At 47.8% G+C, this 72,089-nt stretch overlaps 1 protein-coding gene and 1 long non-coding RNA gene across 2 annotated transcripts; both read left to right on the forward strand.

Annotated features, from left to right (window-relative positions):
* Positions 1-22,160: 22,160 nt before the first annotated feature.
* Positions 22,161-50,840, forward strand: LOC144129757 (uncharacterized). The gene is made up of 3 exons (XM_077663836.1): positions 22,161-22,207; positions 30,868-31,006; positions 50,640-50,840. The coding sequence occupies exons 1-3, from the start codon at positions 22,161-22,163 to the stop codon at positions 50,838-50,840; spliced, it is 387 nt and encodes a 128-aa protein (XP_077519962.1).
* A 2,046-nt stretch (positions 50,841-52,886) lies between these two features.
* Positions 52,887-54,387, forward strand: LOC144130306 (uncharacterized). The gene is made up of 4 exons (XR_013314060.1): positions 52,887-53,121; positions 53,670-53,850; positions 53,950-54,088; positions 54,187-54,387. It is a non-coding gene; the product is annotated as an uncharacterized LOC144130306 (long non-coding RNA).
* The last annotated feature ends 17,702 nt before the right edge of the window (positions 54,388-72,089 follow it).

Genomic DNA, 72,089 nt, shown 5'->3' on the forward strand with positions numbered 1-72,089 from the left:
CATGCTTCGGACAGGACGCATATTCTGCAATAATTATAAGGCATCTATTACGCCCACATGATCAAAGCTGGCACAAAATAAAAATCTCGAAGCTTTCTTTGCTGGACAAGATTAGAGGTGGATGGGCCAGGCTAGACCCGGCTGGTCCATTCTCATCGTTTAAAGTGCACATAGAAACTGCGCACCGGTTATTTGAAGGCAAGGATCTACTGAAATAATGAAAGCATAATCGCAATACGTATTAAAACAGTTCTATAAATAGGTGAAGGTACGTACAGTGTAGTCACACTCGCTTTTAAGATATGATGATCGCAAAAAAGAGTACTACGAACAGCTGTTCTCAGATATACTAAATGAACCGAAAGTGATGTGGGATGCTGTGAATAAAATAACAAGTAGAAAGTCAAATATCAGGTCACAAACACCGTATCTGACCAAAAGCCAAATAACAAGCATGAATGAAAGTTTCCTGCAAGCTGGATCATGTGCTCCAAGAGCAGGCAATGAAAGTGTGGCTCATGCAGTCGATGTCACACCAGTGACTAGCACTATTTTCATGCAGCGCACAGATACCGCAGGGATACGAAATTTAATAGACGAACTAAAAAGTACTGCCTCACCCGGAACGACGGAATTCTTCCAGGGCCGATTAAGCGCGTCTCAAGCGAAATAAGTGATGTTTTAGCTTGCATTGTTAAATATCAACATATTCAGGAATTTTTCCGGAGGCCTTAAAAACTTCGCTAGTGACATCGAATCATAAAGCCGGAGCGAAGGATCTACTCTCAAATTACCGACCAATATACGTCCTAAATATATTCTTGAAGCTTTTTGAAAGTGTGATATTGGACAGGCTGTGGTCTCTTTTCATTAGACACGATGTGATCTCAAGTACCAATATGAATTTCAAAAAAATAAGTAAAAATGAAAATAAAAATAAGAACAAGCCGTTCTTATTAAGAAACAATATAATTGAAAACACTGAAAAACAAAACTCTACACTTGGACATTTTTAGATTTAAGGGCTTTCGACTCAGTTGATCATAAAATGCTTTTTCCAAAGTTAGAAATCTACGGCATACGTGGCATTTCTGGTGACTTAATAAGAAGTTATTTAACGAATCTAAGCCAATTTGTATAGGTAAACTCTTTTTACCTTGATGTTTTGCCAACAAAGGCTGTATATCAGGGCTCAAAACTGCGCCTACTATTGTTCCTAATATATGTAAATGACGTACCAATACCTGACTCACCAGACTTGGCAATGTATGCTGATTTTTATATCCAAATGTATTTTTATATCCAAGGACAGTTCCGAACTTGCTTTCAGCGCGAATACTTAACTAAATCATCTGTGTGAATGGCTGAGCAAAAACAACATACATCTTATTCAGGCCTCGTAACAAAACACACAGACATTAACTTACATTTCAATGACACGGAAATTACCCGCGGTAAGGAACAAAAAGTCTTGGATGTATGGTTTGGTGAACATTTATTTTGGAGTTCACATATCAGGCATGTTTTGCAATGAAGTTTGTAAACCCATACGCATTAATTAAAGAATAGCTCACCTGATTCTTCTTTGGCTGAAACAACAGTTACACAATGCCATTTTTTATGAAGAACTCTGCTATGGGATGCTGGATTGGGAACAACAACAACAAACTACAACAAACTAATTCTTTTACAAAAAGGCATTGTTCGCATGTACAGAAACTACCTTGGCCATTACGCAGACTAATGTTGGCGCCAATGCGCCATTAGTAGTTTTTTCCTGAGCGCTCCAGCACTGCTTTGTTGCGACAAGTAGGCAGCTCGCCAAAAAGCACGGCAATTTCCGGCAGATGAAGCTAACGCACCGCGTTTATTCTAAAGTGTGAGGTGTAGAACTAGCGTACATTAAACATGCGTGAAACTAGCATCGTCGCCTCAGTCAGTCAACATTCTATACGATTTCTATGTTGGAGTGCTCAGCGAGGAAAGTATAGCTATAAAATTGAGAAATTATCAAAAGGTGCTGTAACTGTGACTTTAAATTATTGAGGACTACACCGTGTTTATAACCCGCAGTGCCGCGTCATAAGCGAGGTAAAATAGTTCGTTCTCTCATTCGGAGGCTTTTGAGTCATATCACTACATTCGCTTACCTGAGGAATTGTCAGTTGCCCTTTTTTGCTACTCTAACTCATCCTTCTGACAGGTGCTGATGGTCCTTCAAGGGCCTTGCTCAAAAACGGAAAGTGATTGCTCATAGCATTGCATCTAGGGTTACGTGGGCAGGGAAGCCAAAAGTTACATTTAAGTGTAACAGCTTGTTCTTAACGCGAAGGCATTAGTTGGCAACTTAGCAGAAACTGGTGAAGTGGCATTTCCATTCCCTCATTTGAGCTATGGCTTTTTGACGTAAAGTTACACTTCCTATGTTGAACCATTCACCGTAGACAGCGAGATTGAAGCACACAAGCAGGTTCCCCCTGGAAGGACTTCTTTAAACAAGACGCATGAGACGGGACAAAAGACAGAAGAAAGGAATGTTCATGGTTACGGCGTTGCTCTCTTCCGTTTGTTGTACCGCCTCGTGGGGCTTTTTTTTAAGAACACAAGATCCATCTTGCCACCAGTCTCTTCACATACAAGGAATCTTTTATGTTCCCGTTTTTCTTCAATGCAGCTAAGGGCTTCTTACTAATTCTCACACCCTGAGAAAATAGCGGCAAACTGCCGACTTGAGCCACCTGCTGCCGCAACTCCTATTATGTTTCGGTATTCAAGGGTGCATAATAGTCAGAATATATTTTAGGAATGAAATCGTTAATCCTCTGTTTTGAGTAAACTCTTTGAAACATATAACGATACTATTGTGTTTGTGTGCTACATAGGCTAAGATACTATTGATGCTATGATATTTCATGATACAATTATCAACTTAGACTAGGGTGCGTCGACCTCCTAATCTTTTCTTCATGGCTTCATATTAGGCGCAGTTAACCTCTTCATGATGTTAAATAAACGGATTAAAGAGAATTGAAAGTTTGCGGCGAAGTTGACGCCGGAGTCAGCACTGTAACTAACTTCCATCTACGCCGACTCTTTGTCGGAATGGCATAGCGCACTAAACTTAAAATCGCAGTCCATTTCTTCGTCATAAATAGCTGCAAGCATGAGCTGCATTGCTGCAAGGGGGTGCAGCAATCCCAGACGGCTGGTAGGCGAAGTCGTTCTGCCCATCTGGGCTACGTCTCTCGTCGGCTTAACGGGCTGCCGCCTTCATTTAATTTTGGTTTTCGAAGTTGGGCTGCGTGGTTTGCTCTCGATCATGCGCATGCGTGGCACAAACAAAGTGCTTTGTCTTCGAGGCACGCAATGTGGCTCAGAAGCCGCCACCATGAGCCGCTTCTCTTCCCGCTGACAGCGCACTTGGCGTCGCTGATCGTTTTTCAAGGCTAGACTGCCACTGAGTTAAACCGCATCCCTTTCTCGTGATTCGCACGGAGCATAACATCTCTCGGTGCTCGCACTCTCCTCTTCGTATTTAGCCACACCTTCGGCTGCCATCACAGCCTGTTCATCAAGGAAGCGAAAGCGACAGTGCAAAGGTTTCCTATCTGACGCATCCTGGTCAATCCAGGGGCCCGGCTGCAGCATTACTGCTTACAGGCATAAGGAAGCGCATTACGAAATTATCAAAGACGATTTTAACAACAAAGACGAATAGCTTCCACATTATTCCTTGTGCTGCGCCACTTTCCACATACTACTTTTGGTTTAACGCAGAAATTACAAATGGATGGGATGGAAAGCAGGAGCGTTCCCTTTGAAACGGGGTGATGGCAGTTGCCACCATTCTCAGCATTTTATTCCTTTATTTTGGTTTAACTGTGCTGTAAGTTATTAAAATTCGCCATTTTTCTGCAATTTTAATCTTATGTCACCACTGTGCTTTAGAGCCACCAGTCTTCCAATCACTTTTTGCTAATTTCCACCGCAGATTTATTTACACGACTGTAGTTATCTCTAAACCCTAGGGCCTCAGGAAGAGTGACTGTGCCTACGTCGACATCAGGATGGATACCATCACATTTTAGCATAAGGTGTTCTATTGTTTCTTCAGATTTACCACACACAACGCATGTGTCATCTTTGTTAAATTTGTTTTGTAGCTGCGCATTCGAAGACATCCTGACCTAGCTTCAAAGATTAGGGCACTGCCTCTTGAGTTATCATAAAACGCTTCCTTCCTGATCTGCCTTTTCCAGTATCGGTGCAGTTCCACACTATGCTTCTTTTCCAACGAACAAATCCCAATTTTTGCCTTCTACGTTTTAACCTGTCTTTTAATGCTCTTCCTTTCTCCGTCCTCGTGTCTGGCAATGTGAGTAAACGCTCGTTCTATACAGGTATTTAAATACCTTAACTACCCGCCTATTTTCGTCGAATTTCCTGAGGCGTTCTTCGCGTAGTATTTTATTCGGAGCTTCCCGTGCTTCGAACGATGCCCAGCCCATACCCCTTGTATTGCCTCGTTCGTGGTTTTCCGTGGGCACCTAGTGCTGACCTTCCAACAGCTCTCTGCTCTACTTGTAATATCGACTGAACTTTTGCCCTTAAGCACAGAACCGCATTCCCGAAAGTAAGCCCCGGCAGCGTTATTCCTTTCCAAATACCTCTCAGTACTTCATACCTGTTTTACCCCCATAAAGCCCCATGTTTCATTATCCCGGCATCTCTTCGTCCTTGTGCTATGAGAGACTGTTCGTGCTTTTCCGTGTACATCTGCCCTTCGTTTCCTGACTGAAAGCAGCGCCATCTGTTACGTGCACGCCTATTTAGTAGCTAGCAAATCGCGTATTAATACTAATCACGACGCATGGCTCGCGGCTTTCCACTGACGAACGAGAGGTCTGAAGCGTCGGGAAACGGAGCTGCTAGCTGTCTGTGGCAATCCCGCTGCGGGCATTGTGGTGCAGTTTTCATTTTTGCTTGGTTTTATTTGTACGGAGCAATTGGAAGAATGTTTGATATATTTGTTTTGCTGGCTGGGCCTAGGTTTTTGGATGACGCTCCCTTAATGGTACATTCTGCTATTGGATACGAGCATCAAAATATTGGCTTATTATGATAATCTAGCCTCATGAAGGCAATCAGTAGGGCAGTACTTACGGTTTATTGTTTTGTTTGGTTTGTGTGGGTTTGACATCCCAAAGCGACTCAGGCTATGAGAGACGCCGCAGTCAAGGGCTGTGGAAATTTTGACAACCAGTGGTTCTTTAACGTGCACTGCCATCCCACAGTACACGGACCTCTTGAATTTCGCCTCCATCGAAATTGGACCACCGCGGCCGGGATCGAACCCGCGTCTTTCGAGTCAGCAGCCGAGCGCCATAACTAAGAGCCACCGCGGGTGCTTCGCGGTTTATGGAAGAATTTATATTTCAAATAAGCAAATAAAGTGGCGTCTCGGCGGATGTAGTGTGCACGGTGCTCCGTCGTAGCGAGTAACATGGTTTGCACCTGGGATGAATACACTGCAGTCTATGACCATTCCAAAAGAGGTTATATTTCTTAAGGTTATATTAACATGTTATATTATATTAACTGGTTATATCAAGCATAATATAGCGACTTTTATTGCTTACTTTGCTTAATATTTCTGAAATATTTTGTTCAAAGAAATAGAACAGGCGACAGAGCAGCTATGTTTCTATCGGCGCTACTTGAGTGTGGCCTGTCTAACAATTCTGCATTTGGCCTCAGCAGCACTTATAAGAATGTTTACTAGTTACCCCTGAACACTTGCTATTATGCGGCTATTGTTTTTATATTTGCTATCTCACCGTCGCTTCAAATGATTTCAGAGAGGCTGTCTTCTTCTGGCTCTCCCATCGACAGAGCTGTTGCCGGCAAAAGCGGTGGCTGGCATCACTGATATTGCCAGCAATATTTGATTAACGGTATTCTTAACCAACTTAGAGCGCTGAACTGTAGCGTCAATAACACAATGTTTCCCCGGTAGTGTCATGGTCAATATTACCATTCTACGCATCTTACTATATTTCATGGCCTCGATGTCAAGGCTCGCCGACGCAGACTGCCATGAGCAATCGAGACTGCCGTTTTGTTAAGGATAGGTTTTAAATTATTGTCTTCTATTTCTCAGCGCCAGAGCTCGGTATTCCTTTTTTTTACAAAGAGATTTTCATTTCACTAAAAACATTCAGTAGATAAAAGTGAACAGACTTTACCTTTCAGATTCCTTTACATGTCATACCAGAACGCCATCGCAGCTGCCACTCGCCCCGGATCTCATCACTGCTATATCGCAATTGCTAGCGACAAAATTGGCATTCGTGTCAGAGGTGGCATCAATAAGAGCACGCTAATTAGATGAGTGTGCTAATTGGATGAGTGAAGAGGTAGAAAGTGACTTCTAGACACGCTACAAGTCCCGACAATTCGTCATAACAAATAGTTTTTGTTTTCTAACTAGTTACCGTCTTGTTGCATGTGCTGAAGTCGATTTCAACTGGCATAAATACAATCAAAACTTTCGATGCGAAGTACTCGTTGCCTTTATGACTGAGTGAACGGTACGCAAACGGGTTTCACCGTGGTAGAATAAATGCGCTATCATTCCGCCAATGCCAGAAAAGGGCCTCGCAGTATCGCCAAGGGCAGTGTTACAAACCTGCACAATGATGTCAGAAAAGGGCTGAACGCATACCTGAAGTCATAGCAAGAGGACAGAACGCAGCTACGTCACATAGCTAGTGACCGTGAGGTTAGTGACCAAAGCAAAAACAGAAACCATAAGAGAATAGCCTGAATGCGGCGGTACATATAAAATAATAGCGTTCAAAAACACCCAGCGCTGGCGCGATCAGAAGATAGAAGTGGCTGACTGCACTAGCTCCACAAGGCGCAAAACCAGGAGCGAAGACTAACCACAATGCGCATACCTAGTGGGTGAAGGCTGTGGTACGGCTCATGGCCATAAAGCCTAGCCGGGACCCGTTGAAACTACTTGCCTAACCACGTTTGTGAGCCGTGCCCGAGTATTCTATGCCAGCCTTGTAGTGCATGTTATGCTTACACCTGCTGTGGAAGGCGAAGCAGACTGAAATTTTCTTCCCGTAGCCCTGCCTTTATGCGTATTGCTTTTATTCTAGCTTCAAATTCGAAAAACACCCACCTTTATGTTCCAGATTTATTGGCGACTGCAGTATGGCTGCTTGATTTTAGGTGGACCTATGGCGCTAGAGATTATGCATAGGCAAGGTAAGCCGGATTGCATTCTTTGATGTTATGTACTGTAACCACAAATCTCAGTCGCAATGTCCCACGTAAACTGCTGATTCCACTTCAAACTGAGATTTGTACACATGCATGGACTATTATCCGGCCTGAAATCGGGCCGAAAAAAGGAGTAGTTAGCATAGGACAAAAACTAAATTAAAAAAAATGCTTAAATCACCTCGCTCTTTTCAATGTTTGGTACTTATTTGTATGAGGCAATAGAATGTATGAGGCACTACAATTAATGCGGCCACAAACTGAAAGAAAGTAGCCGCGAAGCATAAGGGCAAGCCTATTCACGAGGGGGGCGCGCAAACAGAAGGACCTCTTCTTATCGAGGCGCTGAGGGAGAGAGGGGCTTCTCAGCGAAAACACGAGATTTTAGCCAGTGTTTAAAAATTTCCTTACACTGTTCTCAGCGTTCGGCAGCGGCTCTGGAAAAGAAAGGTTACACGAGAATGCTATGCAACCCCGTTAAATAAAGGGAATAAAAATTATCAGAAATATACTATCAGTGTATTAGGGTAGAATCATTTTACAGGAAAAGCTAGGCTTTCAACAGGCAAGAAACGAAATCACTTGCAGATAGGAGAACGAAAAGGAGAGCACATGGCTAATAAACATTAATAAAAGCGTTGGGAGAGGAGCACTTTACTTCCAGAAGGTGTGTATTGTTTTGAGAATGCTTATTGGGGGGTTCATTTTTGCTGCCTTTATTTCCCAACAGAAAGTAAGTCGTAAGAATATGGCTTTGGGAGGGACGTCGGTTGTTTATTTATGAACTGATCACGCGCACAACCTGTAGACATTTATTATTGTGTAAATAGCTTTTGTCTATATTACCTCGCCCCCTTATCCTCTCATCCGGTCCGCTCACCTCCTTCATTTCTCCATGCTGCCTGGTATCCTTTATTTCCGCTGCCCCAGCTCAGGTGCTTCAGTAAATATGGCAGATGCCGGGACAAGCAAAAATATTTTCCTTCCTTTTTATTATTATTTCAATAAACCATTATTAGAGGAAAGTTTCTGAAAAAGAGAGACCACAGATAAATTTGTATTCAAGGTACACCAGAAGCCACTCCTATGGACCTCACACGTTCTAATCCATGCAGCCTCTATTATCTATTCTGGACACCGTGCCGAATTCATTTCCGTTTACTTAATGGCTGCAAGTACATTTGAGCGGATATGTCTTCTAATTCACCCTTGCCACAGAACGCATGCGTTTTCAGTGTGGGGCCACACTGAAACATTTCAAATGGATCCTAAAGCGATTTTAAGCTACATAGTTGGCAGCACGGATTAATTAAAAGCCTCATTAAAACAGGTTGCCACATTTTGCCGTTTTGAATGAGAATCTTTACGGTACAAACGCCCCCGCATTTCTTTTAAGAAGGTTAAGGCGGTATTTTCTGCTCTAGGGAAAAGACTTCTGATATCCCGCTTTGGTTTATACAGCTACAGTTTTAGTATATTCTTTATGAAATACCTCTCTTGGTTTTTTTTTTACAAAAACTGAACATTTTACGCCAAACCAAACTGCGTCATCTATACTGACGGCGGCTGTATTACTAACATTGCTCTAAAGGAGTAACAATCATGTTCCTCTAAAGAAGGAGCATTGAGGATTCTTTAGATGCCCCCGAAAGAAGTTATGGCGACAGTTTTATGGTGCTAATCTTCTTTGGAGTGTCAACATTACAGGCCTAGGCCACCAGAAATTGCATGTCTTCTTTTGTCAGCAAATTCATCGGAGTGTACGTATGTTGGTCGCGTCTCTTGTTCGGGGCGGTATTCAGTCACATGATGCTTCACGGAGAGGAGAGAAAAGCGTCCAATGTGCTGATGAAGACTTGCCCAAAAAGTTTTCTGAAACGTACGGAAAAGCTTTGTTACTCAGAAATTAGTCCGGATATTTGTCTGACACAACTGTGCAAGCTTCGAATATGGTTATGCAGAAGTGCTCAACAGTTGTTCTGAAACGTGCGAGAAACGTTTTGTTACTCAGAAATTAGTACAGATATTTGTGAGACAAAACTGTGCAACAACATTGAGTAATCACTGAAGAAAACACAATCAAACAACTTTCTAGATGCAGCACTGTTTTATCATCAGTAGACCTGAAGGAGACAGATATGCGTAACTGCCTGTGGCAGAGCAGATACCGGAGCCACATCCCCATTTGATTTTTCTACATAACTAGCTGATTCCAAGCGGAATTCAAATTGTTCTACTGCGGGCCTCAAAACCGCTGCGGTCAGCCGCTTGAAACGTGGGACCGCATTTTGAACCATCACTGGCGTGTGTTGAGCTGATGACATTCTCCACCTAGCTTCTCTAAGCATATCCCAGATAGCTGATAGCTTAGGAAGAGCGCGGAAGCTCGAACATATAAACGCAAACGGGTGGTGTAGCAAATCACTAAGGTTTCTCTAAAACTGCTTGCTCCTCTCGCTAAACTGTGTGTTATAGCACTGCGATCGACACGGCGAACTTCCCCGCTGGTTGCCTGTAGATCGATTACGATATTAATCCTCTTGTTTTCGTGGAGTGGGCTTCAGCAACCAGTGTAAAAATAGTTTGGATGACCACACCGTTCGTATTTCACTACCTTCAAAACAGCGTTATTCGTGAGCAAGAAATACTGAAATGTGCAGCATTACTTTATTTATTCAATGAATGTTGTTTCTTGTGTTCCACGCCTGAGAGCTTGCCACTTGACGCAAGATTAGGGGTTTTTCTTGGCCAGTTTGGCAATGATCTTTTAACAACATACCCGACAATTCTGGACAAAATTATTTTTGAAGGGAAAAGCGTTCATAAATGCAATTTTTTCATAATAAGTAAAATCTTAATATAAAAATCAATATGTCAGCAGATCACCCGACGGCTGTCTTGCATTTTTTTATTAACGTTCTTGCTATTGTCGAAAGCATTCCCTATTGGGTTTTCTATCGCAGTCCTAACTGTTCGATGCGATCGATGGAAACACTTCAAAAGAAAGATTCTGCGATGTGTCAGAAAAATGGACCGTTAAATTTAATATTTCCGTAAGAATATCTTACAATTTTCTAATTTTCAAAATTTGCGTCCAAGAATGTTCGACATGTGAAAGTAGCAGGAAACACAAGAATGATGCTGCTGTGAGCAGAAATTTCGCAAATTTATAAGACGAAAAATCGCCAGCCTCTGTCTAGTCGTGTCCTACTTGGCAAACCAACGTCAGGCTCATACCCAAGAAATCTCGACACGCGCATTTTGACAACGGGAAGTTGCTTATAAACGCAAGTCTTTTGAATATCGTGCACGATGACATTCAATACATCTGCTCATTCCTCCTAGGTACGCTTTCAGTTTCTGCTAATTATCTAAAACTCACCCAATTCGGTTTTCTATGGCAATGTTTACTTCAAAAGCACGATTGTGCTATTCATAGGAAGGTCAGATATTTCCCAGCATTACGTTCATTAAAGTACCTTTACAATATTGCACAGCTCACTCAGAATTAAAAGTGGCATCCAAGAAAGCTGGACCTGCTGCGGCTGCCTATAATTTGACCAAAAGAAACTCAAGTCCGCCTGTTTCCAGCAGAAAAAAAAATTTTAGGGGTGGTCAAATGGTTTGATGCGGAGAAGATGTGAGAGTATTTTCCTTTTCTTCCCAATTTATAAGCATTCCTTTGTTGTAGCATTTTCTTCCCTGGCCAATCTTTTAAACTTAATTTTCTATTTGAAATCTGATTCCTTGCTTAGCACATTTCTACTCGCGATCGCATATTTCATTCATTTTTCCCAGTGGATATTCTCTCCTCTATTAAGGAAGAGCACACTTTCCTCTCTACATCTGGCACCTCCAGCATTGGCAGGCGCCAAGTAGAGATAGGGAACTCCCCCAACCACTACCACTCACTTGCAAAGGCACAGTCTTGAAAAAATTTGCGACGACAAAAGAGATCGATACCGAGAAAACGCGACAGCAAATTCTTTTCGCCCGCCAATCTATTATAGTTCTTATCCTATTCCGATTCTGGTTCAATTATATTTCACTCAGCAGCCTCTTCCCAATCTGATTTCATTGTCTTCGCCTCAAGAATGTTTTCAATCTTGATTCTATTCCAATTGACATTAGTTCTGAATATATTCTGATCAATAGTTACATTCGTTTTCCATTTCTATTTGCTATTCCTTCTCTTATCACTTTTACTGACTCAATATTCATCTGACCTCTCCCTCCTCCTCTCTACAAGTCTAGAGGCGAGAAGTGAGAGAACCGAGAAATGGTTGGCGAGTTTAGAGAGGGATATACTCCTCAACACTACATTACACGGTTGGCAGGTGCAGGTTTTTTACAGACCCCGCCACCGGCAGCTAGTTCTTGTCTTCGTGGCCCTTCTATCTGTATCGCTTAAAAACACCTTTGACCGTGGGCAAGTTATCATTATCGGAGTGCCACTTCATAGTCGAAGTATTTCATTTTCGGCCCATATCTGCTGAGCGAGTCCACAAAGAAAAAGGTGAGTTCGAAGATTTGGGCGGTGTTCATCTTTCGAAGAGAGCACGAGAAGACAACCTCCAACCGACGCGAAAACAAGTGCTTTTCACAATGGCCTTTTTGAAAGACACGCCTGCATTTACAGCCCATAAAAGGAGAACAAAGAAAAGGCCAAAATCCGCAAGAATCCTCTTTTTACCGTTATCCCCCCATCCTCCTACTCTACTAACAGCCCTCATTAGCATTCTGCCAAGCAGAGCTTGAGGAGCTTCGCGGCATACTATTGTAAGTTTCTGCATTGTTGCAATTTTGATGCAACATCTTTTGCTCATTTGATCACCGTGTTTTTGCGCTTTTTTCGTCATTTAAAAAAAGTGTTTATAGTTTTATTCCTTGAGTAGCTACTGCTTTGCTTCATTTTGTTTGCTTGAGGTTCTACTCATATGCATGCTTTCTATCTAAAACATCCAATTCGAAAAAGTGTTAATGCTGCTTTTTTTCTTGTGGTCACCTTTCTATGTTTTTTTACAAGTGTGCACAATGTATCATTTCTGTAAACAGAGCAGAAGAGTACGCTAGAGTGCAATTTTTGCACGCACATAGCGGCTCTCCAAAAGCAGAACTTACCTCGACGGTGTTTGTTTTCCTGCAGAACATTACATGAAGACACCTATCTTCACTTTCAATCCCACAGTGAGGAGAGGAGGAATAAGCTACCCTGAAAATATTGTCACGTGGCGGCCAGCCGAAGAAAGATATGCGATGATCGATGGCAATGAGATTATTTTAATGGCTGCTGGCCTAGCGCGGGCGCTCCTGCCCGCGCCACTGCACAGTTCGTCGTCTCTGTCACATTTCCTGGGGCCTTAGAGCGATCATCCTGATCGGTGACAAAAAGACACGCGAAGTGACTACGAGCTTATGAGGATGATTGGACAGGAACGAGAAAGTGGTGAGGTTCTGGCAGCCACGATGAATCAGATGGCTGAACGAGGCTTTCGGGCCGTGGGTCGCCAGGAGCCGAAGGTCGAGACCCCAGGACGCGCAGAACGACCTGAGCAGGGGAACGGTGTCTTCACATGTAAGCGGCGTTTCGGGTCGGTGGGGTCTGTAGGTCAGGTCCTTGCGTCTGGTTCAGTTCGTCGTATTGAGTGGTCTGGGCGGGGGACGGGGTGGGGGAGGGGGGGGGGTGACAACGGCGAGGTCGGTTTGGTTCTGAAAGGCTGGGGCACGGCCGAGAAACGCAGGCCAAGAACTCACGGCCGACGACCATGGCTGACGCAGGACGCCGAAGCTCCAGGACCAGGATGTCGATGATACCCCACAAGCTCCACCAAATTTGTTACGCGGCCCGAAGTCTAGGCAGGCACAAGGACGACCGGAGCACTGGGTACAATATTTACAAAAACTGGCATGGGCCGGCTGCCTTCGCAAGTAGTAGTCTATCTCTGATTGTCAGTAGTTCGACAGAACCTAGTGGTGAACGCGAAAAGTTTTGTGCAAACCTTCCCACGTTCTTCGCTCTCTCTCTGAAGGGAGGTTCCAAACCACTTACCGAATGAAGCCCGGAACAACTGTGGCAACTATCGCTGATGACTATGGGGGTGGGAAGGGCTTAGCGTTAGGAGTTTCATTAAGCTTAGGAGCAATAAAAAAACTTGAAATTATATTCAATCTAAGACACCCTTGGGATAAAAGAGTACGACTAGTGCGAACGTGATAGCTCCAATGGTTCATTAAATATTCTCCATGTATTTTTCAAGTACACGACGCTAAAAGAATCAATATTAGGCCTACCATTTTCATTTAATGGGCACTGCCCCTGGATCCGCCCAGCGTGATGAACAAAAGGCTATGTTATGCTTGCACCTATAACTTTACGCGAATGATACCCGTGGCACGAAGTTCATAGTCTCTGAACAAGCATTTCCGAGAATATGAGGTGCTCATGAATGTAAATATTTATCTAAACTTCCAGGCTGGAATGAGGTCTTATTTGAACTATGACTTTGTCTATTTATTTTCTGCTTTGGGCCTGAAATATTCTATAGAATAGGTACCCGTTCGGACTAATGTTGCGAAGACTGAAGGCTTCTTCTGTATCATACTACTTCGCAGTCATTTATTTTTATTCAGAATTATACACAGATCGTGATCAGTTCAAGATGCTCTCTCTCTGTTCCTCACACCTTTGTGTTAAGAGGTGGAATCTGTGATACTTATCACTGAAGGGGACCACGTCATCGCCAGGTGAAAGTTCGTTAAACATTGGCCACAATTGTAGAAAAAAAAACGGGGTATATGTGACTAGAGCTCCAGCGAAGTATTCACACACTTTTTTCATAGGTAAATTCCTGAGTTTAGCAACAAAACGCTCCACTTTAGATAGACAAGTTGTATCTAGGCACAACACTCTTCAGATTGACAGGACGGAGAAAAAGAAAACTATAGAGCAATTCTACGTGTCCCTACATTAGAATACAGCTCGTTCAGACTAAACGTGTAGACATCCTTTGCCGACTTAGGCCGACATTTTCAGCAGAAACATTGCTGAAAATCCTTTCCAAGCCCACTGCAAATAATTACTCTCTACTAATAATATGGGTTCAGGTGTTCGTTCTGCTAGAGGACCTAAATTTTACGCTACCTTTCTTCCGCAGTTACCTTGCAGATGGTCAACCTTACGGATGCAGCGGCAAAATACATCCAGAAACTGAACGAAACAATGCGCAACATTACAAGCTGGGATCTCACTGAAAAATATGCATTCTGGAAAACCAAAGACAACACGACAAGAGTGTAAGCTGCTCGTATATATGTTTCGTCCCCTTGAATACTTTCATATAATGCGTCCAAAGGGTCTTTGTAAGCCGCACAGTTTTTTAGTGGCCGCTGCTAGACGGAATTTCTTCTAAGCAAATGCTCACGGTGTCATATTACGTTTTAAATGAAAACTGACGCCGTCACATAAAGTCTAGTCACCCATTCTCCAGGCTTTCAATGTGGGGTATGCGCCGCCCCTTTTATGAAAAGAGTGCTATGGCAAAAGTTTTCTCTGCGGCTTAGCTCCGCGATGCCTGCATGACACAGTATACGTACGAAATTTATAAGGCTTAATTGCGTAATTTCTGAAATCGATGCTAAAATCATATGCTCATGTGTTTCAATTAGAAATTATTGAAACATATCTAAAAAACGATCAGTAAAAAATTCTCCGCTCTTATGGAATAAAACATTAGGTGTCTTGAACCGTTCAGTTGCTCATCAGCTTATGATACAATCTGCTGCTCATCAATAGACCTGCAGTTAAATGATCCGCAACAGCTGGTTTTCATTTCGGCTTTGCTTGTAAGTTTTTGTTTTCATCTTTATTAGTTTCAACAAGTATGTTTCCCTCCATGATATATTTCTCTTTAGTGCCTTGATTATTTCAGGCACTTAAAAAATCTGGGTACAAATTTATCTGAGGGGCTGATCAGATCACCCTCCATGCCACTTTCACTCTCTACAGGATAACTTCTCATGCCGTAATTTTCTTTTCCCTTGCTTTAAGTCTAGCTTTGTGCTTCAGTGCTAGATTCCACATGTTTTTATATTTCTGAGACGTTTCTTCGTGCAAGTTTCCAAATGGGCTCTAATGTCGGCCTATAGAAAGTTACAAAGCCACCGAAAAATTAAGAAAACACTTGAGGTGCGCAGATGTGTGATCTTGCGACCCGCGCATCCTGATAGCTGGAGCAGGCCGTCCTCGCCACAGTGCATGCATCTGTCTCTGAAAGGTGCCAAATATTTAAGACTTATCGATGGTGGTAGTGTTTCACCGGGTGCCATCAAGTTTAGTTTCTCCTTTTTAAGTATATGAAAGTTAATTTTTTTTAAATACAGAAACAGATGCTAATAAACAAGTCTGTTATAAAATGAAGTCTGGGCACCAGTTTAATGTTTAATATTCTGTTCTTAAATGAACAACAATATATATACAACATTTTCTACTCATTATTGTTTGTATATACCAAGAACGCAACAACAAAAAGAACTGAGAAGACAAAAATGAGGACGTTGAACATCTGCAGAGAAACGAAACGAGTGCCTGGCGTGTTTTAAAACGTTATTATTGGTTCGAAGTCTCGCCGGGTGTACGCAAGAAGATTTTAGTTTATTTTCAAGGACAAGTTTTAGTGCGTAGGCACAAATTCGATGGGCACCAACCTCGAGCAAAAATCGTCCGTTGTCTATGCCCTTGTTTGTTCGCAGCTGGCTTAACACGAGCGCTCCTTGCCGCCGCACTGCGCGGTCATCGTTTTCTATGCAGAAACATTCTATTTTTTTGAAGTAACATGATGATTCCTTCGCGATAAAAGCGACAGCACCAGCGGCCACCGCGAAACACGTAAATTAGAATTATTACTACTGTTTGAACTAAATATGCTAATTAAGCTTAGATTCTTGGCAGTGAGGGGCTTGGTTGATATTAGTCATTTGTAGGGAGCACCAGGGAATCCAATGTTAATTATAAAATGTGAACAAATCAGAATTTCCTTAGCGGCATCGGATGAGAACTTTCGGTCCAGACGCATCGGTGGTTGACACGCACTATGGCCGCAACACATGCATAACCACGTGCACAACTTTCCCTCCTTCTCGAACGGCACTTTGAATCCCGCCACTCAAGCCAGAGGGTAAAGGCGAAAGGTGTCTGATCAGCTCCGAGCTACGTCGGCCTTTGCGCAAGGCTACGCGGACTCCGCGGCTGCTGCGCGGCTCTCCCATGCATATGGTCAGCTGTAATTGGGCGCCCCACAACGTAAGGGAAATTATATTTCTACACACGTAAGAATTTATATAGTACGCTTAAGACCCACTAAAATTTCTAATTGCAAGAAAGTGTCTGACGGTTAAGACTAGAGTTTAATTAGCAGGATTTAGCTAATAGCCCTAGCAATCCACTTATCTCACATTCTTTAAGGCGTTTGCCAATGCCGTGGCTATGATTTTAAAGTATTGTTATTTTAGCTCAATGAGCCTATTTATGAAATCTGCTTAGCATTGCCGAGAACACTCGCTATGTCCTAATTTACTTCTCTCGTACCAAGTTTAAAACACTATGGTACACTGCGCGCCCTAGAGTGGTATCAATACACGCTATAGTACGAGCCGTTTTTTAGCGTAAGCTACACTGGCCGAGGTTGAGCAGTTTCGCGTGGCTCCTGGGGCCGAATCCACGGCACAGTTCGCATTCTCTCTCGCCACTTCGCCCCATTGGACGTGTGTCGTCACCGCTGGGGGTGACATCACTTCACGGAGGCGGGACCACGTATTTTGTTTACGTCACGAGACATGTCAATCAAGTGAAAGCGAACGCGTTCGGTCGCTGTGTGTGGAACTCAGAAAGTGGCGTTCGCTTCGGCGGGAGAAGAAACATGCCGGTACCTCCCGTCGCCCCGCTGTTGTTACCGGCGCTCAGCGAATGTTATCGGTGGCATCGGCGGTCGCGCGTGAACGACAATCCTTTCGACATGCGCGACGATGCGTTCCGAAGGCATTTCAGGCTGTCGAAGGGACTTGTACGCCGGCTATGCGAAGAGTTATAACCCCCACCTTGGACCAACGAGGAAAAGTGCGCTCACAACAGAGCGCAAAATACTCTGCGCACTACGGCTCTTCGCTACCGAGGGCTTCCAGGTGACAGACGGCAGCGAGGCAACTGTACGGCTCCCGCAGTCGTCTGTGAGCCGGACGATTTTGGCAGTTGCTCAGGCAATCGTGCGTGTCGGCACGAGAGGTTAAAAACACGCCGAAGTTAGCATATAGCCCATTATACATACAAGCAGCCGAGATGGGACCACCCAACAAAGCCGTTTGGCTGTTGACTGCCCCCTCGTCCTCCCGCAGTGTTCGTCCCATCTTTCTCCCCCCGATGCCTACGTCAAATTGACGTCACGGCAAAGCGAACGCGTTCCAAAGCGAACTCTCTCGAGGATTCGGCCCCAGAGAGCCGTGCTGCGCATGCGCACAGAGCAGTGACGTCACACGGCGCACAGCTGAGGCGCCGGAGCCGCCGCCGCCGCGCCTGTCTGCACATCCTCTGGAAACCGCACCACGCGACCAACCACGTGACCTGGCACAGCACCGCGCCGTTGGCCGCTGCTCTGCACCACGTGACCGACCGCGTGGCCAACTACGTGGTCGACACCCCCCCCCCCCGTACACTCACTTAATAAAAAAATCCTAAGTCGAGGCAGGGAATCCAACCATGGCGTTTGGCGTTATGCTTAGCCGTGAATAAAACCGCATGTAGTGGATGAGCGCCTTTTATATATTAACTCTTCCAAACCAGATGTCGCCGCGCTTTTGCTACGTATATCCTGGCCTAACAGATATGGGGCATTTTCAATTTTTTTCTCTTTATTTCGAAATTTCTAGCCCAGTGAAACATTACTGCGAAAGACATCTGCTATTCAGAACAATTTTATTGATTAGTGATATGGCGACCAGTTAAGTTTCACAGAATAATAAGGGCACCGATAAGAAGGGGCGTCATGCTTGCAAAGACTAGTCGTTTTCAGCAGGCGCACGCGTAAGCTTGATCGCATGAGTGTCGGACGAGCTGAACGCACTTGTAGTCATTCGTACGCAGAAGCCAAAACCTAGTGGCAGTGCTGGCGCTTGCGACCCCGTCCTGCATGAAGGCACACAAAGAGGAGATTGGGCGTACCGTCTTCGCATCATCTTTTGAAAGCGAAAGCTTTTAGTACTCCCCGCCGTAGCTTTTTCGCCGTGCGCCCCCGACGCGCGAGTTTGACCTTGAACCGAGGAGAGAAAAAAACGTGGCAGCTATGACGTCACTGCGCCGCATACGCCACTGAAGCTATAGGCTCTCGGCGTTTGTCCTGTTTATTGGCGTTGGCGTTGACAACGTTCTATACTCCGATGATTTTGAGGAAAGGAAGGGCGCATTACTGGCTCCCTGGGTCAGTAGACGCCTCAATTGAAACTTCTTTGGGGAAAGTAAATGGAGCATGCAGTATGTCTCACATAACAGCGGACACCTGAACAGCGCCATAAGGGAAAGGACAAACGAGGGAGTGAAAGAAGCAAGGAAGAAAGATGTGCCATACTGGAGGGCCTCGGAATAATTTCTAGAGAGGAACTTTATTGGTGGAGAGGAATCGATGGGTCACTGTACTACCCCACTGCACTCAAGTGTAGATGTCCCTAAGCTGCATGACACTAGCAGCATGGCTGGTGGCGATGGTCTGCACGGCCGGGTCCTCCGAGCGCATCAGGGTCTCCCAGTCTTCCCAGGTCTTGAGGCCCCCAGGGTAGAGCCCGCCGGGCAGAGAGAGATGATGTGAAGGGAAGAGGCGAAGGGTTATGGGCACAAAATGCAGGCAAGAGTGGAGAAGGAGGGATGATAGCGGGCTAGGGTCAGAGTTGAGGGGAGTGTATGTGTTTGTATTGCGCCAGAGTGTAGCGTGTTTGTTAACTAGGGAGGGGTGGGGCGGGTGGTTGAGCTGGCGCGAGGCTCCGTAGGCCTCCTTCATCTCACTGAACGAGTGCATTCGCTGCATCGCGAATACCCGATCCGAGGCCACCTGAGCCTGGTTTAAAGAACCTCTGGCTATAAGGTTCGCGGCCTCGTTTCCGGTATTCCCTGAGAGCGCAGGCACCCATATAAGCTCAACATGGCGGGGTGGGGGTGCCTCGGGCGACCCAGTAAGCCAAAAGCAGGAACGTGGAATTGGCCTCAAGCAAAATTTTAAACTGCTATTTTAGAGTCTGATAAAATAAACCAGCCTTCCGTGCGGGTGATGACAATTGGGATGGCAGCTTCCTATGCAGCCTATGGCGCGGTGCCTGAGGGAAGAGGTAGTGTGAGGAGGGCCGATGAAGCGGAGTCCACCACGGCTGCAGTTCCTTTGTGACCCGTGCAGGCAGCGACCATCCATACGGCGTCCGGGTCGGAGCCCTACACTCGGTGGTGCCTTCGCACGGGCTCTGCGGGGGTGCTCATGGTGGGAGGGGTGCATATTTCTCGGCAGTGGCTTGATGGCCTGCTCTCGGTGAAGGGGTCGAGGAATGGGGAGGAGAGGTGGGTTGTTGGCTGGTATTGGGATTCTGAGGGAGCCCAGGATATAACGGCCTGTGTAGGTTTGTGCAAGCCTTATGTATTGAGCCTGTCGGTGGGCCTCCACAATGGCAATCGGGGAGTTTGGGGAGCGGTGGTTCTTAGGCCGGATAAGGAGCAGTTCAGACTTCTCTGGGGAGCAAGACAGTCCGATGCTCTGTGCATAATTTTCGGTGAGGGTGGCTGCATCCTGTAAGGTGTTCTCGATGTTGTCGTTACTGCCATGGGTGTTCCACAGTGTGATGTCATCGGCATAATGAGTGTGGTTAAGGTGGGGAATAGTTGCCAATTTTCTGGCGATGGAAATAAGGGTGATGTTAAACATGAAGGAGGAGAGGATGAACCGTTGATAGGTTCTGATACTCTGAAGCGTGTAGGAGGGGAAGAAAGAGGAAAATTGGTAAATTAGTTTTTTGGGGAAAGGAAATGGCGCAGTATCTGTCTCACATATCGGCGGACACCTGAACAGCGCCGTAAGGGAAGGAACAAAGGAGAGGGTGAAAGAAAAAGGAAGAAAGAGGTGTCGAGTGGAAGACTCCGGAATAATTTCGACCACCTGGGGATCTTTAACGTGTATTGACATCGCACAGCATACGGGCGCCTTAGTGTTTCGCCTCCATCGAAACGAAACGCAGCACAAAATCTATCTCAGCCGTGCGGTTAGTGAGGAATGCTTGAATGTAGGTGTAGGTCACCACATTCACTGCAGATATGGCAGTCGTGATCGCCTGATGTTCAATGCGATCAAAAGCTTTAGAGAGATGCAAAGCTAAGACTGCCTTTGTGTGAGCAGGCAGAAGCGGGTTGAAAATGTCGCGTGTGAGTTGCAGCATGGCGTCCTATGCGAACAAATGGGGGCGGAATCCCACCATGCTATAAGGGTATAGATTGTTGTCCGCCATGTGCGTTGAGTCTCGCTAACACAACATGCTCGAGGAGCTTCACGAGGCATGAAGTTAGCGAAATCGGGCGAAGGTTCTGAAGTGTAAGTGTTCTATTGGGTTTGGGTATGAATATTACCTTCGCATGGCGCCACGATTGCGGGAGGATACCTTCCCTCCAGCACTTGTTGAAGTATTGTGTATTTTGGGTGATCGATTGGTCCAGATTACGGAGCATGGAGTTTGTGATTTGGTCTGCACCAGGTGCGGAGTTGGTTCGCAGAATGAGTAGGGTCGCTCTGACGTCCGTCTCAGTGAGGTCTATGCCGAGTGTGGGATTGGGTGGTACTGAGTAGGAGGGTAGAGGTGCGAGGGCATCCGGAGAGGCGTATGTGTTCTGAAGTGTGTTTATTAGGGCCTCGGGATCGTCAATGTGTTGGTGTGTGAGGCGTGCCACGTGGTGTTGTGTTGATGATTTAGTGTTTGTGAAGTCAATGAGGTGTCGGAGATGTTGACATGCTCGTTTGCTGGACAGATTTTCGGTGATGACGTCACATATCTGTGCCTAGTTATGTCGGCAGAGCTTCTCTGAGTGTTGTAGGATTTGTGTCTGCAGCACAGCCAGCCGCTCTTTGTAAGTATCTTGTTATATTTATTGCCTTCCCAGCATTCCAGGAGGCTGTGATAAGCCTCCCTGAGGTGGGCTAGACATGTGTCCAGGATAGAGGTTTCGGTGGTCGTTTCAATGTGTTGTGTGTTGTGGTGAACGTCATGCTTGGGTGATTGCACCCAGACGTCGATGTCTGTAATGGGAGTGTCTTGGTGGGCGGTGCGCGTAGCGCGAAGTGCATCCCAGTTAACCAGTTTGTGTTGTGCAATCGTGGCGGGGCGTCTTGTACGGAACAGTGATTTGCGTAATGTTATGATCACTTCCCAATGTATGTTGTGTTCTGTTCCAGGTAGTACCGCGGATATAGCGGCTCAGCGTCAGGTCCAGACTCGTATCTATGCTGACACTGTTGCCGATCCGCGTAGGCATGAAACGTGTTGTGAACAGCGAGATTTAGGTTCTGCAGGAGCAGCCACAGCCTGCGACCTCGATGTGTCGTGGTTGTGTATCCTCACTCATTATGATGACTGTTGAAGTCCCCAGCGATTAGCAGAGGATGTTTCTCTGCTAGGTGGCTCTCGCAGAAGGGATTCTAACGAGGCCATCGGCTGGGACGAGGGGGTGGTATATATTTGCTATAAAGATTGAAGCAAGCGTATGTGTGTGATGTATAAGTTCAGTCATCACGAAGGGCGTCTCAGACGTTATGTGATGAGTTTTATAGGTGAGGCTGCGGTGGATGAGTGTGGACGCCATGGGTGTGCTAGTGGTGTCGAGTGTGGAGATGGGGAGAGTTGCCTGGTGTGCAGTCTCCTGGAGAAGAATTATGTGGGGAATGGGTGTGAGGATGGAAAAAGTTGCAGAGGTGAAGGCATGGCCCGGAAGCCACCGTACTTCCAAGTTATAATGTCGAGAGATTTAGTGTTCCACGCCGCCATATTGGATAGTGCAGGGGTTGAAGACGGGATTGAGACGGGTGTCAATTGGTATGCGTTTTTCAGGAAAGGGGTTCGTGTTTGAGGGGGTAGGGTGGGAGAAGTGGAGGTGGTCTGAAGTTGGGTGAAGCGATGGGTAAGGATATGTTCCATGAGCTCCATCGTACATCGGCTGCTGAAGTTTTTAGGTTAAGGTGGCGGCAAGGTGATTGAATCTGGCCTCAAAGCTGACGTCTAGTTCTTTTAGTTCGTGGGGAAATTTCGTATCAAGTGCAGCTAATTTAGAGTCTATTTCTGCGGGTACGGGAGGTGGTGTGTGTGGCGTCTGAGGTGCACTGCCTCTTTGCAGGAGGAGTGCTCGAAATGTCTGGGGATGAGGAGGTCAGGTTATTGAGAGGGGGTGCGGATTGAGCAAGCAGAGAAGCGGTGGAGGTGCGTAGAAGGGAGGAGAGACGGCTTACCTCGTCGCGCAAGGTCAGGAGTTACTGGTTCCTTGGATCTTCTCGGGAGGGCTGGGGTGGCGGGGGATGACGGTTGGCGTTGCCGGAAACGCGGTCTGTCCGAGTGAGACGCGAGTTTTTCCTGCTGTTCTGTCGGTTTGTGGAAGTGTGATGGGAAGCCGTCGAGCTGCGTCCGTTGGCTGTGCTTTGTTGATCACAGCGGGACAGCCGAGGCATAGACGAAGAGAGCGTTTCTGGGGGACCCTACTTCACGGTCCTGTGCCTTGCAGTTCCCATTTCTGGTCATATGTGGGCCTCACAGAGAATGCAGCTGGGAGTGCATGAGGGCACAACTTTGGAATGGGATTTCCCGCGGCCGGGGCATTTATGAGATCTTGGGTGGACACACACACCCGGCCGGTGGCATGGGACGCGGCAGTTCATGCAGGCGTCTATATGCCCTCGGTGGGGTGTACAACTGTGGAGGGCTCCTCCATAACGAGTGGCACGTGAGACAGGTCCAGCAGGGAAGGTGTTTAGAATGCATCGCGTGGCCCCCATTCGACGGGCGTCCACGATGGGGGCTTCCGGGTTGCTGGTGATGAGGTATAGGAGGACAGCTGCCGGGGTATCATTCCAGTACGCATTAGAGATGACTCCGTGTACCGCTCCGTCCGGTGGGGCTATGGAAGCTGCGACTGCGAAATCCTTGGCTTGGTGTTAGATCTGGGTTTAGATCTGGGTTAGAAGAAAGGAAAAAAGAGGTGCCGTAGTGGAGGGCTCCGGAATAATTTCGACCACCTGGAGATCTTTAACGTGCACTGATATACAACAACACACGGGTGCCTTAGCGTTTTTCCTCCATAAAAACGCAGCCTGCGTTTTATGCGCGGGCTGCATAAAGACGCCCTGCGTTATCACAGAAATCATACCTGATTCATACTCTACACCATCTATTTTTATTGCAAATATATATCACACACCGTCTCATCCGATGGCTTCATTGGAAACACTACTGCGCTATCTCCATCGTATTGCAGGCAAGCATCAATTGATTATCGGAGGGAACTTCAACAGTCAGCCTACTGACTGGGGCTACCGCCCGACCACGGCACGAGGCAGGCGACTCTGGTCCTTGGTACAGCAGCTCCGCCTCACGATACGCAACAACTTTAACACTCCCACGAGAATTGGCAACAGTGTCAGCGTGGACACCAGCCCGGACTTGACACTGAGCCGCAACCTTGCGGCCATTACGTGGAACACATCACACATTAGGGAGCGATCATTACATCCTCTCCGTTACAGTACCGTACAAACAAAGAACGACCCTTCACCTAACACACAAACTCACCAACTGGGATGCGGTCCGCGCCGCACGGGCGGCCCTTCCTGACGCCCCATTGCAGACATCTACCATTGGGTGGCATCACTCATGAACGATGTCACCGCACATAATCGAACGCCTGACACCACACCAGATACGCCCACCCTCGACACTCGCCTGGCCCACCTATGGGAGGCCCGCCATAGCACCCTAGAGCGCTGGAAAGGAAAAAGCTCAATCGGACCCTTAAAAAGCGGCTAGCCGCACTGCAAACACAAATTACTGAGCACTCTGAGGAGCTCTGTCGATCCAACTGGGGACAGATTTGCGACAGTATGGCTGTCAATCTGTCCTCCAAACGCAGTTGGCAACTCCTCCGTCATTTAATTGACCCCACGCAATCCAAAACAGCCACACAACACCATGTCACACGCCTTATAGACAGGACCGGCCTTTCTCCCGACGCACTCATCGACATACTTAGGAACACACGTACAACCCCGGTACCTCAATCCCCTTGCCGCCCTATGCCGGCACCCCGAATGCCAATCTCGACACGGAGATTACGGAAGCAGAAGTCAGAGCGGCCCTGCTGACTATCCGCTCTAACTCCACTCCAGGAGTTGACCATATCTCATATAGCATGCTCGCAATTTGGACGATCAGTCGATTGCCCAGCTCACGGGGTACTTGAACACATGCTGGCAGGAGGGCACCCTTCCGCAAACCTGGCTTCACGCCAAAATCTTATTCATACCAAAGCCCCACAAACCCCTTACAGCTGCAAATCTTCATCCCATCTCACTAACATCATGCCTGTGCAAGCTTTTGGAGCATGTCGCACTCGCCCGACTCACCCAACACATGACGGAGCAAGACCTCTACCCGCACAGCATGGTGGGCTTCCGTCCAGACCTGTTGACCCAGGACACCATGCTCCAGCTCACACAAGATATTTTTGACCTCATACCGGGCCACACAAAAGCTGTCCTCGCCTTGGATCTCTCCAACGCCAAAGCCTTTGATCGCCTAGACCATAAAGCGATCGTGGCGGCGTTCTCCCCTTTGAACATAGGTGAACGTATGTACACCTATATTCAAGCATTCCTTACTAACCGCATGACCGAAATTCACTTCGGTCCCACACATCCCATTCATACAGCCTTAGTGGGGTTGGTACCCCCCAGGCATCGTACTCTCCCCTTTCCTCTTTAATGCCACACTCATCCCCCTTGTTCGCAAACTACAAACTGTCCCTCACCTTCGGCATACACTCTATGCTGATGATATCACTCTATGGACCACCCATGGCAGTGATGGAGACATAGAGAATACTCTGCAGTCGGCAGCTACCCTCACCCAAACACATGCGCGGAGTATTGGACTCCCATGCTCTCCAGAGAAGTCGGAGCTCCTCATACTCCGCCCCACAACCCGAAACTGCCCCACAGCCGCCATAACCGTGAAACTGGAAAACCGGTACATCCCGGAGGTACACACTCTCCGGGTACTGGGCCTCCACATCCAGAACAACGGGAAAAATACTCTCACCATCCAGAAACTCAGTAGACGGCGGTGTCGATATCCCACCTAATCCGCAGAGTTTCTCGACACCACCGGGGCATGAAGGAGCATGACCTATGTCGTCTCATTCAGGCCTTCGTCCTCAGCCGCTTTCTCTTCACGCTCCCCTACCAGAAACTCCAGGCCACAGAAAACTCCTCCCTGGTTGCCATGATCCGAACAGCATTTAACACAGCACTACACCTACCCCTAAATACCTCAACCCAAAACCTCCTCCAACTAGGCCTACACAACACGATAAATGAGCTTATCGAGGCCCACCGACCGACACAATACATACGTCTCGCGAGAACCACCACCGGCAGACACATCCTATACACCCTCGGCATCAGGATACCAGCCACGGATCCCACACAGCTCCCGGTCCCCCACCACATTCACCGCGAACTACTTATTGAACCTCTCGCTAAAAATAGGCAGCCCACCTACCACGAACCCCGCCGCAGAGCTCGCGCACGGGCGCTCCACAAACACTATGGCATGGAACCGGATGCCGGTTGGGTGGATGCCGCATGCACGGGCGAGGACGCGGTTGTAGCCATCACGAACCCCTCCCTACAACCAATTGCTACCCTTCACATATCTCCCACTGCCAGTTCGGAGGAGGCTGAAGAGGCCGCTATTGCCCTTGCGATCACGCGCACGGAGTGCCGGTATATACTATCGGACTCTAAAACTGCCATACTAAATTTCGCCCGCGGGAGAGTTCACGTCCCTGCATTTCGCATATTGAACTCCCTCGCCGCACACCCGCCCCGCCACATGGAGCTTATATGGGTGCCTGCCCACTCCGGGAATCACGGAAACGAGGCTGCCAACGCTTTAGCCCGAGGTTCTCTCAACCAGGCACCGGCGGCCTCTGATCTGGGGTTCTCACAGGAGCGCATGCATTCTTTCAGTGAACTGACGCCAGCCTGCAAAGCCGAGCATCGGCTGTACCCCCCATTCCATCCCTCCCTCGACAATTATCATCAAACACTTTGGAGGCGGCTCCAAACACGCATCTTACCCTCCCCTTATATAAACTCACGCTATCACCAGGTCCACACAAACCCCTCCTTTACCCTCTGCCACCACCCCAAAGCTACTCTCGATCATATCCTTTTACTCTCCCCGGCGGATCCTCCCCCGCGGGGCCTGGAGCACCTTACCACTTGGGAGGCTTGGGAGACCCTACTGCGCTCCGAGGACCCGGCCAAGCAGGTCATCGCCACAGGCCGCGCTGCCAGCGTTATGAGCCTCCGGGACATGAACGTTTGAGTGCAGTGGGGCCGTGCTGTGGCCGAAGGACTTTCGCGTCCTAAAATCCCCTGTATGTAATAAAACTTCCACCACCACCACCAGGTGGTCGAAATTATTCTGGAGCCCTCCACTACGGCACCTCTTTCTTCCTTTCTTCTTTCACTCCCTCCTTTATCCTTTTCCTTACGGCGTGGTTCAGGTGCTCAACGATATATGAGACAGATATTGCGCCATTTCCTTTCCCCCAAAACCGATTATTATTATTATCAATGACATCGCGCAGCACACGGGCACCTTAGCGTATTGCCTCCATAAAAGCGCAGCCGCCGCGGTAGGGTTCGAACCCGGGAACTCCGGATCAGTAGCCGAGCGCTCTAACCACTGAGCCACCGTGGCGGGTCAAAGAAAGAAGAAAGAGAAAACTGAAAATTAAAAATTGCATTTTGAGGAAATTCACGGCGCTGCGCAGCGCCGGAACACCTCTTGCTCGGTGCTACTAGTGGCGCATGCGCAGTAGTGACTAGGGAGCGAGAGAGAAAGAGAGCGAAATGTCCACGGTGAGGCGCGCGTTGTGACATCATGTGCCTCCTCGCAGTACCGCCACGGCGAAATTGCAAGTTAGCGGCCTGTAAAGCTTTCGATTTAAAACACGAATGAAGTTCCAGATGTGTAGCGTCCCCCTCCACATCCACTGTTCGGCTGCCTACCACGAAAGTAAGTAAGGCGCACATGGAGTACCACGTCTTGCTTCTTCCCAGCGGGGAGGAATAAAGCAACCCCAGCATACATACGCTTCAGGTCATTGTTCCCAAATTGGAACACTCTGTATTTGGTGAACTACGGACGCCAGAGAAATAAAACTTATTTTTCCTGTACAACGTTACCCTCTATACAAAGTGAAATCGTGTTTTGTTTTTGCTGCGCCAAATCTAGCAGAGGCGCCTAATGGGTTAAAGATCCCCAGGTGGTCGATAATATTTCGAAGCACTCCACTAGGGCACCTCTTCCTTCCCTCTTACACTCCCTCCTTTATCCCTTCTCTTGCAGGTCGCCTCAGGTGTCGCCGATATTTGAGACGCATACTGCGCCATTCCCTTTCCCTAAAAAATATTTTTCAATTCTCCGCTTGTAATTAATATTCGAATCAACTGCAGCAGCGCAAAATTTCCTAATAACTTTAAAACTGTTGCAGAAACGGCGGCCTCAGTAACCTTTGTTTCCTATCTAGGATTACGTCTTGCATTTCAATTAGGTTGACAAAGAACAGCTTTTCATTCTGTTGCCTGATTTCATTGCTTACGAAAACAATCTCCGTGCCATGGTCTGATAGTGCGGTCATGTTATTGCTCTGTTGGTGGTGGTGGTAGTGGTTTTTTAATTAAAATAATAGTAAAAAGGTAGGAAAAGGTTATTGCTCGCCCCGGCATCTACCATCGATACTGAAGCATCTGAGCTGGGGCAGCGGAAATAAAGGATAGCAGGTAGAATAGAGAAATGAAATTATTGATGCGAGGGGACCGGAAGAGAGGATAGGGGGAGAAGTAATATGTGCAAACTATTTACACAATAAGAAAGGTGTCCAGGTAATGCGCGTGATTAGTTCATTTTAGAGGAATTAAATAACACACGCGCACAGCACTGTGTTGGGTACAACTGGAGTGGGGCGTCCAGTTATTAATCGTTCAAGGTAGAACTCGCGGAGCGCTCGGTCACTGCGTGTAACTGCCTGACGGATAACAGACGGGACGTCAAGCCCGTGTGTTCGAGGAATGCACAGAGGCTCACCGAAATTCGCTCACGAGTGCGCGCAATGCCCTGCGGCCACAATAGGGTCTTGATGCAGTCTGGTAGTATGCCGTGCGCCCTATAGGCTGCGAGCATATCGCGACGAGCATGGGCGAACTCGGCACAGTGACGGAGCAGGTGTTCTAGTGTTTCCACTGCACTGCATCCGTCACACACATCACTCGTCGCGATTCCGTGACGCACCCGTCATTCCCCGGGCCACACGCAACCAATGCGCCCGAGGAGGATCATTGCACGTTGTGACCGTGTAAGTGCGCGACAGCCGGTGATACTGTCCATGCGCTCATCTCCTGCGATGCGTGGGTCGGGGTGCTGCTTTCAGAGATGGTCGTGGATGGCCGCACGCACGTCCTCCAGCGCAAGGGGCAGATCGCTGGCACGTATTTGGTGTGCAGTGGTCGCGAGGTCGTCAGCTCCTTCGTTGCCGGCGATGCCGCAGTGACCGCGCACCCACTGTGCACGCACGGCACATCCTCTTTGAGCGAGGCGCTTGATGCGCGAGCGAATTTCCCGCACTAGTGGTGTACCGCGGCTGTTAGATTACTGGCGGTTGAAGGCGGCGCGGCAGTCGCACAGCAGAGCACTCCTGGGCGGCAGAGGGCCGAGGGTGAGCAGCAGGTCCAGCCCGAGCAGGATCCCCATCAACTCCGCCGCGGTGGAGGAGCCCAGGAAGGTTGCGTGTTGGTGGCTGTGCAGTCGCAGGGCGGGGATGGTAGCCGCCGCAGCAATGGAGCAGCTTTCGCGGGCCACTGAGCCGTCGGTGTACACGAGGATATGGTCCTGGAGCTCCTCGTGTATGACGGCTCTGGCCAGCTGCTGCACAGCACAGAGGGGTGTGCTCAGCTTTCCCGCAATGCCGACGATCTCTCGCTGTACCTCCGACGCAGCAGGCCAGGGTGCGCAGGAGCCGTTGGCGGGTGGGCCTTGTGGCAATTGCTCATACTCGAGCAGCGCCGCGCCCATTCGTGAGCGCGGGTGCGAGCGCATACGCTGCAGCAGCGAGCCGCCGTCCGGTGCGCGGTGAAGCCGGTTAATGTGATTCAGTGCCCTGCGCGCTGCTCGGAGCTCAAGCGGCCACGCTCCTGCCTAGGCCAATGTTGCGGCGCACTGCGAGTTTTTGGGCACGCCTAGGCACACGCGCTGGGATTTGCGGTGCTGGAGCTCGAGTTTCTTCCAGCACGGCTTGCGCACCGTGATGAGCGGCAGCGCATAGAGCTCCACCCCCAAAGCTGCGGCATTGCATAGCCGCAGCGCGGCTTGCTGGGAGATGCCCTGGCCTCGAGCGGTGAGCTTGTGCACGGCGGCGGTGATCCTCTTCATCTGCAGGCAGGCCTTGGTCGCCGCGGGGCGAAAGGAAAGGCGCCAGCAAGGAAGGAAAGGCAGCAAGGAAAGGCAGCTCTGCAGCGCATTGTTCAGTTCCGCCGCTGTGAACGGCGCATCACATGGATCTTCCGAAGCGACGCCCCAGAAGCGATGCCAGTCTTGCTCCGTTGCTGATTTATAATTTGTGGTCAAGTTACTCTCAGATGAGCAAGCTCTGGAGTCTAGAAAAAGAATTATGAATCGCGATTTCATTCATTGGCACATTTATTTATCCCAAAAGAGAAGGGAGGGCAGCGGAGGGGGAGAGATTCTAGGCTGGGTAAGCCTGCGCTACCCTCTGAGTCCAATCTAGGATCTGGTTGTGGAAAGTAGGCTCTGGGTTGTTTAGGGCAGCCTAAAACTCGCTGTCCCATGGAGTTCCCATCCCTATGCCCATAACCCCTTTCCCGTTCAAGGGCAGATCAGGGCACTCTCCCCGGGCCCGCTACCAAGGGTGTGGGTCGCTATGTAGTTTTCAGCCCCTCCCCCCGAATTTTTGTTCTATTTTCCCCATCTGGTGGTTAAATTACCATTGCCCTCGGGCCTTTACATATGCCTTCAAATTGGATTAAGCCTATTATACATCCGTGGTGCAGGCAGGAGCTTATTGTTTTTAAATCTTTTTAGGTTGCCGCCACCTAATATATGTTCCTTTCAATTATTATTCAGGGATTTTAGTGGGGGCTGAAAAGCACCGCTCCACATGATGTGGTCGAGGTTGGCTATGGCCGCGCAAATTTAAGCACAGGCCTGTCGTTTTTCCAGGTACCCTGTTGAAGCGAGAATAGAAGAACTTAAATGCAAGTACCCAGTGAAAGACTACCAACGTTTCGGCAGCGAAGTGAAAATGATTGGTTATTTCTGGAACTTCACTAGCAAGATCTACTGCCCGTTTAAGCTTTCTGTAAAAGAGAAACTACTTGTCCATAGTAATGGAGGATTTCATAAAGAAAATGTAACCTTCTCTGTTAATAACAAATCTTGGGTCCTAATAAGAACTCCACGGATGAAAACTATTCCAAAAGGCCCCCGAACAGAACTGGAGGTAAGTAATTAGGCCTTCTTATTAATACTTCCATATTTAAGCTTCATCGTACTCTCTACGTACTATCAAGTTGAAACGAGAAGAGCACCAATTTATTTTCGCACAGTCATCAGATGCTTCGTAATAAAAATTGCGGCGGTGGTGACAAAAATTTTGTAATGGCACTTCATAAGTATAAACTTATTCGCTTAAGCTTTTTCACATTTCTACGAGAGACGGCAGGCGTATTAGTAGTAGGAAGTGGTTTAATTTTGAAGTAGTAAATACGAAGGAAAGATATTTGCTAGCCCCGGCATCTGCCATCGATACTGAAGCACCTGAGCTGGGGAAGAGGAAATAAAGGCTAGTAGGCGGCTATCCTTTATTTCCACTGCCCCAGCTCAGTTGCTGCTTCAGTATCGATGGCAGATGCCGGGACTAGCAAAAATCTTTTCCTTCCTTTTTACTATTATTTTAACAAAAACCACTACCACCACCAGGCAGAATGGGGAAATGAATTGAAGGAGGTGAGGCGACAGGAAGAGAGGATAGGGAGAGAAGTAAAATACACAAAAAATGTCAGGCGATTTTAGATGAAAACAGGGTGTACTATAAATGGCTATCACCATTTAATGCCAAACCAAACTCTTATAGTTTTGTAAGCAGCGCAGCACAAGGAGGAAAACAAATATTGATATGAAAGACACTATCCGTGAGTTGAATTTCATCCATTTATCAATGCACAATATCTTCGCAGAGGATCAGTCGTTATGGCTCTCGGCTGCTTACCCGAAAAGCGTGGGTTCGATCCCGTTTGCAGCTGTTCCATTCCCATTGAGGCGAATGCTAGAGACCTTTGTACTGTGCGATGTCGGTGATCGGTAAAGAACTCTGAGGGCTCTATTATCTAGAGCCCTGAAAGCCCCAACTGCTTTCGGCGCTAAACGCAGCAAACCGAACCAAACACAAGATGGCCAAAACCGACTCCTTTGAAATGCTGCAACTTTTAGGAGCGTTAGCTCTTACTAATTACGTTTGTCAAGGACGCGCCTGTCTGCAATCAAGGCCGAAGTGACCAAACCAGAAACCTAGTGACCATAAATATCCATAGCGGGCGCGTCGCAGCTCAACTGATAACTATACTTTCGATCTGTTATACAAGTACCAGTACAGCGGCTATGGACGTGGGGCCCCCACTAGACCACCATTGGCATAAAATTTGGGCGCCATCCGTTTGACGCAGAATGCTTGAAGTGGTGTTAAATGATTGGCATGTTTCAGAGAATAAAATTAATAATTGACATGAAGTGCAAAATATGAGTCGGACTCGCAACGAGCACCTTTCCGCCACCAATCCGTGCATTCCGAGGGCCTTCACACGGCCATTACGGCCGAGCCGTTTGTCGCAGGGGGTCCCGGAAGGTGAGAAACGATTCGTCGTTTTGTGATACGCACGTTTATAAAATTGACTGATATAAGGAGGAATTATACCGGATAGAGTGGAGGTAGCTGTAAATCGCAATAGTAGTGTAAAACTCATGAGGTAGATAACGCTTCTTGTTTGTTAGAAGTGATGTTTCTGGAGACGTCCGCAGGAGTTTAAATTTGGTCCTCCATACGTTTGCTGAGCACACCGATGTAAAGACTGGAAGCTTCTGTAGCAAACGCGCTTAAGTCGAACACTCAGGCAGAGTTGGCGGAGTTTTTTTATGCTTTTGGAATCAAGCTTATCTTTAAAAACTGGTTTTTGAGGAAAGGAAATGGCGTAATATCTGTTTCACAACTTGATTGACATCTTAACCGCTTCCTAAAGGGGTCCGGAAACACATTTTCAGTGCATTGTCTTGCCTACTTGTTGCATAGAATGAGTTATAGTGATGCTATTAGCATCAGTCGTACCGCGTATACTGCAGTATTTAATATATTAATTAGCTCGCAAAAGCAAATTCGTGACGCTGACGGTGTCACTATACAGTGGCGGTTTTTAGCAGCGGATATGACATCACTTAGTGGGAGCTTGATGATTGGACAAAGAGAAAATATACTGCAAAATGTGTTAATAACTAGAGATACGTTTTGTCAAGTTTTTGTGTTTTGTATTACATTAACAAAACCAGCTTGTTTGCCCTAGATAAAAGCACTGTAAATCAAGTAAAACGAAAACACGCCACCAGAGGCACTGGCTGCTTTTTGCATCGAAGGACTTTGCGCTTCTCTGTAAACATCCTACGACCTAGCACTAAACACTTATGGCTACTCTCTATGTATCTGTGAGCGGCTTTGCGAAATCGATCCAATCGAGCGATTGAACTCTATAAGCGTTCCATTCGGTCCCAAGGAAGTATGCGTTCGTTTCACATTTAGCAGGGAGTGCGCATCGTCAGCTTGTTGAGCATCACCGGGCGGCGGCGCCAGATCCCGTCAACAGCGTGTGCTCCTTGCTCGCCGTGACCAACCAGCGCGCTAGGAGCGACGGGCGATGGTTGGCAGTAAGCAGTAGCGGTACGCGCTATGCTAAATGTGTCTGATATCTTGCGCAGGCTGTCCCACCGTCGCAGTATCTCGCGCTCGAGATGGGATCCATAAGTAAGAGAACGTCACTGATCAATCAGTGTTCCCTTCTGCGCCGTCAACGTGACGATGAAGCATAGCTGGGTCAGCTGGGCGGTCACGTGGTTGTTGTAACCATGCGAGCGGCGCTGCCAGCATTGGCATGAACAAGTTACAGAGAACAGGCAACCATAGAGTGCAAACTTCCGTCACGTGTTCAGATAGTCTCTTTTGATTGGTCGCACAGTGTTTAGTCATTGGGAGAGTGAAATGGGAATGGGAAGCTGCGCGAATATCGAGTTGAGGGCAGCATTTTGTTTGCTTGTACTCTAAAATTTCTTCATTGAATAACTCCCGTTCCTATGCACCGATTCTCGTAACTCTTTTTGAGGCAGCATCTGTGTGACATAAAGAACCCATCTGAAGTGTAACCGGCATCCGTTCAAGGGGTGTTTCGCAGCCCCTTTAAGGGAAGGGATAAAAGAGGGAGTGAGGGAACAAAGGAAGACCGATGTGCCTAGTGGAGGGCTTCGGAATAATTTCGACCAACCGGGGAACTTTAACTTCCAATGGCATTGCGCAGCACACGGGTGCGTTTTGCATTTATCCCCCACCGAAATGCGGCTGCAATGTCTAGGTTCGATCCCAGAATCTCCGGATCAGTAGCCCAGCGTCCTAATCACTAAGCCACCGCTGAAGTGTTTTATAAGCCGTTCGAGCCCACATTCTCAGCCTTCCCCACAGGGTTCTTGTTTGCGCTCGCAAGTGCCTGTAGTATTAGCCTTCGTTCGCTTCGTGAAAAAATGAAAATTTGTTTTGAGGAAAGGAAATGACGCAGCAACTGTCTCACATATCTAAGCGGACACCCGAACGGCGATGTAAGGGAAAAGATAGAGGAGGGAGTGAAATGAGAAAGGAAGAAAGAGATGCCCTAGTGGAGGGCTGCGAAAATAATTGGAGCACGCTCAAGCTTCGTCTTTAAGAGTGAGACGCGACAGCGCGTCGCAGCGTTGCCAAGGAGTACATGGAACGCCATCGCCCGTGAGGCGCAACGTATGGCCCGTTGGACAATTTATGGAACGGACGCCTGTCTCACATATCATGGCGGACACCCTAACCGGGCTGTAACCGAATGAAAATGAAATTAACAGTTGCTTTTAAGGAAACGAAATGACTCGTCTCATATTTCTCGCTGGACACCCGGATCGCGCCGTAGGGTAAGGAAAATAGATCGATGGGTGGATCGACCAATCAATCAATCAATCAATCAATCAATCAATAGATCTATCGATCGATCAATCAATCAAATTCATCATTCAATCGATCAATTGATCAATCAAATTCATCATTCAATCGGTCGATCAATCGATCATTCTCTCGATCAGTCGATCAATCAATCAATCCATGAATATATCAAACAATCCATCAATCACCATTCCATCAATCAATCCGTCAGTCAGTCAATCCATCAATCAATCAATCAATCAATCAATCAATCAATCCTTAACGCTGTCGCGTTAAGATCCCTTTCATTATGGCGCGGTTCAGGTGTCCGCCGAGATGCGTCATTTTTGGCTCACGGCCAAAGACGCCGACGCCGACGACACCGGCTTTTCTGCGACCCGAGCTCTTTAACGCTGTCGCGTTAAATGGGCAGTAGCTTAGCTCTGCTACGCCAGCGTATGCGTAGCGGGGGGTACGTTTTTCTTGCTGAGCTTGTTGTCACTGTATGTTTAGCAATGAGAGGCATTGGGCTCCATCTCGGCGGCTATGCGCCATTAAGCTCGGCGGTTGTGATACAACCGCCCATTGCATCTCCGCCTTTTATCTGATATGCTGCGCATAGGCGACGCGCTGTTCGGGTGATAGAGCGGTGTGCGGCGATGAGGCGGCGAAGCGCGCGAGCACCTGTGGGGTCTCTCTGGTTACCAAGGTATCGGCGCATGCGGACAACTGCTCATCCGCGTGACGTCACAAACGGCTCCGACGGTGGAGCGGGCGCGGCGACGGCGAAGCGCACGCCGCACCTGCTGCTCCTCTCCGGTTGCAATGCCATAGTAAAGGCGCAAGCGCACAACAATCCTCTCCGGACCACAGAGAAATGCACGACTGGTAGCCAAGTGTAGCTTTTCCTACAATAATCCACCACGGTAGGTCAAGTTTCCTTTGTGTCGGACACTTTTGAAGCGAATGCTTCACTATGCTACGTAAAGCCGATTTAGCCTTGCGTTTCCGGTTAACTTTCAAGTCAGCCAGTGGTAAAGTGTGGCTATAGGCCTTACTATATGTGGTCCACCATTGTGTCGCACCACTTGACATTTCACCTTGACCTCTGATCATTCACTTTTCGATTTCCCGGTAGATGGCGGTAGAATAGGCCGCATCGTCCATTTGGGGACCAACCTCTCGCGGTCAACTATTAATTTGTCATCTTACACCGTGGCAGGGTTTGCGATCTGCCTCTGCAGTGAGTGGAACGCGTCAACGCTGCAGACGCCAAGGCGTGCCTACTTGCCCGATGCACCAAAGCTATGCGCTTATTTGTGAGTGAATTTTTATTAGAGGTGTGCTTGTAGTGTGCAGACGGGTCTATATGTTTTTCCAACGCTAGCTGCCACGTGCTTTGTATGCGGCAGGGACCGAGATTCTACGTTTCGCTGCTTAGACTGGACCCAGAAGATGGCAACGACACGGGACAAGCACTCGAACGACACGAGCGCTACGTTTCGAAAAATGCAAATGTTCCAACTCGCCTAGTTTAGTGTACGTGGTCCTGACTCCGGTCCACCAAGGCCTACCAGGAAACGACGCTGCAGACGCAGTCACCCACGCACTTAATTCCCGACCCTTTGGCGACGCCCTTACCGAATCGGATCTGTAGAACGGACCCCTTCTAAAATTTAGACATCGTCAATCACTACCAGAACTCTCACCGCTATTAGCCGACCCCTTTAAAGGGGCGGGGGAAAGCAGGTGAGCGTCTTCTGCTAAGAGTCTTCACTAATACACTGCAGCGCCCGGTAGTACTGAAAAACTTCAATCCCTCCTTTTCTGGCCTCTGGTCATACTGTACGAAGGTGGCTGACACCTACCATATGGTGTGGGCATGCCAGAGCAATTCTTCCCTCACCCTCCACCGCAACCCCAGACTACTGTGAGACGGCCCTGCTCGGCTGCCCAGACCATCCGGCCCAACAGTCCATAGTTCGACGTACCCGAGCTGCGGTAGAGTCAACTGCGGTCCCGGAATAGGGACCCTACCTTGTATTGTGAGGTGGGTGGCCAACTAAGTGTCACCTCCCGACAAACGACTTCTATGCATATAATTAATTCTTTTCACTGTCATCGCCAAATCTAGAGTCACTGGCCTAACCCGCCTCAGCTGGAACATGTGGCATAATTGCAAAGTAAATGAAATTTAAAAAAAAACAAATCGCAGGCAGCAAGGTCAGACCTTATTTCAGTATTTGGGTGCATCTATTTAAAATGCACTTTGAGCCGGAAACATTGCCTTTAGCGATTTAAACAATGCGTGATTTCTCAAGGCTCTAAGCGCTCTTTTTATCAACTCTGTTGAGCCTGCATAGTCCACCAACTTTATAATTTTTTCGCTCGGCTAAACTTAATTTTTGATTGTATGGGTTTCAATATTAGCATTGTTATCAAACATGCGCATCGAAAAATGAGGCCACAAGAATTTAATTTTGTCACCCAGTGCATTAGGTGCTACATTCAGACGCGCATTTTCTATCTCAAATCTGCGCAGAATCTTTCCTCACAGTTTACAGCGAAACTGGCCGCACCTCCTTGATCTCTCTCAATCAAGTGCCTGGTTAAGACAGATTTATCGGAAATTCATCAGTCAAGCTCTGCCCACAATAAAATGTTCTTTTTCAGTTTTGATGTATTCATAGCACTTAAAGGAGGATTGACATGTCTGCGTCAATGGGGGATTGAAAAAGAGCTAAGTACTTTCATTTCAGAACATGAAGGAAAATTTTAGGCGCTAGTTAAATGTGCTCAGATGCAAGGTCAAGGAACACGTGCCCTCATTCACACAGTGACTCTTAATTCGATATTGTTAAAGCTACCCGTTGTACATAAAATCCGGTTGCGTCGTCGTTGTCATCGGCGTTGTGAGGGAAAAATACATGGAGAAGCAACCAAGTGAGCCGTGTAGGTCACGTGACCTTGCGGTGCCATCGATACTTTCGAAATTAAGAATGGTGACTCGGGAACAGCAATCTTGGTCACATAAACCTCAACAGTGGCTGCACCTGCAATCACAAAATGGTGGTTTATCGCTTAACTGCTGCACCAGTGTGCCAGGATTCGTACGATGACTACCAGGTAGCCATGAATATAAAGTCGGAAATGACCAAGTCCTCATATGTGGGCATTAATAAACCTATTAAGGCTCTCACGCCATACTCTTACGACGGAGCTGAAGTGATCCCCCATTTTTTTCCGGCCATGATTATTCGGTCAGACACAAACCACTTCCCCAGATATGTCAAAAGTATTTGTATTGTTTTCCGGGTTAGTTACGTCCTTTCGTTTTTCAGCTGAAAAAGTGGCAGTCTGTAGATTTAAGCGTCCTTCTCGGGCCATTCATGCAGGGGGTGGGTGGCTTTATGGCCTTAAGGGGCTGGGATCTGGGGGCTCTCGCACATATGGCGAGGCCTCCTTGTCGACGGGGTTATCTGTTGCTAAACCGTCCTCGTCTCCTTCCAATGACGAGATTGCGACGCGCACCCTTTCTTTCAATCTTTCCTCTTGTATCACTTTCGACTCTCCTACTGCCAGGCATGAGCCACACGTGAAATTTCCAATCGTACTCCCCGTGACAACCCTTATTCTCACCTTCTAAAACTGTGTAAACGGAGAAAACGTCTCCGACGCACATTACCTTCACAACCACACAACACACAGCTCCGCGAAAAAATACAAGCACTCCGAAAGGACATTATCTCCCACTGCAAGACACTCGACACCGAACACTGGATATGAGCATGCGTCCACTTAGATGGAACTTTACATGAAAAATCATCCGGGTACCTTCCCCGCTCCCTTCTCGGACGTCAATCTCATTCACACCCACTCTCGAACGCCTTTTCGCCTCCTATGCTCCATGGCAGGTTTTCACTAACCTCCAACATATATGGTGCCTACCCTCATAATTCTCTTCAAACTTACAATATCATGGCCCAGCCCTTCCCGGTCTAGACAACCCCTTCACGCACAGATGATTTAACACAGCACTGGGATGTTGTAGCACGCACGCTGCCTTTCCCCTGAGCTCACACATTTCTTCTTACGGTAATCAACGAACTCTGGATCTCCGGTACCCTGCCAGTGGATTGAACGATGTCCCTGGTCTCATTCATACCAAAACCAAAACCCACCACCAGTAATAACCTCCGTTCTATTTCCCTCACCTCTTGCGCAGACAAGCTCATGGAGCACATGGTTCTTGCCCGCCTCACTTTCCATTTTCAGACCATCGACTACCTCACCCCACCCTCATTGACTTTCACCAAGCACTATCCATCCAAGACCTTTTCCTTCTCCTTTAAGAGTAATGCTCCAGACGCTGCGTAAGTCAAAGCGTTAGTCACAGTTGACATACGCAAGCCTTTGGACTACATATTACATGACCACATCCAGACAGATAGTAGAGGAAACATAAGAGCTTTCCCCTCTCACCACTCCGCCTGCTTCCGCTATCTCGACATAATGTCTCACTCCATGCCACTCCATCGTGGCACTCCGCAAGGCGCCGACCTCTCACCCGTTTTCTTTACCCTATCCAAGGTGCCACGTCCGGATTGTAGCCGGTATTCCCGACCTTCATTTCCTCTTCTATGCAGGCGATCTCACCTCGTGGGTCACCACAGGCTCAACGGGAGAGGTACAAACAACACACCAACAGGCACTTAACCCTATTTCTACACACCTCTCCCAAGCGGACCTACAACTCGCTGCAGAGAAATCTCAACTTCGATCTACACAAACCACGCAGTAAATATTAACCGACGATGATAGATAGACAGACAGACAGACAGACAGACAGACAGAGAGATAGATAGATAGATAGATAGATAGATAGATAGATAGATAGATAGATAGATAGATAGATAGATAGATAGATAGATAGATAGATAGATAGATAGATAGATAGATAGATAGATAGATAGATAGATAGATAGATAGATAGATAGATAGATAGATAGATAGATGGATGGATGGATGGATGGATGGATGGATGGATGGATGGATGGATGGATAGATAGATAGATAGATAGATAGATAGATAGATAGATAGATAGATAGATAGATAGATAGATAGATAGATAGATAGATAGATAGATAGATAGATAGATAGATAGATAGATAGATAGATAGATAGATATAGATAGATAGATAGATAGATAGATAGATAGATAGATAGATAGATAGATAGATTGATAGATAGATAGATAGATAGATAGATAGATAGATAGATAGATAGATAGATAGATAGATAGATAGATAGATAGATAGATAGATAGATAGATAGATAGATAGATAGATAGATAGATAGATAGATAGATAGATAGATAGATAGATAGATAGATAGATAGATAGATAGATAGATAGATTAGATAGATAGATAGATAGATAGATAGATAGATAGATAGATAGATAGATAGATAGATAGATAGATAGATAGATAGATAGATAGATAGATAGATAGATAGATAGATAGATAGATAGATAGATAGATAGATAGATAGATAGATAAGATAGATAGATAGATATATAGATAGATAGATAGATAGATAGATAGATAGATAGATAGATAGATAGATAGATAGATAGATAGATAGATAGATAGATAGATAGATAGATAGATAGATAGATAGATAGATAGATAGATAGATAGATAGATAGATAGATAGATAGATAGATAGATAGATAGATAGATAGATAGATAGACAGACAGACAGACAGACAGACAGACAGACAGACAGACAGACAGACAGACAGACAGACAGACAGACAGACAGACAGACAGACAGACAGACAGACAGACAGACAGACAGACAGACAGACAGACAGACAGACAGACAGACAGACAGACAGACAGACAGACAGACAGACAGACAGACAGACAGACAGACAGACAGACAGACAGACAGACAGACAGACAGACAGACAGACAGACAGACAGACAGACAGACAGACTAAGCTTTATTTTCTAATGGACGTCCTGCACATCATATTGTCACGATGTGGGGAGTGCAGTCCGCAGAGCGGAAAGGCTGGGAAAATGGTGTGTAAACAAAACTCATTCTTTGGGCTGATTTGCGCGCGCAATGGGCTGAAGCACTCGGCTCGCTGGTCGTCGAACTGAATCCCTGCCGCTGTCGGACATGCTCAATTTAAAGCTTATAGCGAACTTTCTACATAAGGTGTGCAAAGTCAATAGATCAATTTGGAACAATGTAGAATCAGTTTTCCATGGATGCGATCAATCGAGATAAATCTGGTCACGTCTTGCATTGCAAACAAAGCGATAGAGCGGTGTGCCGGTAGCTTTGAAGAATGAACGAACAAACACTGCAAAGATTCGCGCCATTACTCCCCTCTCAGAAAAGCATCGAGCTGATGCATTAAAACAAATAAGGCGACTAGCAAAAAATGTAACGGATTGTGTGAAAATAAACGCAGTGTGGAAACTCAGCTTACTTTAGCGCGCATAATATGAGTTTACACGGACGACATGAACAACTTCTGGTCGTAGGCGGCGCCTCAGGGATGCAGTCATTGCGTCTGGGATGACTTCATCATCCAGTTCACCCAGCCAGCGAAGAACCTTTTATGGGCCGAAATAGCTGCGCAAAAGCTTTTCACTCAATCCACAGCGGCGCTGGGCTTCCAAATTCAGACTTGGTCTCCTGGCTTGTGCCGCGTTGCGTCTCCGTAAGTTTTAGCGCCTGGGGTCGGTCCGCTGCTTGTCTTTGATATTTAATCACTCAAGTTTTCTGGCTTCTTCTGTGCGTTGAAGGTAGGCGGCGACGTCTGCATTGTCTTCTTCGGTAACGTTGCGCAGCATTGCGTATAGGGTGGTCATCGCCTCTCTGCCATGAATGAACCTAAAATGCTTCATCTGGATGGTCTCCTCCACTTCGGTGTTGTAGGCGAAGACAACGTAAGGGAGGATGACGTTGCAGGTCTTGTGTTCGGCATTGATATACATGGCGAGCATATCGGTGATGGTTTTGTTCAGGCGCTCGGTCAGTCCATTGGTCTGCGGATGGAATGCAGTCGTCCCGCAGAAGCTGGTTTGGCTGCAACACAGGATGGTTTGCGTTAGTTCCGCCATGAGTTCTTTTCCTCTGTCGGTGATGAGCACATCAGGGGCGCCGTGTGGCAGAAGAATGCACACCACGAAAAATTTGCCCACTTCTGCTGCTGCTGTTCCGTTCGGTAGAATTTTTGCCCCGGCGTAGCGGGTCAGGTAGTCAGTCGCTACAATGATCCATTTATTTCCAGATGTTGGCTTTGGGAAAAGGCCAAGCATTTCCATGCCGACCTGCTGAAAGAGCTTTCAAAGGGGTTCAATGCGGTTCAGAAACCCTGATGGTCGGGTGGGAGGGGTCTTTCGTCGCTGACAATCTCGGCAGGTTTTCACATAATGTGTGACACCGGCAGACAGTGGGGGCCAGTTATACTTGTCTTGAATTCGGCGGAGGGTCCTGGAAAACCCGAGATGTCCAACTGTCGGCTCGTCGTGTGAAGCCTGTAGAACTCCCTCACGGAAACAAGAAGGTACAACAAGGAGGTAGGCTGTTTTGCTCGCTGCGAAGTTCTTCACGAGGACATCATTCTGTACACAGAAGGAAGACAGTCCTCCCTTGAATGAGGAGGGCGGTGAAGAAGCCTTGGCTTCGATGTACTCGATGAGGTGTTTTAGGTTGGGGTTCGAGCGTTCCAGCAGTGCAAAAGAGCTGGGGCTGATGGGTCCCAGGAAGGCGTCCTCATCGTCGTCCGGCGGGGGTGCATCTACAGGGGCTCGTGAGAGGCAATCGGCGTCAGAGTGCTTGCGTCCGGAATTGTAAATGACGGTGACGTCAAACTCCTGGAGACGCAGACTCCATCGAGCGAGTCGGCCAGATGGGTCCTTCATATTGGCGAGCCAGCACAGCGCATTGTGATCGCTGACCACCTTGAACGGTCGTCCGTACAGGTAGGGGCGGAATTTTGACGTAGCCCAAATGATGGCAAGGCACTCCTTCTCGGTTGTCGAATAGTTAGCCTCGGCCTTGAAAAGGGAACGGCTAGCGTATGCGATGACTTTCTCCAGCCCGTCACTTTTTTGAACGAGAACGGTACCTAGGCCCACGCTGTTTGCATCGGTATGAACTTCAGTTTCGGCGTTTTCATCAAAATGCGCGAGGATCGGTGGGGACTGTAAACGACGTTGAAGTTCCTTGAAGGGTTCTGCTTGCGGCGCTTCCCATTTAAACGGCACGTCTGCTTTCGTCGGGTTGGTCAGGGGCTCGGCGATGCGCGAAAAGTTTTTCACTAATCGTCGGTAATATGCGCACAGTCCTAGAAATCTGCACACTGCTTTCTTATCGGCCGACGGTGGAATCCGTTCAATAGCAGCGGTTTTCAGCTGGTCTGGGAATACTCACTCCTTGCTAACGATGTGGCCTAGAAACAGCAGCTCTTCGTAGGCAAAGTGGCAATTCTCTGCTTTCAAGGTTATGCCAGACGACTTGATGGCCTCTAGTACTGTTCGAAGTCTTTTGAGGTGCTCTTCAAAGTTCGAGGCGAAGACAATGACGTCGTCTAAATATGCCAGAAAAATTTTCCACTTCAGGCCTGCCAGCACTGTATTCATTACTCGCTGAAACGTCGCTGGTGCGGAACAGAGACCAAATGGCATCACCTTGAATTCAAACAGCCCATCCGGAGTGATGAATGCTGTCTTCTCGCGATCTTTTTTGTCGACTTCAATTTGCCAGTAGCCGCTCTTGAGGTCCATCGTCGAGTAATATTTGGCGTTGCAGAGGCAGTCCAGTGTGTCGTCGATGCGGGGGAGGGGTAGACGTCCTTCTTTGTTATGTTCTTCCAGCGGCGGTAATCAACACACAATCGAAGTGCGCCGTCTATCTTTCTCACTAGAACTACCGGTGCCGCCCATGGGCTGTTTGAAGGATGGATGACGTCGTCGCGAAGCATTTCTTCGAATTGGTCACGGATGGCTTGTCATTCTCGCGGTGACACACGGTATGGGCATTGACGGAGAGGTCGGGCGTGTTGGTCTGTTATAAAGCGATGCTTGGCAATTGGCGTTTGTCGTACCTTCGGCGATATCGAAAAACACTCACTATAGCTTCGAAGCAGATTGCGGATCTGGTCTTGTCTGTTCCGGGGCAGGGCTGGATTCATGTCGAAAGTGGGCGAGTTGTCTTCGTCAGGCGAATCTTCTGTGGAAAAGTCGGAGAGGGTGAAGGAGTCTCGTAAGTGCGATATTTCGTCGAAGAAAACAATCGTCGTTCCTCTGTTAATGTACCGGTATTCTTCGCTGAAGTTAGTAAGCAGTACTTCGGCATGGCCATTGCGGAAACGTGATGTGCCTCTTGCGATGTTGTTTCCTCGGTCTAGAAGCAACTGCATGTTCCCCTCGATCATGGCTTCAGCGTCAATGGCTTTCGGGGCGCCTACGGTCACGATAACGCTTGAACGGGGTGGGTCGCTCAATTCTTCCTCCAGGACACTCAGGGCAACGTGATTTTCCCGAGTTTTCATCAAAGCGATGGCTTCGTCCGTCGAAAGCGTGATCAACTTGGATCGCAGGCTGACGATCGCTGATGCTTATTAAGGAAATCCATACCCAAGATAACTTCGCGGGAGCATTGCGGTAGCACAACAAAGGTGGCAGGATAGGTATGTCCTTTGACAGTCACTCGCGCTGTGCATCGTCCTGATGGAGTAATGAGGTGGCACCCTGCGGTGCGAATTTGTGGGCCGTCCCAAGCCGTTGTGACTTTTCTCAGCTGCTCAACGAATGTTCCATTCATCACCGAGTAATCGGCTCCTGTGTCGACTAGAGCGGTAACTTTCCGGCCGTCGATAGTGACTTCTAAGTCGGAGGTCCTGGTTCTTGCATTGCATGTCGCTCTCGGCGTCAGGTCACGGCTTCGTCGCGCATGCGAGTCGCGGGTGGGGCGTGTGTTCGAAGCTTTTCTGGGTGGCGGCGTCGTTTTTAAGGCAGTTTGCGTCGTGGTCGGGGTTGTCATTTTGTTCGGCGTCGGTGCAGTGAGTGTCGAATCATCATGCGGCGTCGCGGGTGCAGCGTCTTCAAGGGGCGTGGTCGGTGGAGGATCTTCGGCGTTTCGCTCCGGAGCAACCTCAGCTTCAGAGGTTGCTGTCTTTAGTTTCCCCTACTAGGGCAGGGAGACCTTCCTCGTACCGCGGCTGCGTAGCTGCGGCGTGGCGATGCAAAGCGCCAGGTTGACGGCGGTGGTGAGCGCGAAAAGCGGTTCGGCGTGTAGTCCTCTCAACGCAGGTACACGTGGATTTCATGTGGACGTTGGCCGAAGCGTGGTTGTGGGGCGTTAACGGCAAATCCTCGAAGATCGATACGTCGGTACGGGCCGTGACGAAGAATATGGCAGGCCTCACCGCAATGGAAGCACAACGGCCGGTTGTCGGAAGTCCTCCAGGCATCGCATTTCCTGGGGCTTGAGCGTCGTTCGTAGGCTGCGCGGGCGGGGGCAGGGAGGCGGCGTTCTGGAACAAGTTCATCTCGAAGAGGACGTACGGGGTGTCCTCACGGAGGCGGAGTGCGTGCTGCAGCGGCGTAGGTCATGGCCTGGGGTCCTGTGGCTGCGGGGTGCCAAGCGCCTGTTGCACTTCTTCCCGCACCACATCTATGAAATTCGCTGCTCGGGGCTGTAAGGAGGATAACAGTAATCGGCGTAGCTCCTCGCCGATGATTTCACGGATGATCTGCCGCAAGTTGTCGCTGGTGGTGGTAGTGTCCATGCGGATTGCACAGACAGAAGAAGGGCGGTTGTAACTACCGAGCCCAGACGTCGAGGGTCTTCTCGATAGTTCAGGCTTCTTGCCTGCATTCCTCGACAGTTTTTGGTGGCTTGCAAACGAGGCTAGCAAAGAGTTTTTTTTTTTTGCGCCGCGCAATAAATACTGAGCTTTCTTTTCCTCGGTCATCTCTGGGTCGGCGGGCGAAAGAGGCGGTTCATCTCTTCGACATAACCGTGCACGGGCTCGTTCAGAAGCTGGATTCGGGACTCGAGGAGTCGTTCGGCTCATTCTTTCGTCAAGACACCGCTGAATACTTTCAAACTTTCCTTCTTGAATAGCTCCCATGTCGTTAGGGACCACTCTCGGTTCTCATACCAGGTACGTGCTCAGCCCTCCAGCGAGAAAAATACGTGTCCAATTTTTGCCACATCATCCCAATTGTTGAATGAAACCACGCGCTCAAATTGGTCCAACTATTCTTCGGTGTCTTCGCCTAGGGCCCACTGAAAGTTGGCGCCAGCTGCGGCTATTGCAGTATGATAGGTGTCGACGTCGTTGGCGAGGTTGTAGAGCTCGTAGCAGCGACTTGTCGTTGTCGGATGCGGTCTGGCATGGTTCCGAACTCAGGCTTCTGTCCCTGAAGACGTCTGCTGTCTCGGTTAAGTGCTAGCTCGTCCGCCGGTGCGAAGCGAGAGGGCTGGTCTCACGACTTTAAGGGGGCGCCCGGAACATGGAAGGCTACCCAGCACGCCCAATAGATGTCATGAACTGGTGACTGCAGTCCGGAGAGCAGAAAGGCTGCGAAACTGGTGTCTAACCAAAACTCTTCATTTGGGCTGACTTGCCCCCCCCCCCCCCCCCCTAATGGACTGAATCACTCGGTGGCGGCATAGCGACAAGCGTGCTCGGCGGTCGTCGAACAGAATGCCCGCCGCTGTCTGCCGTGCTCAATTCAAAGCTGATAGCGAACTTTCGACATAAAGTGTGCAAAGTTACCAGAATGCAAAATGCGCCCATGTGATGTGCGCTGTCAGGGCACTTAAAGGTCCCCAGGTGGTCGAAACTATGCCGAAGACCTACACTACGGCACCTCTTTCTTTCTTTCTTCTTTCACTCACTCGTTTATCCCTTCCCTTACGGCACGGTTTGGCTGTCCACCGAGGTATGTGCGACAGTTACTGCTTCATTTCCTTTACTCAAAAATAAATCTGTTTCAATTTCCTACCAACGCACCTCTTGGTAACCGGAAAGCAGTGGTCCTGGAGCAGACGCTTTCTGCAGCGAGAGGCCAGGGCTGAAACCACAAAGGAATGCATTGGTACGGGATAAGTAAGGGATGGTTTGTATTCGGAATGAAATTAGATTTAGGGGAAAGCAAATACCGCAGTATCTATCTTGCATCTCGGCGGACACCTGAACCGTGCTGTAAGGGAAGGGATAAAGTGGGGACTGAGAGAAGAATGAAGAAAGAGGTGCAGTAGTGGAAGGCTCCGGAATAATTTCGACCACCTGGGATCTTTAATGTACACTGACATCGCACAGCAAACACGCGACTTTGCGTTTCGCCTGCATCAAAACAGGCAGCTGCGGTCCGATTACCTGCCGCGGTGGCTGAGTGGTTAGGGCGGTCTGCTATAAATGAATGAATGAATGAATGAATGAATGAATGAATGAATGAATGAATGAATGAATGAATGAATGAATGAACTTTATCCTCGTCATCATGGGGCCTCACGGTCAGGGCGCCGCAATTAGGAGGGGTTACCTCCCAGCCAGCTCTCAGCACCAGAGACCGCGGAGAGAGTCTTGTAGTAAGCTGTCTCCACCTGACGGATGAGGAGTCTTTGCTGATCCGGGTGGTGGCTCCGGATCAGCTCTTCCCAGGTGGCAAGGTCTCGGATGCTTTGTGATTTAGCCCTAGGAGAATCCTGACACTTCCAAATTAAGTGATTTTGCGAAGCCATTCTGTGGCAGCTACTGCAGAGCTCAGGCTCCCCAGTGTCCTGATCGTGCAGTATAAGAGTACGGAAAGAATCTGTTGGCCTGAAGCCTCCTCCACGCCCTGAACTCCTTTGGCGTGAGGAACCTATCCGGAAGTGAGAGCGTTCTCCTATCCAGTCTATGTGTTTCGGATATTTATTTATATGTTATGAGAGGGTCTTTATTCCCACTCAGGGGCACTTCCAGAGCAGCTCGGATGTATAATTCTCGAGAAAAGCTGTGAGGAGCCTCATTCCCCAGGATGCCCTCATGTGCATAAACCCATATGAGGGAGACATCTTTGCTTAAGGGGTATCTTCTTAGTAATTTGGCGGCTTGACTAGAGACCACCCCCTTAAAGAAGTTGTGAACAGCTGCCTTACCGTCAGACAAGATGATCTTGGCTTTGGTGCTGACGCACGCTACGGCAATAGCAGCCTCCTCTGCCACTAAAGCATTCCTAGTGTTAATAAAAGCAACAGTCACTTTCTCCCCAGTCCCGCCAACGGCGGAAATGACGGAAGCGCCATCGGACCCACAGGGTGCGTCGCAGAAGGCTATGTTACCCGGCGAGTCCCGGGCAAGATTGCTCATTATTTTTCGAGCTCTATGTCTTCTCCTTTATTTATCGTGCTCCGGGTGCATGTTCTTAGGTATATTGGCAATTTTGAGATGCTTCCGTATGTCTAAAAGGATTAGCTCTGCAGTATACGGGGGTTTCCTCTCGCTCTCCCCTAGACCATTGAGTATCTGCCTGCCTGCTATTGAGGAACTAAGCCTCCAAGAAAGAAAGACAAACGGAAAGGCAGAGAGATTAACTAGGCAGGTTAAATATTCGTCCAACTTTGCGCTTCTCTTACTGCCCTGGTGATTTCCGCACAGGTGTTGTGGACTCCCATACCAAGCAGTTTCTCCTTTGCGGAGTTAGGTGGGATGCCGAGAGCACTTTTGTATCTATTTCGTATTAACTTGTCTATTTTCTCCTCCTCTTGCTGACTAAGATTCAGAAATGGAGTCGCGTATGCAATCCTACTCACTATGAATGATTGTACTAATCTCAGGAGACACTGATCCGGCGTTCCCGGCGTTCCCGGCGGCTGCATTTCGATGGAGGCGAAACACTAAGGTATCGGTGTGCTCTCGATATCAGCGCAGGTCAAAGATCCCCAGGTGGCCGAAATTAATCCGAAGCCCTCCACTGCGGCACCCCTTTCTTCCTTTCTTCTTTCCCTCCCTCCTTTATCCCTTTACTTACAGCGCGGTTCAGGTGTCCACCGATAAGTGAGACAGATACTGCATCATTTCCTTTCCCAAAAAACCAATTATCCGCAGTCGTACTCGCTGTATCCCACTTTTTGGCAATACCAAATAGTGTATACGAGCCCCGCCGCGGTGGCTCAGTGGTTAGGGCGCTCGACTACTGATCCGGAGTTCCCGGGTTCGAACCCGACCGCGGCGGCTGCGTTTTTATGGAGGAAAAACGCTAAGGCGCCCGTGTGCTGTGCGATGTCAGTGCACGTTAAAGATCCCCAGGTGGTCGAAATTATTCCGGAGCCCTCCACTACGGCACCTCTCTCTTCCTTTCTTCTTTCACTCCCTCCTTTACCCTTTCCTTACGGCGCGGTTCAGGTGTCCAACGATATATGAGACAGATACTGCGCCATTTCCTTTCCCCCCCAAAACCCAAAACCAATAGTGTATACGAGTTTTCAATTACAAGAGTTAAGTTGTTCACCAAAAAAACGCAGGCAGCAACACTAGCTTTAACGCGCCGCGGTGGCTCAGTGGTTAGGGCGCTCGACTACTGAGCCGGAGTTCCCGGGTTCGAACCCGACCGCGGCGGCTGCGTTTTTATGGAGGAAAAATGCTAAGGCGCCCGTGTGCTGTGCGATGTCAGTGCACGTTAAAGATCCCCAGGTGGTCGAAATTATTCCGGAGCCCTCCACTACTTCTTCTTCTTCTTCTCCTCAAGTAATGTGGCACATACCCACGTGGGGGGGATTGGCGAAGGTATAGAGTAGAATGCCAATGAAGCATTTGCGCGGGGAAGGAAACGTCAGAAGACTGGATCAAGATAAAAAAATTGGAAAAATAAAATGAATTCTAGAGGCTCCCTCCACTACGGCACCTATTTCTTCCTTTCTTCTTTCACTCTCTCCCTTATCCCTTCCCATACGGCGCGGTTCAGGTGTCCAACGATATATGAGACAGATACTGCGCCAATTGCTTCCCCAAAAACCAATTATTATTATTATTAACAATAGCGTTGCGCGCGTGTGCTTTCTCTTCTTTTACGCACTCAACACGCGTGTATCTTGTATATGTGTATTATTGTGTAAATACTGTATTTGCGTATCCTACCTCTCTCCCTATCCTTTCTTACTGTCTCCTCACGTATATTATTTTATTTCTCCATTCTGCCGGCTATCCTTCATTTCGCTGCCCCAGCTCAGGTGCTTACGCTGTGATGGCAGATGCCGGGCCTGGCAAAAATTTACTCCTTCCTTTTGATTTTTATTTTTGAATTAACACTACTACTCCACGGTACAGAACGGCTTTCTTTGCTAAGAAAGGTGTCCAACGTCACTGGTCAATACAGCTGGAATGTTACGCCTAATTACCATCATTAAGCATTTGCCCAGAGAAAACACATTGTTCGCGCGCTTACTTTCTGAAAACAGGAGTGTGGCATCAAAAATGAGTGCAACGTAATGGTCAGGAATAATTACGCGCACACACAATCGAATGGCATGTGTCTGTCTTTGTATAGCAGTCCCCGATGTGCCACTAACAAAACAGACTATGAGCACAGTTTCCCTGGTAACTTCTCACTGGCTGCGTCAATTTCTAAAAGCAATCTATTCGAGAACTAAGGATCACTCACGTCTGACGTCATTTGAACGCATTTTTGTTTCTTAATCTAAATTTGTTTTCTTTCCAGCACTGTTTTTTTACGGCGAAAGCATCTTTTAGAGGTTTCTTTGCGTACGCAACCACAGGAAGTGAGACGAATGAAACAAAATACCATCCCGTCAATGTCGGAGAGCTTCACAAACACTCCAAGCTACTTCATTTGGATGGGCACAACCTGACCTACACAGTCAAGGGGTATTTCTCCCGTAAAATAATTTTTCAAAACTGACGCACCTATAAGACTAATACTCACTCGATGTTTAATGCAACTCCCCATTAAAGGAGTAACATTGATACAGGATCTGAATGTTCAGGTTTCTTTAAACTGCAATTTAATTTCTCAATGTCAAATAAAACCAACCTGATTAACAACAAACGCAGCGTGTCACATATCATTCTGTACCGGTACATACTACTCACAAAGAGTTCCCAGAACATAAAGACCTGTCTATTCTTCTGCCCTTTATAATTCTCTCAGGGTGTAAGCAGTGCTGCTCAATACTATGCAGTGCTATGAATACGATAGAAGAGAACACAAGAGCAATTTTTTCTGCATACCATTGTGAGCAGTGCAGCTCATCAGAATATAGCTAAGACGTGCTATGTAGTACGCTGGCTAACCAATATTGAACGGTTAGATTTTAACAAATATTGTCAGTTTATTTATGGAGTGGCATGTAGATCATCGTAAGCAGTAACCTCGTCAGTATTTCTAATTTCGAAAGCAGATTTACCCTCGGTGCTGTGGCCCCACGTATTTTGGCGTTTTCGACAAGTTTTAAGGAGTCTCTTGGCATGCAAGCTTCTCGAAAGCGCGTGTATTTTGGCACGGTGTAGTCAGAATTTGCCCGACAGTCCGTCGAAGGTAACTGAGTTTTCCGAATTCCAAGAACAGATGTATATATTCCTCTGTGTCGACTAGACGCCTCTAAATACACTAACATTAATAGGTGAAAAGAAAATCAGCCTGGTAATTATAACGTCTTAGCTGCATTTTGATGCGCTACACTGCAAACACTATTATGCCGAAAAAGCACGCATATAACATAATACGGATGATTTCAAGAACTGCAGTACATCTGTGGTGAAATACAAGGTATGGACAGAACTTAAGAAAGCCAATAAGCCAATAAACTTTCGCTGCTTTATGTGATGTTCCAGAGTATATATATATATATATATATATATATATATATATATATATATATATATATATATATAGTAAATGAGGGGCCCGTTTGATAAACTTATGAAGGAAGCCAACAGTCACCGAAACCAAGGTGCACAGGGGAACGTTCTTTTTTTTTAATGAGTTGTGCTTATCAGTCAGATAATATTACTTAAATTATAAATCGCTTAAAAAAAATTACTTATAAAGCAGCAGAGAAAACAACCATACCGCCGGTGGGATCCGAACCCACAACCTCCGAATATCGCGTCCGGTGCTCTTACCAACTGAGCTACGGCGACGGTTGTCCAATCTGCTGCTCTCGTGGGTATTTATGTTTATTTGGTATACGCGAACTTTGAGAGTGTTCACCAGCGCCACCCTCGACCATAGCGGCGGACGTAGCACGTCCTGTAATACCGCGAGCGTGACGTGGAACGTCATCCAACGGCGAGGGCGGAAACTGTGCGAGAGCCCTCTTAAGCAACCTGTGGCATCAAGACTGCCAGAACCGAGACCCTCGTTAAGCTATTAGCAGACAAGGTAAAGTAAATGAAGGGCCCGTTTGACAAACTTATGAAGGGAGCCAACACTGACCGAAACCAAGGTGCATAGGGGAACGTTATTTTTTCTAAATGTGTTGTGCTTATCAGTGAGATAATATTACTTAGATTAATCAATCGCTTAAAGAAAATTACTTATAAAGCAGCAAAAAAAACAACCATGCCGCCGATGGGATCCGAACCCACGACCTCCGAATATCGCGTCCGGTGCTCTTTCTAACTGAGCTATGGCGACGGCTGTCCAGTCTGCTGCTCTCGTGGGTATTTATGTTTTTTTTGTGTACGCGAAACTTGAGAGTGTTCACCAGCGCCACACTCGACCATAGCGGCGGACGTAGTACGTCCTGTAATACCGCGAGCGTGACGTGGAACGTCATCTAATGGCGAGGGCGGAAACTGCGAAAGCCCTCTTAAGCAACCTGTGGCATGAAGACTGCCAGAACCGAGACCCTCGTTAAGCTATAGGCACCCTGCAGATGTAACTCCAGCGCCAACGACGGCGCCTCTGGCGGCGGCCTGAGCGTCCGCTGGGGGCTGCAGCCGAGCAAGCCTGAGCAAGTCCCGCCGACCGAGTAGCATCGCCGCTGCTGTTTCGTCTAGGAGCCTTGTTTTTGAGATTGCGTTTCCATGGGTCTGCATCCCAACAACAAAAATTGCTGTGTAGTAGGGTGTAACAGCGAGTACAGCAACTCACCAGGCATCAAGTTTTTCTCCTTCCCATCGAGACCCTGGGAGAGAGAACGGAGCCAACGTTGGATACAGCTAGTTCGTCGTCAGAAGTAAGATTTCGGTTCTTATTAATGCCATTGACAATATACTTAGGAAATCGGCGCTCACAGGTGTTTTTATATATCGTTTTGAAGCCACTGCATGAAGAAAGAAGCTCAGATTGCTATCGTCGTGCCGTGAACGAGCTCTAACGTAAGTGTAGAAGCGCCCGCATGAGTAGACCAAGGCGGTCGAATACGGTCTTCACGTCTGTCCTAGCTTCGTTTACACGAAACCGCAGCGCTCTCACGACGCTAGCACCGCGAACTATATGCGTGTTTCCACTCCACAGCGCCTGTGACCTTTTAAAGCGTTTATATTTAAAATGCTGTTGATCTTGTTTAATCGTATATTCCAAACCTCGCTAAAAGTTTTAAGAGGTCGTGTTAAACGCTTCGGCGGCAACCTTTGCGTGTTACTCAGGTTCTTACTGTACTTGTTTGTAGGTTATATTATGGGCTCTGGAAACTGTGTTTATTGCTTTTTAGGCACCGTCAGCGTGCTGCTGTGCTAGCATGAACTGCTTTGTTGCGCCTTTCTACCCACCTTTTTTTTTCAGTTGTACTGCGCTGTGAAGATGGGACGGGTTGGCTTCCATCGAAAAACTCAAGGATATGCAGTAAGCATTCTTTCGGCAATGTCAAGGCCAACGAAGAAGGTCATATTTCATATCATCCAAGCATCTTCCCGTCTGTTTACAAGAATAAACAAACTCTTGGCTCAAGCAGACGATTTGAAAGGTACACGCGTGTTTCTCTAAAGCGTAGAGTGTTAAATGCGTTCCAGTTAAAGACAGGCTGCGGATGCTCATTGTGATTTTTATTGTCTATTGTTTGTAGGCAAATGGAAAGGGAAAAGAAGAAAGCTGCAGGAAAGTATCAGGATCCTGCCCCACACCCGGATTCACCTGTCCCTGCCATTGATTACTCCGCAGAACAAGCTAATGAAATTGCACCTATGGAATGTAGCCTAGTTGATGTAAGATTTTCCTTTTCCTCGAGTGTTGAATTTTACATATTGGACTCCCACAGAAATGAAAATGTTATGTGGTGTTTATCGGTATTTCTGTAATGCAGGCATCTACAATGACAGAAGATCAACCGGAGTGCGTTACTGGAGAGCTTATCTTTCTCTCGGTTACTTCTAATTGCAGTGCAAGCTGCTTTGTATCCCACAAGACATCATCTACAGTGGAGCAAGGAACTGTGTGTGATATAGATTTTTGTGACAAGGCCATTGGCCCAGTGTATACGCAGCCCTACTTCGGCGGGTTTATAGCGCTGTGTAATAATGAATCTACACTGCAGTCATTAACAGCAGTGTCTTTTCAAATTTTTGCCCTTCTGCTTAGGGTTCTTCCTGGCTCAACACAACGGGTGAATGAACTTTCCCTTGAAAACAAACTCCTTTTGTTTTTGATCAAGTTAAAGCATGGTCTTCCGTTTTCCTTTCTAGCAGCATTATCTACCATTCACAGCACGACAGCTTCTCGAATTTTGCATGCATATATGCATTTTCCCGCAACTTCGGAGCCATGAGCAAGCAGAGATTCACTGGCGTCGCAGAGGTGGCCCTCTTGCAGTAGTAGTGTACCCTTTTTTAGGTTTGCACTGCGAAAAAAAAAAAGCGTCAACGACTTGAACTTCCAGGAAACCCGTCGATAAAACAACGGGCACGTTCTTTACCGCCATCTCGCTGCACCGCGTGAGGCGCGTCGTCTGCTGCAGCTATCCCCCAGCGAACGCAAAAGCGGCTACGCGGTGGCGCTTCACGACAACCGAAGGTGGCGGCGCCTGGCGGATGCAGGGTGCCTATTAGCAGACAAGGTAAAGTAAATGAGGGGCCCGTTTGACAAACTTATGAAGGGAGCCAACAGTCACCGAAACCAAGGTGCATAGGGGAAGGTTATTTTTTTTAATGTGTTATGCTTATCATTGAAATAATATTACTTAGATTAATAAATCGCCACACTGCAAACACTACTACGCCCATACCCCCAAACACATATACGCACTATCACGTGCGGAGGGCAATTACAACTATTCTCTTGCAATGCACCCGGTCTGAGCATTAAATAGTAAGTAGAAAGGACAATAAACCACGTTCTTGGGAGCTTATAGAACTGGAAGCTACTTGTTCTATTTTTTACCATTATGAGTAGAGGCTGTTTTCAAAATATTTTTGCTTCAGAAAAAAGAAAACGAGGATTCGCTATTGCACAAGGGGTTCATTTTTATTATTTATTTATTTATTTATTTATTTGAAAATACTGCAGCCCCATTCCAGGGGCTATAGCAGGAGTGGTTACATATATCATGCGGTACAGTTGCGCGCATAAAGGGGTACATGGCAAAATGTGAAACAAACGCTGCATACAACATCATATAATGCTACGTCTCAATTTCGGACGCAAAATCAGACACAGAAAAGGCACGTATATTTCCATTTAAAGAGTTCCAACTCTCCACGGTACGCGGAAAAAAACTGTATTTGAAAGCGTTAGTACGGGCAAAAAAGGGTTGGATATTAAGATCGTGATGGCTCCTGGTTAGAGATGGTTTTGAAAACGTGATATGCTTACTCTCTGAGAGGCAATTAGCAGAATGCACTATTGAGTGAAGAAGTTTTAAGGACTCAGTTTTCCGGCGGGATGCGAGCGGACTTAAGTTTAAGGAAGATATCGCAGATGAGGGTGAAAAATGAAAGTCGTAGCGGCGAAAAATAAATCTTACAGCTTTTCGTTGTACAGATTCTATTTGATCAATTTCACATTGCTTATATGGATTCCAAACATTGGAAGCGTATTTAAGAATAGGGCGAATTAGAGTTTTATACATGACCAGTTTCGTCTCTTTAGGAGCATCCCGTACTGTGCGCCTCAAGTAACCTACCTTTTTAAGAGCTTTAGCTGTGATATGATCGATGTGTTTTGACCATGACATATTGTGTGAAAAAACAACGCCAAGATATTTATATTCATGTACCCTTTGCAGGGATGAATAATCGTAATTAGAAGGGCATGAATAATTGTAATTAGAAGGGCATAGGCGGTTGGTGAAAGACATGACAACTGTTTTGCTGAAGTTGATTTTCATCTGCCACGTATTGCACCAATCACAGAATATACCAAAAGACTCATTCAGAAGGAAGTGATCACTGACAGAGTTAATAGTGTGGTACAATACACAATCATCGGCGTATAGACGGATCTTTGAGGTTATACTGCCAGGCAAATCATTAATATAAAGTAAAAACAACAAAGGGCCAAGGACAGATCCTTGGGGAACACCTGAGGTTACGTCAGCTTTCGAAGAATCGACAGAATTGAAGCGAACAGACTGGGAGCGGTGCGAGAGGAAATCGGCAATCCAGTCAACGAGTTGAGAGTTATTGAGAATGACTTTTAGTTTGCATAACAGTTTAGAGTGAAGAACCGTATCAAAAGCTTTTGATAAATCGATGAATATGGCATCGATTTAGTTACCGGCATCTATGCTGAGAAAAATGTCATGCGCAAATTCTGTTAACTGAGTCACTGTACTAAATCCCTTGCGAAACCCGTGTTGAGCCCTTGACAGAAGTTTAGTTGCTTCAAGAAATTTCATGATGTGTTTATAAATAATGTGCTCTAGGATCTTACATGAATGTGCAGTAAAAGAGATCGGCCTATAATTAGAAAGAAGTTGTTTGTTGCCGGATTTATAGAGCGGGAGTACATTGGCAAGTTTCCATGAGGAAGGGACAATGCCAGTAGAAAGAGATTGTTGAAATATAATTGAGAGATATCGACACGACCAAAGAGAATAACGTGCAAGGAAGATATTTGGGATACTGTCCGGTCCAGCGCATTTTTTTGAGTCAAGGTGAAAAGATAAGATTTAAAACGCCCTGAGTGCTAACCGTGATATCAGAGATAGAACGGTCATGATTAGGAAGACAGAAAGATGGAATGATGTTATTATCACGTGCAAAGACAAAATGAAAGTAAACATTAAATGCATCAGATATTTCAGCGGGGTCAGAGACAATTTCTCCATTAATAACGAATGAGGTAGATGAAGTGCCTGAGGGTAGGACAGATCGCCAAAATTTACGAGGGTTATTGCTAAGCAGCTCTTGAAGCTGAACGCGGAAATAGAAATCTTTAGCAGAGTGCATTTTATTACGAAGTTCATTTTTCGCAGCTTGAAATCGAGCAATGGAATCAGGGTTATTGTTACGTGTCATGCGCCTCAGCCGAGACACACGACGTGACATCTGCAAAACATCTCGATTAATCCAAGGGAGAGTAGGATTTTTTTTCTTCGTTTTGACGGGAACAAACAACTTAATGCACAGACTAACAATCTTTTCAAAATATTCAACAAGGTCATTAACATCGCCGTCACGGCTGAGCGCGCAAAAGGAGTCGAAGCACTCGGCCAGTTTGTCGATTATGGAGTTGTCGTCAGCGTGATGGAAATCCAGAAATGACGTGAACGTGCACTGTGGGTTACTATTAAAGCGGGATAGAGTAAGGAGAACTGCTTCATGGTCGGAAATACCATCGACAACCGTGCACTGAAATCCGGTCTCTATTAGGTTGTGGCTCAGGAAGATTAGGTCTAGCAATGAATTTAGTCTGGTAGGAAACGAAACTATTTGAGTGAGACCAAGAGAGAGCGAAAGATCTATCAATTCTTTTGCTAAAGAAGCATCACGGCCAGAATAAGACATCGATGGCCAGTGAATACCAGGCACGTTAAAATCACCCATGAAGATGATGTTTGGTACTGAAAGACTATGCATGAACTGGCCAACAGAGTGCAAAACATCAACAGAAGTTCCGGGGGGTCGGTAAAAAACGCCAATAATAACAGTCTTTTTTTCCAAATAAATCTTGCACCAAATTGACTCAGTGTTGCAAGGAGCGGGTAGTATAGAAAACCTAAGATATGAACGAAGAAGTAAAGCTACACCCCCGCCTTTGCCCTCATGTCTGTCTTCACGGATAGCAAGGTAACCAGGTGGGGTAAATTCCGAGTCATATATGTCAGGGTGTAGCCAGGTTTCAGTGATGCCAATAATGTGAGGGTCATGGGAGGACACAAGCGCGAGAAGATCGGGGAGTTTGTTTGAGATGCTTCTAGCATTAAGATTTAAGACAACGAGACTGGATGGAGAGCTAGGTAACTGTCAATGGGGTGACGAATCAAGTGCAGTACATTCGCCAGCCTCGTGACGTGGTAACGAAGGAAGCTCAGTATATTCTGTGGCTTCGTGACGTGATAACGAAGGAAGTTCAGAAGATTCGGACACATCGTGATGGGGGTCCCGTTTCAAGCCACTCGAGGCTTCATCCCATGTGTACCTGACACCATCAATGAAAGCATGGTCGTACCGAAGCTTCACCTTTGAACCACCGTGACGAAGCGAGGAAGATGCATTCCATATTTTTTTACGAAGGGCTCGAACATTCGCAGAAAAATCCTCAGTGATGTAAAATTTTTCCCCTTTGAGTTTCGATAGGTTCTTCATGACAAGAATCTTCTCACTGAAATCAAGGATCCTTAATATGACAGGACGTGTCCGTCCATTACTGGGTCTGCCGATGCGATGACAACGCTCGATACGTGGACATTCTATGCGAAGCTTGTCAGTAAATATTTTGCAGATTTGGGACAATAAACTGTTGCCATCTTCATCAGGACTCTCTAGTAGACCATGCACAACAAGATTGTTTCGCCTTGACCGGTTTTCCAAGTCTTCATTTTTTACAACCAGGTTAGATATTGTTTTCTTTAAGGATATAATGTCCGAACGGAGGTTAGGGCTCAAAGACTCGGAGGCTAAAGGAGTTGCAGATGATTCCAGTGATGAGACACGAGCTTCAAGATCATCGAGACGAGCGGAAAAAGATTTCTTAATATCTGTAATGTCACTAGCGATTCGTTTTTGACCAGCAAGCAGTTGCGAGAGCTGAGAAAGCACGACTGCCGCCTCCAGAGTAGAAGACAAGTCAGTATTGGCACGCGTTGCCCGTTTCCCACTAAGATGTTTAGATGAATTAGCTGAGAGTGATCGTTTGGGGGGGCCTGGATATTGTTCAACATCCCCGCTCTGTAGAAGGCGAGATAAGCAAAATACAGCATTTGAACCGACACTAACAAAACTCTGTGGGCAGGAAAACAGCAGCAAACAACGATCATCAGATCGAACGCAGTGAGCGTTCTTGAGGTAAGATACCTGCACGAAGAACATGCAACGCTTAGGCATCTTGTAAAGGCTGCTGCCGTCCTGCCCACTGAAGTGGTATGCCGGTGCGGTCCGATTTATAGTCCGATGAAGAGCTGACGTAGACCAAGGGCCAATGGTGATTCGACGTTGTAGACAGGCACGTGGGAAGCCGTCAGGGGCCGAGGGGAGCACGCCAGGTATATCACCAACAAGGCTGTTTTCAAAATATTTTTGCTTCAGAAAAAAGAAAACGAGGATTCGCTATCGCACAAGGGGTTCATAACATCGTTGATCCGATGTTCGCCTAAACACGTGTTCTTAGAAATTTTCCATTGAACTCCTTCACAATCGTAGTTTTCTTCACCCTGTCTTATTAGGTCGCAATTTATTTCTTCACCTTTGCCTTTACTCTGGCTAACATATGGCTTGCATTTCTGCTTCCACGTTCCTTTTTTGTTCGTTTTTGACGCGATTTTTCCAGTAGTGGGGTATCAGCTGTCCCCTTTAAGCTCTAGCCAGCCTCCAGCAACGCTACGAGTGCATCCTTTATTTGTTGTGTTTGTTTACCACACGTGAAGTTTTCACGAGGGGTGCCTAAGATTAGCGTGCATCATAAATCAATGCGGCTGTGAGAGATAATGAGAGACAGAAGAAAGGAAAGGTAGGCAGGTTTGCGAGCCAAGGCCCTGTTGGTGGCTCTAAATGTGGGGAAAGAGAAATGAAAAAAAAACAGTAGAAAAAGTTAGGTACAATTCTGATCGCAATCTGGACGTGCACATGTCAGAATTTCGTGTAGCGAACCAAGCCCACATTTAGTCTTAAGAATGACGCAGATGCCTTCGTCTCTTATTCATGTGATGTGCATCTTGACAACTTTCGCGGCATACAAAGCAGGAGAGAAACACTTGCCACTCTTTTTACCTCCACTGGAGGTCTCTGATTTTCATTTTCATTTGCTCCTGCATATGAAGCCTGTGATCTGGCTGCTCTAAATAAAATTTTTGAAGTGTGCTCTAGTGGAGCCGTTTCCGCGCTTTTTCAGTATCCCCCTTATCTTTGCAGTTTGTTCTTCCTTTGATCCTGTTGACCGCATTCAAACAATCCTACTTGCACTAGACATGCTTTGGTTGAGCTTGTTAGCTGTAGAGCATGGCGAGCAGAAAATTTTAAGCGGTTTTCATATGCTCGGTATGTCTCTATCCTAGACTACTTTTTTAGTGCCATAGCATTACAAGCCTCATCGGCAAAAAATTTTGCCGTTGGTCAAATTTTTCTTTTATGTGAGCTCATCATGAGGAGTAATATGCAGTTTATGAATTTGCTGCATTTTGAGGATATCTGTAAGTGCCATTAGGCCTAATGTAGTTGCTTTGAATGAAAACAAGGAAAAATGCATCTCTGTGCTGAGTAACCTACTTGATTCAGAAACCGACCCACAAGCAATGCATTGTGTATGTTAGGTAGTAGCAGGTATCTGAGACTGCAAGTCGAAGGTTCTCGCTACCAGTGTGACTCAGACCGCTTTATATAACACACGGGCGTTATCATCGGCTTTGCTATGAGTAGGAGAATTACATGTTGTCTTTCATGATTCGGTTTTTAACAATGGGAATCAGATAAGTCTCCATGTATGCCAATCCAGAAAAAATTGGGAGTCCTCAAGGAAGCAACAGCACAACAAGATTGAAAATTGTAGAAGGAAACCTCACGCCGTGGCAGTGCTGCGTTGGCACTTTTTGCAATCTCATGAAAAATTAAGGCTTAATAGATGTTTACTTACTTGGAACGGCATTCCACTGCTGCACAAAACAAATACACATAGTTTCTGAACATTTAATACATTTGAAGAAACGTTCATCGACGTGGTTTACGCACGCATCCTTTTCGTCCCCTGCTTTTGCATGCGAATGTGAATGACATCTTTAAATCACTGTAATACAACGCAAACAAACATACCTTTGTACTTATATAACATTTCAGTGATATTGTGACGGAGTAGAGGGCGACGAATTTTGGAGTGGCGCGGGCAGGAGAGCTCGCGCCAGGCCCTCCGCCATTGAATCATTCTGTAACCATCTGTCTTCTCATCTCGTTCATCAGCTTGCCGTCACGTAACATTTGGTGAGAGGTGCTGGGGTCTCTTCATCGCCATCCTGGTCCCGGAGCTCCGGCTTCCTGCGCCTGCCGGGGTCATCGGCCGTGTGTACTTGGTCCGCCCCGCACGGCTGTGTCCCAGCTCGCCAGACCTGAACAGACCTCGCCGTTCACCCCTGCCCAGTCGCGCGCCCGGACCACAACACACGACGAACTGACCATGTTGCCGCGAACAGAATGACCCGAACGACCCGAGACGCTGCCCACACGCGGGGACACCACCCCCCTGTCCCTGCCGTTCTGTGCATCTAAGGACCTCGGCCGTCACCTCCTGGCACCCCGCGGCCCACATCTTTCGTGAACCGAGACTCATTTGCTGATCGTCTCATCAATCGTGGCGGCAAGCCCTTCACCTCCTTCTATATTGCCACAGTGTTAGCCATTTACTGGCGCCGCCATGCGGTGGGACAGCACCTGCTGGTCTTCTTTGTCTTCCCTGGCTCGTGCGTTCGTTCGCTGAATGTGTCTGCCTGGCTAGTCCTGGCGTGCCCTTCTGCCCTTTTTGCCGGCTTTCGGTGACATTTTGGTGCAGGTGCTGGGTAATTTCCCAATGCACGAAGAGCTCCCGGTAGCCTCCGACAACGCCCAGCTACAACCCCATGGACACGACACCTGTCCACAAGGCAAGCCGCCGCTTGCGAGGATTAAATCCTGAGTTCCGACTCCTTACGGCACTACCCCGCGCAATGACGTCTACTGCGACAGATCAGACCACCCAGAATGCCGCCAGTTCCCCACCGCTGCTTCTTCATGCGCCTCGCACTCCCACGTCGTTTCATGGCGACAAGTTCGAAGACATGGAAGACTGGTTGGCCAGCTACAACCGAGTGGCTGCGTTTGACCCGTGGGACGAGCACCGCAAGCTACGCAATGTCTATTTTGCGCTGGAAGACTCCGCCAAGACGTGGTTTGAAAACCACGAGTCCGCTATCCCCACCTGGAGCGACTTGCGGTGACAGTTGTTAGACACCTTCAGCAGCAACGAACGGAAGGAGCGAGCTGAAGTCGCCCTGCAGTCCCGAGCGCAGCGGGCAAATGAGAGCGTCGCCATGTTCGTAGAAGACATGACGCGGCTCTTCAACCGCGCAGATCCTACCGTGTCTGAAACTAAGAAGCTGCGTCTACTTATGCGAGGAGTGAAAGAGAAGCTTTTCGTAGGACTTGTGCGCGACCCCCCTAGCACAGTGGTTGACTTTGCTCGGGAGGCGACGAGCATGGAACGCGCCTTGCAGCAGAGGTTCGTGAATTACGGCCGTCCGGCGAATGTAACTGCTATGGACGCCAACATGTCGCAGCTTGGAACCGAGAGTGAGGCCCTCCGTGAGCTTGTCAGGAGCATTGTGCGCGAGGAGCTACAGAAGTTTCGTCCTGTCGAGCCACACCCGGGTGTCGGAGGCATCTCGGATGTCATTCGCGACGAAGTCCGTCGAGCGGTGCAGCCAATGGCCTGACCCCAGCCGCTGCTTGAACCGTATGTCGTGACGAACAGTGAAGCATTGCTCAGCTCTGCGCCAGCACCACCGGCGTTTTACTGCCCTGTTTCTTCTGCACCGCATCAACGCTCCTCGATTTCACCTGCCCTTTTCGACGCACGACCACCCCTCAGCAAAACACACGCGTGGCGCACATCGAGCAACCGGCCCCTCTGCTTCCACTGCGGTGAAGCCGGCCACATATTACGCCACTGCCCGTATCGTCCGATGGGCCTGCGAGGGTTTTCACCAGACGCATCCCAGCCAGCCTACGGTGAACATCCCCGTGACATCGAGCAGTACCTGTCGGCCAGCGTCCCCCTTGCGCCTTCGCCACAGCGCCCATCCAGGTCGCCGTCGCCCCGTCCGTTCTCTTCCCCAGGTCGCCAGCGTCCATCCGGCAGTCCCGTAGTCTACGCCGGGAAAACTGAAGACGGCGACCTCTAGGGGTAGGGCCGCCGTTGCTCCGCAATTCGAACAAGATCCTCCGCTCGCCGACTTGACCCTTCAAGCCGATCTTCCACCTGCTCCGACTCCCTTCCGATGCCGGAACAGCCTCTGCTCGACGCTCCATTTCTAGGAACACCTCGACCCTCCACTCTGGAACCTCCCACTGCGCGGGTTCCAGAAAATGAGGTTGTTTCAGCCGAAATACCGGTCCTTGCTGACAAGCACCGTGTGACTGCCCTCGTCGATACCGGCGCAGATTTCACAGTTATGAGTCTTGGTCTTGCTACCCTCTTGCGAAAAGTGCTCACACCCTGGCACGGAACACAAATTCGGACCGCTGGCGGTCACGTGGTGATGCCGCTCGGCGTCTGCTCCGCTAGGATTGAGATTCGCGGTATCATGTTCACTGGTTGCTTTGTTGTGCTGGCTGAGTGCTCCAAGGACCTGATCCTCGGTCTCGATTTTCATCGCGAAAATTGGGCTGTCATCGACCTCCGCGAACTCATGGTGACATTCTCCGCCCCATGCACCATAGCCGACGACAGTGCGCCAGGAAGACCCGTTTTTCACGTGTCCAACGACCACGTCACTCTACCACCGCGTGCCAGCTTATTTTTTACGGTGGACTGCGACAACCCCCGCGCGTCCAAAGGCATCGCAGAAGCAAACTTGTCTTTACAGCTGAGCCAACAAGTCTGCATCGTACGGGGTGTCGTTGCCTTGCAGCACCAGCGAACAGAGCTTCTGGTTACGAACTTAAGCGCCGAATACCTCCACTTGGCGAAAAGTATAGCCAGCGCCTATTATGATGAAATTAGTGAGCTCGCCACCCACTGCGTGTTGTCAACGTCCAGGGGCACCCCTCCAGGAGGACCTAGTCTAATAGTTAAGGCTGACGTGAACCCTGCTTTGAACACTGATCAGCATCGCCGCTTGCAAACCATCCTTGACTCTTTTCATAACTGCTTTGCGACCACCTCTAAGGTCAGGTAGACGTCCATAACGAAACATCGCATCATAGTTGATGACAGTGAGCGGCCTATTCGTCAACACCCCTATCGAGTGTCGACGAGAGAACGTGAGGCGATACGACTGCAGGTAGATGAAATGCTCCGGGATGATGTCATACAACCGTCTGCAAGCCCATGCGCTTCGCCCGTTGTGCTGGTCGCCAAGAAGGACGGGACATTGAGATTTTGTGTCGACTATCGAAGACTTAACGAAATTATCAAAAAAGACGTTTACCCGTTACCTCGAATCGATGAGTCTTTCGACCGGCTGCGTCATGCCCGCTACATTTCTTCTCTTGACCTCCGCAGGGGGTACTGGCAGATTGAGGTAGATGAACGGGACAGCGAGAAGACAGCGCTCGTTACTCCTGACGGGTTCTACGAGTTCAAGGTGCTTCCCTTCGGCTTGTGTTCTGCTCCTGCCACCTTTCAAAGAATGATGGACACTGTCCTCGTTGGCCTCAAATGGCAGTCCTGCCTCGTCTACCTTGATGATGTTGCCATTTTTTCTGCCACCAACGACGAGCATCTCAAACGCTTGAGTGCAGTACTGGAGGCCATACGATCGGCCGGCCTCTCGCTCAAACCAGAGAAATATCACTTTGCGTTCCAACGACTGAAGTTCCTGGGCCATGTCGTGAGCGCTGAACGTGTTATCCCTGACCCCGACAAGACGGCTGCCGTCTCTGCGTTTCCGATACCCACTGATAAGAGTGCTGTGCGCCGTTTTTTGGGTCCCTGCGCCTATTACCGACATTTTGTGCGAGACTTGTCCCGACTAGCCGAGCCTCTAACTCGCTTGACAAAGGACGACCAATCTTTCATCTGGGCCCAAGAACAGCAGACGGCCTTGGACGACCTCAAGAACAGCCTCCAAACTACGCCTATTCTTTGCCACTTCGACGAGGAGGCGGACACGGAACTACACACCGATGCCAGCAACGTCGGTCTGGGTGCTGTCATCGTTCAGTGGCAAGATGGGGTTGAGCGCGTGATTGCTTATGCAAGCCGGACTCTATCGCGATCTGAAGCGAATTATTCTACCACGGAAAAGGAGTGCCTTATTGTCATTTGGGCGGTAACAAAATTTCGCCCATGCTTGTATGGTCGCCCATTCTGAGTCGTGAGCGATCACCACTCGCTTTGTTGGCTCGCGAACATTAAAGACCCATCGGTGAGGCTGGCGCGTTGGAGTCTCCGCTTGCAAGAATTCGACTTAACCATCGTGTACAAGTGTGGCAACAAACACAGCGACGCAGACTGCCTGTCCCGTGCGCCTCCCCCGTACACAATTGCTGATACGGAAGACAATTCCGCTTTCCTTGGCGCTTTAACCACGTCCGTCCTTGCTCAACAACAGCGAGATGACGCCGAGCTACGACCCCTCATAGAGTACCTCGAAGGTCGCACCTCGTCGGCGCCCCGGTTCTTCACACGCGGGCTATTGTCGTTCTGCTTGAGGGGTGGCATCCTCTACAGGAGGAACTACGGTCCCACGGACACTCCGTACCTGCTCTTGGTCCCAATGGTGCTTCGACACGAAGTTCTGCACGCATGCCATGACGATCTTTCTTCCGGCCACCTCTGCTTTTCTGGCACGTTGGCGCGAATACGTAGAAGTATTACTTGCTCCGGCTTGCTACAGTTGCCCAGCACTACGTGAAGTCTTGCCGCGAGTGCCAACGTCGGAAGACACCACCTGTGAAGCCGGCCGGCCCTATTGAAACCCATTGATCCGCCTCAAATCTCTTTCCACCAGGTCGTCATGGACTTGCTGGGATCATTTGCGACATCATCATTGGGCAACAGGTACAGTATAGTGCCACCGACTGCCTCACCTGTTAATCTTAGACGAATGCCCTTCCCAGCGGCACCGCTGCCGAAATTGCGAAATTTTTCATCTTTAACATTGTCCTCCGTCACGGTGCCCCTGCAGTCGTTTTAACTAATCGAGGCACGGATTTTACATCAGCCCTTACTAAGGAAGTTATGCGTTTCAGTGGCACCAGTCACCGTCGAACCACTGCCTACCGTCCTCAAACAATTGACTGACTGAGCGAGCCAATAAGACCATTGCCGACATGCTTTCCATGTACATGAACACCGACCATAAGAACTGGAACCAGATCTTGCCTTAACGTTCACATATAATACTGCTTTTCAAGAGACTACGCACTTCACGCCGTTCCATTTGGTGCACGGTCGCGAAGCCACGACTCTGCTGGTCGCAATTTACTACCAGACGTTGCACGTCCCTCCGTCGCTGGCGCTGAAGAGTTCGTTCGGCACGCAGAAGCCGCCCGCCAGCTAGCAAGACAGCGAACCCGTGCCCAGCAGGAAAGCGACGCTCAACGTTACAACCTTCATCACCGGGCGGTGCTTTACCACCCTGGTGATCAAGTTTGGCTTTGGACCCCAATCCGTCTGCGGGGTCGCTCCTAAAAACTTCTGCACCACTACTTCGGCCCCTGCGAGGTACTGCGCAAACTTAGTGGCTAACTACGAAATGCTCCCGCAACAGTCTGTTCGCTCCTCCAGGCGGCAGGCGGCATCCGAAATCGTCCACGTTGCCAGGATGAAGCCCTACCTCGCACGTTAGGACGTATTTTGCCAAGTCTGGCGCCACAGACTTTATTCCGAATTTCCGTGATTCCGCGCCATCGGGGCGATGCGCTTTCCAAGAGGAGGGGCAATGCCGCAGAGTTATCCATTTACTGGCGCCGCCATGTAGTGGGACAGCACCCGCTGGTCTTTGTCTTCCCCGGCTCGTGCGTTCGTTCGCTGAGTGTGTCTGCCTGGCTAGTCCTGGTGTGCCCTTCTGCCCTTTCGGCTGGCTTTCGGTGACAATATAAAGGTACACACAACAACTAACACAGCGAACTTAAATCCAGGTGTGGCCTAACATTAACGCTGAAGGAACTTTTTGTGAAGTTACGTTAACACATGTTCAATATTCCTTAGGGCTAAAGCTTTATCGCCAGTTATCGCTGAAGGATAATTTAGTCCGCACTCTCAGTCATGGTGCGACAAGTCAAGCGCATGCGGAGAAACTATGAAAATTACGAGAAGTGGCCACCTGTTGGTTATCCGTTCAGTCTGTACATGACATCTAAAAAAAAACTCCCGCCGTTATAAATTCTCTTCAGAAGTCAATCTAGTGAAGTTTAGATACTGGAGTATTCTGTAGAAAGTGTAATGCACCAAGAAAAAGAATTAAGCTCATAGAAAAGCACATCACGAGCATTTTCTATAAGATGACCAATTTCAGGCGTCCATTTCGTGTCCATTTTGTCATCTGCCTGGTAATTTACTGATCCAGAGTACCCGAGTTCGAACCCGACGACGGAGACCGTCTTTCGATGGAGGCGAAACGCTAAGGCGCCCGTGTTCTTTGCGAAGTCAGTGCATGTTATAGATCCCCAGTTGGTCGAAATTAATCCGGAGCCCTCCATTATGGCACCTCTTTCTTCCTTTATGTTTTCACTCCCTCCTTTATCCTTTCCATTACGGCGTGGCCGAAAGCTCCCTTTAATCTCATTCATATCAATTCTAGGAAACCAAACAGTATCGCTCGTTACTTCAATGTCCTCCAGACGGTGGGGGCCTTTTTTTAGAAGCGTCTGGTAAGAAATTGCGCCATTGTACCAAAATAAGCCTGATGAGGCGCTGACAAACGATATGCATCTCTGGAACAGCCTTATTGCTGAGAACCAATACTGGCCTGAAGCCTTCGAGCTGCCGCGAGTCGCACTGTCTAAGGAAGCAACTCTGTGTGGTTGAGTATGAGAAGGTGACTTGAAAACACTAGAAAAAAATTCGGCAGATGCGCTGAAGACTGGTTACGTGTTGGAATGCTAAAGAATTACTGTCCCTGTGTGCACTGACGTGCACCCACACACACGCGCGCGTATGACAGAACCCCTAACGCTGAACAGCGAACGGTGGGGTCCCAGTTTTGAAAGATAGGTGTTTGAGCAAAGGAAATTGGCAGTGGCTGCCTCACATTTCAGTGGACACCTATACCGAGGGAAGTGGTAAAGAGTCTGGGAAAGGAGAAATTGAAGGTTCATATCTCGTCAGTTTTAGTCCGTGTATCAAGGTAGCCTCCAACTTGACACACACATGTAAGCTATATGCAGCAGGGAATGGCATGACATTACCCGGAACTGTGAGCGACAAATGTGTGCGAAAAACTTTTAGTGCTCGAATGTCAGGCTGTCTGGCGCCGCATGGTAGTCCGCAGTGGGGGCTGTATATTGTCACGAAGTGGTGACTGCCATCCGGGGAGCAGAACGACAGCGAAAATGATGTCTAAACAAAACTCTTTATATGGGCTGACTTGCGCCCACAATGCACTCAATCACTTGGCGGCAGTGCAGCAAGAAGCGTGCTCGGCGGCCGTCGAACAGAATGCCTGCCGTTGTCAGCCGTGCTAAATTTGTAGATGAAAGTGAACTTTAAAGATAAAGCGTGCAAAGTTAATAGAACATTCTGGAACATTGCAGAATCAGCTCTGCATTGGTGCGATCAATCGAGACAAATCTGGTCGTGTCTTGCATCGCAAACAAATCGATAAAGCGGCGTGCCGGCAGCTTTGAAGAACGAACAAAGAAACGCTGCAAATATTCGTGGCATTACTGCCCTCTCAAAGAAGCATCGACATGATCATTAAAACAAATAAGGCGACTAGAAACAAAACAGATTGTAAAAAAAGAAACACCGAGTGTGAAAACCTAGCGTCCTTAATGTTTAGCGCGTGTAATAGGGCTTCAGACGGAAGACATGGACAACTTCTGGTCGCATGCGGAGTCGCTGGGATGCAGTCATTGAGTCAGAGATAACTTCATAATCCAATTCACCTAGCCGACGAAGAACCTCGTACGGGCCGAAATAGCGGCGCAAAAGCTTTTCACTCAATCTAAGGCAGCGAATAGGCGTCCAAACTCAGACTTAGTCTCCTGGCTTGCATTCCGCGTCGCGTCTTCGTAGGTTGTAGCGCCTGGCGTCGGTCCGCTGCTGGTCTTGGATCCTTAATCGGCCAAGTCTTCGGGCTTCTGCGCGTTGCAGGTAGGCAGCGACGTCGACGTTCTCTTCTTCAGTAACGTTGGGAAGCATGGTGTCTATCGTGGTCGTGGCCTCCCTGCCATGAACGAGCCTAAAAGGCGTTATCTGGGTGGTCTCCTGCACTGCGGCGTTGTAGGCGGAGACGACATAAGGCAGGATGACGTCCCAGGTCGTGTGTTCGGCATCGACGTACATGGCGAGCATATCGGCGATAGTTTTGTTCAGGCGATAGGTCAGTCTGTTCGTCTGCGGATGATATGCAGTTGTCCACCCGTAGCTGGTTTGGCTGTAGCGCAGGATGACTTGAGTTAGTTCCGCCGTGAATGCTGTTCCTCTGTCCGTGATGAGCACATCACGGGCGCCGTGTCACGGCAAAATTGCACTCCACAAAAAATTTGGCGACTTCTGCTGCTTTTCCGTTCGTTAGGGCGTCTGCCTCGCCGTAGCGGGTCAGATAGTTGGTCGCTTTGATGACGTGCTTATTTGTAGACGTTTACTTTGGGAAACAGCCAAACATATCCATGCCAATCAGCTGAAAGGGCCTTGAGGGTTCCGTGGAGTTAATATTTCCTGCTGGCCGGGTGGGAGGGGTCTTTCGTCGCCTGACAATCTCAGCACGTTTTGACATAATGTGCGACATCTGCAGACAGCTGGGGCCAGTAATTCTTCTTTTGAATGCGGCGGACATTGGGAGAAAACTCGAGATGTCCACCTGTAGGCTCGTCGTGTGAAGCCTGTAGAACATGATTTCCAGTGAAACAGCGCAACGGCACAAGGCCAGAGGACAAGAAAGGACGATACACAGCGCTGACTAACAACAGAATGTTTATTCAGCGAGCCACGCTTATAAAGGCGCCAGGGACACAGAAAAAACAGAAAAAAACACACACTGAACCGTGACAGATATTCCTCCAACCAGGCACGTATTTGATAACACAAGGCTAACACGTGTGCAAAAATTCATGTTCTAGCTTTCTGCAAGACAGCGACAGAAGGGTTGCTTACGCACCTCTGACCCAGCTTCAAGATCTCAGACGCTTCGATAACTTCTCTAGTCAGCTGATCTTTGTGTCTATCAACAATTCTGCTTTTGGCATACAGAGGCTGGCACGAACAGTCACGACAGTGAACACCAATGTTGCGGCCAGCGTTCTTGACATCATTTTTGTGCTCCCTCAGCCTATCGTTCAAACAACGACCAGTTTTTCCAACATATGAACCACCACAACTCAAAGGAATCGAATAAACCAGATTCTCTACGCACTTGACAAATTTTACCTCATGCTTTTTTGTGCAGATGGGTTCACCTTCATTTGACTTGTTGGGGCCATTTACACGCGCGCACAGACTTCTCAATTTCAAAGGAGCTGAAAACACAACATCTACTCCGACTCTCTAACATATTCTTTTCAAATTATGCGATACAACATGAATGTAGGGTATCACAGACACATTTTTTCTTCTGGTACTATGGTCGACAGCCGCGGAAAGTTTTAACTTTTTCAGCATCCCCTCCGCTACAGCTGCTAAGACGTTGAGGGGGTATCCTGCAGTAACGAGCCTATGAACCTGATAATAAAAACTATTGGCAGTCCTGTGGGTGGAAGATTTTTTCATGGCGTTACTGAAGCAAGACGCTATAATGCCCCTTTCTACGAGCTTCGAATGAGAGGAACTGTACGGAAGCAACGGCCTTTTGCTCCTAGGTTCAAAAGACCAGCACATATGTGCAACAGTGAAGTACAGGGTCAAGTCAAGAAATTTTATGCAGTTATCAACAGGTACTTCGTGTGTCACTTCAAGAGGCGCGAGGACATCAGAAAAAATTGAAAGAATGGCATTAACTTCTTGATCAAAATTCACCGCATCGGGTTTTATCAGAATCAGGTAGTCATCTACAAAACGGAAAACTTTTGCAGCATTTGAGCTAATGAGACGATTTTCAAGGGTCCTGTCTAGCATGGCTAAGTAATAATCGCTGAGCAATGGAGCAATGCACGCTCCTATGCATATCCCTTTCTTTTGGATAAAAACACGCCCATCAAATTCAGCGTAAGTGGACTCGAGGTATGTTTGTAAGAGGGCCAAGAAGTTTTGTACGGAGATGCCGGAGGCATTCTGAAAAGCAACAGCTCCGTACCTGTCAATTACTTCATTCATGCACTCTAGCAGTTCTTCATGTGGGATAGAATAATACAAGTCTTTGACGTCAATTGAGAAGGCACGCAACCGTTTGTCCTGGTTATTCTTCAAAAAGTCAATTACATCGTCCAATTTTTTCACCTGATAAGGGTCGTCAATAGTTAAGAGAGCTAAGTTCTTTTGTAAAAACTTCCCCAAACACTTTTGCCACGCGCCATTCTCTGAAATAATTACACGTAAAGGCATACCTAATTTATGAGTTTTTGGTGTAAAAAACATGATAAGGCTCATTTTTTTGCACTTATCTCTCGAGGAGCACAGGGCTTCTAAATTGAGCTTGCACAATTTTTTTGCCTTCGTTTTGGCTTTTACAAGGCAGGCAGTACCGCGCTCATTAAAAACCGAGTGAAGCGCATCCCCCGCTTTTTGATTAAAACAATCCTTGGGGAATACCGCAAAACCCCCTTCCTT

This window comes from Amblyomma americanum, chromosome 4 (genome assembly GCF_052857255.1).
Source record: "Amblyomma americanum isolate KBUSLIRL-KWMA chromosome 4, ASM5285725v1, whole genome shotgun sequence".
In the NCBI taxonomy this organism is placed as follows: Eukaryota; Metazoa; Arthropoda; class Arachnida; order Ixodida; family Ixodidae; genus Amblyomma; species Amblyomma americanum.

Bases quoted from the DNA above. Each gene is read 5' to 3' on its own strand.
- LOC144129757 (XM_077663836.1), top strand. From the start codon at position 22,161: ATGGGTGTGCTAGTGGTGTCGAGTGTGGAGATGGGGAGAGTTGCCTG. The intron at 22,208-30,867 runs GTGTGCAGTCTC...TCGTTTTTCCAG, and splicing joins GAGATGGGGAGAGTTGCCTG to GTACCCTGTTGAAGCGAGAA. The intron at 31,007-50,639 runs GTAAAAGAGAAA...TTTTCTTTCCAG, and splicing joins ACTGCCCGTTTAAGCTTTCT to CACTGTTTTTTTACGGCGAA.